At 41.0% G+C, this 72,089-nt stretch overlaps 1 protein-coding gene across 8 annotated transcripts; it reads left to right on the top strand.

Moving 5' to 3' along the window:
* The first annotated feature begins 55,877 nt into the window (after positions 1 to 55,877).
* LOC311601777 (melanoma-associated antigen 10-like) lies at positions 55,878 to 64,975 on the top strand. 8 transcript variants are annotated; one of them, XM_084789509.1, is made up of 8 exons: positions 55,878 to 55,973; positions 58,020 to 58,110; positions 59,884 to 59,927; positions 62,030 to 62,125; positions 62,639 to 62,705; positions 62,902 to 62,991; positions 63,117 to 63,190; positions 63,854 to 64,975. In XM_084789509.1, exon 8 carries the CDS (start codon positions 63,919 to 63,921, stop codon positions 64,924 to 64,926), a length of 1,008 nt encoding a protein of 335 aa, XP_084645635.1. In that variant the 5' UTR covers positions 55,878 to 55,973; positions 58,020 to 58,110; positions 59,884 to 59,927; positions 62,030 to 62,125; positions 62,639 to 62,705; positions 62,902 to 62,991; positions 63,117 to 63,190; positions 63,854 to 63,918; the 3' UTR covers positions 64,927 to 64,975. The 8 variants fall into 8 exon arrangements, with proteins under 8 accessions (XP_084645635.1, XP_084645630.1, XP_084645634.1 ...); XM_084789504.1 differs by lacking the exon at positions 59,884 to 59,927; XM_084789508.1 differs by lacking the exon at positions 59,884 to 59,927 and having other exon boundaries at positions 55,918 to 55,978.
* The last annotated feature ends 7,114 nt before the right edge of the window (positions 64,976 to 72,089 follow it).

Raw genomic sequence — 72,089 nt, 5'->3', positions numbered from 1 at the left:
GATCAGTTTCTCTGTGGACTCCTTCAACAATCTGTTTAACCTAAGTCATTCAAGTATCTCTAATATCATTTGCCAAATTCACTTATTGAGCCCACTGATTACCCTGACAAACTTTTCTCAAAGACCACCCACTGCTCCTTCTCTTACCCACATTGTTGAGGTCAAATGAGCATTGAAAAACCTTGCTAAAGTGTTAAGCCTTATTCCCTAGTTTTTTTCCTAGTAAAATAGAACCATTTGCTATCCTCCAAACACAACTTGTATTTTCTAACCCTTGGTCACAAATGTACTTCTTGGGGTTTTGTTTCTTTTTTGAGACAGGGGTTCTCCGTGCAGCCTTGGCTGTCCTGGAACTCTCTTTGTAGACCTGTCTGGCCTCGAACTCACAGATCCACCTGCTTCTGCCTTCTCAGGTGCTGGGACTACAGGCATGCATCACCATGCCTAACTACAAACAGTACTTTCTATATCCCACCCCCATCTATTTCTGTCAAAATCCTGAGCCTTCTTCAAGGCTTGGTACCAGAATTACATATTTTATACATTTTAAATGAATAAGAGTTAGTATTACATGATATTTGCACTACTAGTGCCCTCTGCAATGAGATCCATATCGTGGCCCACGTTGCTCCTAACCTGTGAATTTTGAGCTCAGTGAAGGCAGGACTATTTCTTAATAATTTCTAGCATGTCTACATGCTAAAAGTATTCCCCAACTAGAAGCATCTATGCAGACTTTCTCTAAGGATCAAAGTGCATTCTTCCTGGGTTTCTGTTTTCCTAAATATAAACTTTTGTGGAAAATACTTAATTTTTCCGTGCACAATATAAGCCAGTCAACCCCATGGCCTATGCCATCTGTCGTTCTGCTCTTACACATGTAAACTCTTAGGCAGTGTGGGATAAGCTGGCTTCATAATCAAGGCTCTTACCTATCCTAGAACACTTGAGTATGTTTGAAAATATCTATAAAGTCATTATGGAAGCAAGAATCATTATAAAAAAAGGCAAGATGGTGTCTAAATTAACAAAAGAATGAGTAAGCAAAGGTGTGATTGAATGAAATATTGAACAAGCAAATAAAAGTGTTTTTTCCATGACCCATTGGGGCCCTTGTTTGTGTTGCCTGATGTCTTGACAGTACATTTTGAGAAAGTCTCTGCTTCCTCAGGTCTTAAATTGAAACTGACTCAGGTTATCCCCAAGGATGTGCTCTCAAACTCGTGTGTGTGTGTGTGTGTGTGTGTGTGTGTGTGTGTGTGTGTGTATACACATACCCGTATGTGCGTGCACTTGTGGGGACACACACACACACACACACACACACACACACACACACACAGTTTCCAAAACAGCATTAACAAATGCTACCTTTGCAAAAATTTAAGGACTCTATCAGGGCCCCTAAATTCAGCCTGAATCACCCTAGAAGAAGCAATATTGGCTACTTCACAGATTAATGTCTTCCCAAGAGTGCTGTCCAAAAGGTCTGAGACACTAAACTCACAGGAACCTTACTGAGCAAGGATGTGGGCATCCTTTGACACAACACCTTGTGCCTTTTGAGTATACCATCTTTAGGCATAGTACCCCCCCCCCCTTCCTTGTCTCTATGAAGTTGGGATGGAGCAGTAGCTCTCAAACTCTTATTCCTGTGAGGGTCCTGGAGAGCTTGTTACAACAAAATACCTGGGGTCACCAAATGGAGCTTCTGATTCACTGCTCCTTGCATTTATCGTAGGTTTCTAGTTGCTGCTGCTAGCCGGGGGACCTCTCTAAGAACACTACTTGCAAAGTAGTTCCCTGTACCAGATTCTTTGACTAAATGATGAGCCAAGATGGCTCTACTCTTTTGTTTGTTTAACTATACCCCTTTTTAAGGTGAGAGATCAGAGTACTTAGAAAACAGTAAAGCTAAGACTTTGCTTTTCATCCTTTTGTCTTGTCACTCCTTGCTACAGCTGGAGTAATCTCCATTTGCCATCCCTTTTCTTAATATTATGTAAATGATAATAATACATATACTGTACATGGCTTACAGCATGTCAGGTCCTATTTAAAGAGCTTTGTGAACATTAGACGATTTGATTATTACAATATCTTGCAATGTGGATGTACTATTATCATCTTGATTTTAAAGACTTTGGACTTACACAAATAAGAAGTACTCTGATCTTAATGCTGGATACCACGGATGGTTTTTTCTGAAAGCTTGCCTTGGGGTTATCTTGTGGGAAAAGAGATCTTCAGGGGCTAGGCATGATGCTGGCACACATCTTTAATCCCAGCACCGAGGAGGCAGAGGCAGGCAGGATCTCTGAGTTCAAGGCCAGCCTGGTTTACAAAGTGAGTTCCAGGACAGCCAGGGCTGCAAAGAGACATACTGTACACACAAGAAAGAAAGAAAGAAAGAAAGAAAGAAAGAAAGAAAGAAAGAAAGAAAGAAAGAAAGAAAGAAAGAAAGAAAGAAAGAGAAGAAAGAGGAGGAAGAAGGGTTGGGGAGGTCCGTAGAGACAAGAATGATTTCTTGCCTTATTATGAAATGTGCCACTGCTCTCCTGACTGGGTCTCTCTGTGTTTCTTTGTGTCATCCACAAACAAACTAGGACTGTGTGTCAAAGAGACCCAACCGTGTTTGGTGAGCTGTAACATACAGTATTCTGGGGATGCATATGGGTATGTGGCCCTGCTGGACTGGCTATGAAAGTCATTTAGATGGTACTTGTCTTTTCTTCTAAGCCCTTCAAGATGATAAATTGAAGCTTATTGAAATGGACTTAAACCAAATACTCTATACAAAATAGACAGCTCAGAGTCACTGTGCAAAGTGGATTTCTCTTTAAGTGGTTCAAGCTAGTAGCTCCTAGCCACCGGCTAGTTGGCTGTGTTCTTGGCTCAGGACAGGACTATGGACTTGAGTCTTGAAAAACAGCTTGGAACTCAAATAATTGTCCACAATGGAGAATGTATCTGCACAGAGGATGTCCACAGAGGAAGTGTGCATGTTCAAAGAAACATGGAACACACTCAAATTACTACTTTCAGAAGTTTAGGTTAGTTTCTCTTCTCTTGTTTAGGATGTAATAACACGTCTCTCCACAAAGTCACTCTGAACCTTCTTGTCTATATGACATTCTGTCCTTTCCAGAGTTTTTTCTTCCTTTATAGAGTGAATGTGGCTGATCTGGAGATTTCTGTCTTCACTCCTATACCATTTTTACTCTTAAAAATGTTGCTACTTATAAGTTCAACTTGTGCTTTCACCTCTACATATTATTACTCTTAACCTTGTTACCATGAAAACAATTTGGGGACATATGTTTAAAGTAGCTTATCTCTTTTGCTGTAGTTCCACAGTATTTGGAGCCTCGCATGTGCCTTGACTATCCAAGTACCAGTCTTTCTTTCCAGCTTTGAATTTACAAGGATTTTAAATTTAGTGTTCTCTCAAATTCCACATCAGCAATTTGCTTGTCTCACCCTGGTGCAGCCTGACATTTACCCCTGGCTCTCTGTTCAAGTAGCAGGGTTCTTCTGAGAGACACTTTATTTGTTTTCAAAATTCCTCATCTGATAAAGGTGAATAATGGAATATTTGCCTTATCTAAATCACTGAGTGGAGCATATGGGTGAAAACCAGGAGAAATTCCTGTACACTATAAGATGCTAAGCAAATGGCTCTTAGTCTTTGCTTACATTATTGTCATTGGCTTCCTGTTTCTGACATTGCTCTGGACTGCTAAAAGGAGAGGTTCTCATGGAATTTGTATTAAGTCCCAAGGTACTGAAAGCCATAGCACTCTATGCATAATATAAAACAAAACAAAGCATAGCAAAAACAAAAGTCCACCACCAATGTCAAAACATCAGAAATCAATAGAAGAAATGCTGAACTGATTGATAAGATATAATAAAAGTCCTTATATTGTAAAGAGAGGAAAACTGCATGTAAAGCAATGCTGCCCACAGAAAAGACCGTGGTAACAATTGGATGATGGAGCATATTGTGGGTCCCTCCTCTTTGCAAAGGCTGAGGGCTGAGATTGTGGAGGAATTCAGAGAAGGTCCCTGCTTCAGGGGTCCCCAACCATAAAAGCAGGTGGGTATGAGTATGATTGTATACCCTATTAAAAATATAAAGGACAGGAAATTCAAGAGGCTATGGGGGCATCCAGAAGAAAATTCCTAAGCCTGTTGCAAGGGGGATGTCACTAGAATACAGGCAAAGAAATATTACAGGAATTGATGCCTGAATTAAAAATAGAAAAATGAATAGAAGTAGCCACAGTGAGAGAGAAGGGACGTGTCTATCCAACGTATAACGGACACTGTGGGAAAATAAGCAAAATTTGGGGAATAGTGAGTATTCCTGTGTGAGTTGCTCCTTGAGAGCCAAAGACTGGTGTTTCTGCCTGGTCAACTGAGCTAAGTCTATTACAATGGACTCCCTTTCTCTCTTCCCCTGATCTGGGACCTCCAGATCCTGTAAGGAGCACCACATACCCCTCAGGGAGATTACAGGCCTGACTTTTTCCTGATAAGAAACCTGTTCAGCAAGTACCTGGGAATTCCTGGAGAAACCCGCCCTATGCTAAGGAGATCCTAGCCTTAAGCAAATGACCTGTAATTGTGTTTAGTTCTTCCTCCACCCATAGGATAATTAAGTACTGTGTTTTCCTTCTTAGGGTAGACCCCATGCCACTGCATGTAAATGAGGTACTGTGTCACTGCATGTAGATTAAGAATCTTGGTACCTCTAGCCTGAGTGAATCAGACACACTCTCCCACAAACTCCTCCCCACTGCCCAAGGGTTATAAATCGTGAATAAAGAGAGGCTGTCTGGCTCTGTCATGCTCCCTCCATTCCTCTGCCATGACTAGCTGAGACTCCATTTATTCTATTCTGGGAAAGAACTGGCAATGGCTGCCCAGGGCTTGACTGCTGGTCAAGGCAGTGACAGCAGAGCTGCCTTGGCAGCCTCTGAAATCTGCTCCATCACTGCCAGCTTGGTCCTGACCTCTGGTAAAGCACAGCTGGGCCTGTGTCTTACCAGACCTACCTGCCAACTGGTTTTGGACATCTTAGCACAGCAGTTTGAAAAAAGGTCTGTAACACTTTTGGTATCATCCCAGGCTGTGGCACTCCCAGGTCTCTACTGCCTTCTGATACAAGCGATTTCGTTCAAAAAGAGCTAAACTATAACACCTGGTATAGAATCATTCCCATCTCCCCAGTGAGTCAGGGAGCCTGCCTAGAGCTTGGGCCTTACCCTAAAGCACTCTAGCTGCTCCTGAGAGAAACAGGACCTTTGACCTCAAGGTCCATCTGTTCTCATCCAGAACCTAGCAGCTCCTGGACTGGCCAAATGAACGTGGAACCCAGGCCAGCCACAGATGTTGAATGACACTTCTGTGAGGCTAGCACCTCAATTATAAAAGAAATCCAGGCTAAGGAAATCCAAGCCAGGGACTGTATAACCTTAAGGACAGAGTTCAGAAGCTTGATCCAGAAATAATGAGGGAGAAACTGTAGGGAGTTGGACTTGAAGAAGGGAGAATCATCTTTTGACTTGGTTTATTCAGAAGATCTCTTTTCTCATATTACAGAGATACATAAAAAAAAAGGAAAGTTGCAGATATGGAAGGGAGGACAACAGAAAGGAGGCAGTTGCAGGGAAGTGATTATAATGGTTTAGTCTTAAAGTGCTGACAGGAGATACAGAGAGGAGGGGGAAAAACAGAGATCATTGAAAGGATTCATATGTGATACTTGATGAGTGACTGGATGGTGAGTCAGGGATGGGAAATTGTGAAGTATGACCTTCAGGGTTATTACTTTTGCACAGAGTCATTCATAGTGTTATTCCTGAGATGGATTATCATTAGGCATAGAAAAGAAGATTAAGAATTCAGTTTGAGGGCTGGAGAGATGCCTCAGAGGCTCAGATGGCTCTTCCAAAGGTCCCGAGTTCAATTCCCAGCAACCATATGGTGGCTTACAACCACCTGTAATGAGATATGGTGCCTTCTTCTGGTGGGCAGGCACACATATGGGCAGAATACTGTATAAATAATAAATAAATCTTTTAAAAAAGAATTCAGTTTGGAGCATGAGTTGCTGCTGATACATCAAAGTGGAAATGTTGGAAGCAAAAGTCTGAAGCTAAGAACTCAAGTATAAACTAGAAATAAAAGTTGAGCTACAGAAGTAAAGGAAGGGCTAAGAGGAATAGACAGAATATTCTGAGTATTAAGAGATATGGATGATAGCACACAAGCTTGTTACTTATCCTTCCACTACTCCTGAAATGCCAAACAAAATGAAGACAGATATGTGAGCAATTGAGATAGCAATGTGGGCCATTCAGTGCAGTAATAGAGATATTGTTGAGATTGGGCACATTTAAGCTTTTTTTTTTTTTTTTTTTTTTTTTTTTGCTCAGGTGGAAGATGGTGGCTTGTGACACAGTGGATGTAAAAGTGGTGGAAATGGATGAATACTAAATAGGAAAGCTGGTTTGGATGATTGTACCTGCCAATGCTCAGTTATGGACTATATAAAGAGGAGTCAAGTCTGACTCTTCAGTTCGAGTTATACTACACCAATATTTTAGGTGCTGATACCTTATTATGATTGGAATAAACTGGGAAGGAGCAGACTTGGAAAAACAGTATGTGGACAATCAGGTATGCTTTCAAATCTGAGATGTCTCTTATACAACCTTGGGCAGATGACCAATAAGTGGCTTTGACATGTCAGTTCAGTATTCAAGGGATGAGTCAGTGGAGAGCCAAATTTGGAGGCTTCCCTTACCTAAATGGTAGATGAGAGCCATAAGATGGAGGATGGTAACCTGAGGTAATTCAATTTGAGAGCAGAAGCAGGAAGATCTCTATCCAAGTTGGAAACAGCTGCAAGTGGGATGAAAACTAGATAGGCATCATTCTAAGTCTTGCTCAAGATGAGAGGAACATGCTGCTGAAAGGTCAAAAGTGATGAGCACAGAAATGATCAGATGCTTCAACAAGATGTAAGTCTTTCATAATTTGATGAGAATGATTTCAGTGAAATGGTGTGTGTGTGAGAGATAGAGAGCATTATGTTTCCATTTCTGTGAAAAAATTACATGAGATCATCAGTTTTAAGGAGACAAAGGCAACTTCAGCTCATGTTCAGTCCACAGACTCTTGGCTCTGTCACTTTGGGCCTGTTCTGGAAGAGGGCAAAGATGTTCAGGAAAGATGGCATCAGGGAACAAAGGTACACAAAGGAACTGGTATCCAGTATCCAAAGACACACATCCAGTTATCTAACTTATGGGCTTTGGGGGATGTTTAAATATCAAAATACTTAAGGGTCCAGAATAGATGAAAAACTTCAGATGTAAGTCCTCCAGTGTGTATAAAAGATCGGATCAAAAATGGGTAGAACTGATTGTGAGTGTTGGCTCTGCCTGAGGTAAGGAGAATGGTAGATGGAGGGCAATAGGTGTAGTAGTTTAAATAGGTTTGGTCCCCATAGATTCATGTGTTTGAGTGCTTTACTCAGGGAGTGGCATTATTGGGAGGTGTGGTCTTGTTGGAGGAAGTGTGTCACTAAGGGGGTAGGCTTTGATGTCTTACCTGCTCAAGCTAGGATTAGTGTGGCACACAGTCTCCTTCTGCTGCCTGTGGATCAAGATGTAGAACTCGCAGCTCCTTCTCCACCACCATATCTGCCTGTGTGCCATGTTTTCTGCTATGATAATAATGAACTAAACCCATGAAACTCTAAGCAAGCCCCAATTAATTTTTTATATATTTTTCTTTATATGAGTTGCATTGGTCATAGTCTCTCTTCACAGCAATAGAAACTTTAAGACAATGAGGAATAAGACTTTTAAGATTATATCATGTTTTCATATCAACAGAAATGATCCAGTAGAGAAAGAAAATTGTACAGAGCAGTGATATTATTGAGTGGGTGAAAGGGCACAGCATCAGTGGCTGCCCTGAGATCAATTTATGCAGAGTGACAGAAGTTTGCTGGATATATGAACAAAGAAAGGAAAGTCAGACTCTGTTTTGAAAAGATTCAGAGAAGTCTGTAGTCAATATAGAGTGAAGGAAATAGAGAAAAGGTCATGGCTACAAACTGACTTCAAGGTTATTTGAAAAAATTCTGCTCAGAGAAGGGAAGGAAATTATTTGAAGGTCTGTATGGTCCTTCCTGGAAAAGGAACCCAGCCCTGAACAACTCCAGGGTTTGTGCCCTTCCTCTGAAGCTCCACCTTTGCTTAGAGGATGGTATGTGAACTCTAGCATTTCAGCTGCTGTCATTTAGTGTTGTTATAGCTGAAACGTGTATGTTCAGATCCAAGGAGGCTGGCTGGCCTTTGCCCTGCTGCAGATTTCTGGCCTGAAAGGTTAGGACTCAATGTGTATTTTAGTCTCATAAATTGTTCATCAAATCTGACAGCAAGCTCCAGATTTGTCACTCCCTAATGTGGTTGTGGATACAGCTGGCTGACATCAAGTTCTGCAGCACAAATGCAGTAAATCATTTTTCCTTTTCTGTGAGAAGAAAAAAAATAGAAAATTACATTCTTCACAGATTTCACTGTCCCATGTGCTGGTGATTCTGTACTGTCAAGAGCTATCTCTTGGAGACAAGACAGCAGTATGACCCCCAGGGACCCTACTTTCTAATAGTCACTATTTCAGCAATACAGGGATGGAGAGGGAGAGATCACTGAAAAACAATAGGAACACATTGTGACGTCAACTCACACATCCTCTCAATAGCAGTGAGAGTGAACTTCTAAAAGCTGGGTTTCACATTTTTCAGGCCAGAGGCTACACTTGAGAAATACTGGAAATTTTGAGAAACACTGGGAATTTCTTCAAGCCATCTAATCCATCCCTAAGAGGCAGAGATGCAACTTAAATCTGAGCCATAGCTTGAAGTCCTATACATTACATGGCCCTAGATGTGAGTTAAAACCAGTACCTGACAATCTATGTAAGAAATGAAAAGGCAAATTCATGATGACGATGATGACAATGACAGTTGTGATAGCAATTGTATTATTTCCTTTCTATTGCTGTGATAAAATGCTGGGCAAAGCAGCTTAAGAAAGAGAAAGTTTACTTTGGCCCACTTTCCCATCAAGGTTAGGGAAGGAATGTGGCAAGAGCATGAGCAAATCCATCCAGGAAGCAAAGAGATAAATGTGAGTGTATGGCTCACTTTCTTAGTTTTTTATTTTTCTTAATTCAGTCCAGAACCTCCACTTATGAAATCATGCTGCTCACACTGAGAGCAGATCTTTCCACCTCAATTAACTTATTATAGACACTGATTCCTAGGCATGCCCAGATATTTGTTTTCATGATGATTCTAATGCCTACCAAATTGACAACAGCAACCATAAATTCCAGAACACCCCAGCTGCACTTATAATTCAAGATGTGCGCTCAAGGCCAGATGGAATAGCCTGGCCTCTACTGTAGGCCCCACTATGCTCAAAAGCATAACCACTGCAGGAAGTGTTTGTTTGAACTCTTGAGGTGCAGCGACATGGAAGCAAAGGTAGCAGCTAGATATTTTGAATTGAGTTTCTAGGATCATCTTCCAAAACAACCAGATCATTTCTTATCAAATAGACAGAGCTCCAGAGGACAAAAAGACAGGAGTTATCCAGAGCTACCCAGCACCAACCTACTCTGGGATTCAGTGGGGAACAAACATCTCCAACTGAGCAAGGGTTCTGCTTTTAAGGCCCTTTCCAGTTTTCTTTTGTTAGAATTCAACTACTCGTCTATTTTAATTTTCTCTTCCTCTGTCTTTCTTCTTGTTCTCTCACTCTCTCTGTTACTTACTCATTTTCATACAGTATCATGCTAGGAAAGCCCAGTTTTCCTGGTATTTGATTTGGTTCAGACTGGTGACAAACTAATGGTAATCTTTTTCCTTCATCCTCCAATGTGCTGGGATTACAGGACAACACCACCACAGCCAACCTCAGTCTTAATCTCAATGCTTTTTTATTTGCTGTATCTGCCAATCTCATTGGGGTTTACTGTAAAATTGTAACTGGTAATAAACATTCTGTGTTCCATCTAACCACATATACGTACTTTTTCACAGGACTCTAATAGTATGTACCTTGATTGTTCAAACCTTCTTCAGCATGCCTTTTTAATCACATGACAAAGTTCAGGGGGAATCTTATTTCATTTGCAACTTAAATGGTCCCTTGAACACAAGAACTTACCTGGGTGGCCTGAGGAACACTAGCCTTGGATTTGGACTTCCCTTGCACGGTCTTCATGAATGTTTGTAGAAGGAGCAAGCAGAGTGTCTGGCAGTTTTTCATAAAGAGTCAGACCACCTTCAAAGATCCATGAGAAGAAACCTGGCAAAAACTCTCCTCCAGTCATCACAATCCAAAGCTACTGAACTTGCCTTGTCTATCAGTGAAAGCCTTGCAATCTTGGGAAGGGAAAATTGAATTTCTGTTTTCATGAAGGTCAAATTGAAATTTCTCATTTTCTTCCTTCTTGAAGGTAGGCAATGAAACACATGAGCATTTGTAATACACACGACCTAGCTAGTAAGAGGAATCATATTTACACTACATTATTATTACAGCTACCTTCAGATAGTCTTTAGAGAGACATTACTTAGAAATGACATTAGATTTTATTGTAGGCATTAATAAAGAAACATTTGTGCTGGCATACACATCAGCTTTTTTACTATCTGTAAATAACTTGTATCATTAATGATTTTAACAGCATTGTTATGAACAGTTCATGGGTTTCAGCCAACACAAGGATCACACAGAGCATGTCACAGAAGAACACTACAGTTTATAAAGTATATATTGAGCTCAGTACACACATTATCTCTTTTCCTGATATTCCTTTAGGCACTGCCCCTTTCCAGTGTCTGGCAATTACCTGGAAGCCCCCCTCTCCCATCTACCATTTAACCTCATATCATCCCACCATCTTTTCCATCATCCAGGCTCTGGAAAAATGTTCCCTCTTCTCCTTTGCCTGTGAGTCTTAAGTCCTTTAAGAGCCCCTTGGCCTCAAAACTGCTTAAAGGTAATGAAGGACAATACTCTTATTGGAGGTCCATGGTGGATCTGCCTAGGGACTGAACACCTTTGGATGAGAGAGTGAACTGGGAAGTAGAATACATGGCTTCCAATCTTCTTTCTGCTAATTAGAAGTCATGTGACCTTGCGGAGGCTATTTAGTTTTTCTGTGTTGGTATTCTTAGCTGTGGGATAGAGATAATAGCAGTGCTCATTTCATTGATGTTCATGAGCCTGAAATGTATTAGTTCTTTTGAAAGAATTAGAGCACCTTAGGCAATGAATCAATGATACTATTATGGTCTTTGTTAAGTAGGTATATATTGGTGAGGCTCAATAAAGAATTCTGGTGTAACATGTTTGTGATTTCCGAAAGCAGTTTTGTTTTCATTATTATTATTTTTTATGCAGCTACTCCCTTCCAGAGTAGTTAGGAATCCAGAATGGTGACAGGGTGACTTTACAACTCACTCATTTGTCCTCCTTCAAACCATACCTTTTGGAGTCCAGGAAATCTGCTTTTTTGTTGTCACTGTTGCCCATAGATACAGTCTAGTCTTCCACATCTGCCCAGAGTCATGGAATACCCTCACTCCAGTAACCAGCCATGTGGCCTGTCTATTTGTCTGCATTCCCCGACTCTGCCCCTTTCACAAGCAGAACGTGTGGACTTAGGTCAAGTCTCCATCAGAGCCCTCTTCCTCCTTGTCTTCTCCTTTCTGCTATCCACCCCTAAACATGGCCTTTCCAATTTTTTTAAGGTCAATGTCATTTCTTCCACAAAATCAGTGCTGACAAGTCACATATTCAGCAATGTCGGAGCCTACCTAGCAACCACCATATTATACTTGCTCTCTACTGAGGCCCCTCCTTCGGATTCCTACAGCATTCAGGGTAACATTAGGCAATTGTGCACTTAATTACAGAGTCTCATCAAGTGTGCCTTCATTTTCCTTGTATATTATCATATTAGGTCCAACTTTGTCAAACATTTACAGAGGACAGAGAAAAGCAAGGACATATCATAACTAACATAGAATATCATGGCTGAGTTACCAAGAAGATTCAAATGAAGCTTCTTGCTGCGCTCTCACTCACATACATAATGCCAGACATATGTGGTGTACTATAGCTTTTTTTTCTGCCACCAAACATTGCTTGGAGCCCTGCTTTGGGGACATTTATGTGTACCTTAACCACATACTTCCTGGACTTCTCCCAACCCATCTGACTTTGGGCTTGCTAAATGTGGTCCAGGTGGTCAGCCATCTGTGTACTCTCTAAATGGACCTGAACATTTATACTAGTGCTTCTTAGTATTTTGGCCAGAAGTGAAGCCAAGCCACATACAAGGACATGGCTCATCTTGTTGTCTGAAGAAGAGATTGTTGTAATTAGTTTTGCTCTCTCTGCCTTGGATAGACAACTGTGTCTAACCCTCTGTGTACATTATCTTTTCCTGATGGTGATCTAGACCCTCAGTCTACCTTTCCAAACTGCCTCTGCTGAGCAAGTAAGCAGAAGAAGCTACAAAAGGAATAGCACTATCTAGTCTGTTGGCCATGCTCTTCGTCAAGCATGTGCATGGAGTACTGATGAACTGTATCTGTGCTGGATGTTGTAGTCACAAAAGAGAAACAGGAGAGTCCTTGTGTTCCTAAAGGTCACAGCTTGCTAAAAAAAAGGCAGTCTCTATAACCAGAAAATAGAGGCATGGGAGTTTTGAGAGTTCATATAAATAGTCTAGCTCCTTAAATCAAAACAAAACTCTGCTTTTCCAGATTCATCTTGATGCTGTTTTCTGCAGCCATCTATCTTTTGTTCCACATACACCCTTTATATACCCTTTCCTCAACTGCCAATGGATCTCCAGAAAGGGAGAAATTAGCTTGACAGTCAGGATACTCTTTCTAGGATGGAGATGTGAGATAAGCGTTTTTGGAGGCTACCTCACAAGTGACAACAATCAGGCTCTAAAGGAACTTCTGAGGAAGGACCTTGAGACACTGCTTATAAATGACTTTGGCCCAGGATGAGGGAGGCACTTATGCAATGAGCTCTATAATTATCATCTCACAGTGCTGCTTGATTTTGATGTGCCCATGCAAACTCTGCTTACGAGGAAATATTGATAGCCATGGTCTGTGGAAAGTGTCTTGTACTTCATTGATATCAGGGATTTACATTCTAATTCTAGAGAGGATGCTGACTAGCTATGAGGCATTGGGTAGTTCATATGTCCCCCTCCCATCTCTTAAATGGGTCCAATAATAGTATTTTTCACAGGGACACATAAAATTGTATATTTTAAACTTCTCCTATGGATGCAAACACACGATGTAAATCCCACTACTGCCTTTTGCTATTTTCCTTACAAATCCTTCCCTCTTTTCTTTCCTCATCTCCCATTTCCTTCCTAATCTCTCCTCCTCTTTTATCTCATCCTTTTACCTATTCGTCTTTCCTCTCAGTGCCTTGTCTACCTTCCTGTCATCTAGTAGAATCCCCAAGTAAGTGGACAGCAATAAACCCGTAAGTGCAGATAGCGATGTCATCAGGTGGACAGAAGCTGCCACATAAAGGGTTTCTGGAATAGAGGTGAGGACAGAGTTCATACCGTCAGATTGCTGACTTTCTCTGAGGAGGTTAACTTGTACATTTCATCTAATGAGATGTTAAAGCAGTAAAGTGTTCAGTGCAGTCCCTTTTCTGGGAATTAATGACTAGGGAAACAATATGGCCCTTTTTGGAGCCATTAGTGTTGGACTATTACTGATTCTGAGAAGGACTACATTAGCGCTCTGATTTGTACATGGACATAGTGCTTTTTGGGGTTGGCTGACTGCCTGTGAGCATGCACTTGGTGCTTTGAGCCTCAATGTCCTTCCTATTAGCTACACAGCTGCATATACTATTTTCTTTCCTCTCTGTGCTTGTACCAATAATGTTTGTATGTTTGGGAAATTTAAAGTAATGTGACGGTCAATGTCATTGCCAGCCCTTAAATTAGATAGTCCCTTTAAATGAAAGGCACTTTGTTCAAATATAAAACATCATTTGCAAGAGAATGAATGATAGCTTTGGTTGCCTTTGGTTACCTCTTTTTAATTTGAGTCTAGAAGTTACCAGACCTGATTTTTAGTGTAAGGAAGCTAAGAATCCTGCTTCTCTCCTAAACTTTTCTGCCAAGCTCTGTCTACAGCATTGAAGAACTATCTACTTTGCATGTTCCCAAGGGCTGGCTTACTCTCCTAGATAATGGCAGCAAAATACTTCTTGACACTGTTATAGCCATCTAGGGCACATAAAACTTATGAAAAGGGGATGAAAATGGGTGATAGGTGAAAAAAACAGCTTAGAGTTTACATGGCCTATCACTGGTCATATAGCATGCCAATGGCAGAGCTAGAACTAACATCAGGATGTCTGCCTTCACAATCAGTCATTTCTACTCCCTGAGCACAAGAAGGCTTAAAAGTACCCACAATATGTATTTCTCTGGGTGCCTTTGGTGGAGCTGTGGAATTCCAGCTCCAGGACTGGGTGAGGGGCTATTGAAGCTAGGCTGGGTGGGTTCTGGGGGAGTGTTATGGTCCTACATAAGCAGGGGCTTAGCTGGTGATCTGGATGCTGGTGTGGCTTCCAGTGGAGAAGGGAGCTCCTGCCTAAAGTGTGGGTCTGAAGAGGGTGGGTTGGGCTGGAGAAAAAAAATTCCAAGATAGTTAAAACAATCCTGTACAATAAGAGACTTCTGTGGGTATAACCATCCCTGATTTCAAGCTGTACCACAGAGATGTGGTAATAAAAAAACATGGTATTGGCATAAACACATACTGGTCTATCAATGAAATTGAATTGAAGTCACAGACATAAATTCCCATACCTATGGACACCTGATTTTTGATAAAGAAATAAAAAATATACAATAGATGAAAGAAAGCATCTTCAACAAGTGGTGCTAGTCCAACTGGATGTCTGCAGGTAGAAGAACGCAAGTAGATCCATGTCTGTCATGGTCAAGAACCTCAACAAAACACCAGATACACTAATCTAATAGAAGAGAAACTGGGGAACAGCTTTGAGCTCATTGGCACAGGAGACAACTTCCTGAACAGAATATGAACACTTCAGGTTCTAAGATCAACAATTAATAAATGGGACCTCATGAAACTGAAAAGCTTCTGTAAGGTAAAAGATACTGTCAATAGGATAAACCAGCATCTTACAGGACAGGAAAAGATTTTTACCAACTGCACGTCTGACAGAAGGCTAACAACCAAAATACATGAAGAATTCAAGAAATTAAACACCAACAAGCCAAACAATCCAATTTAAAAAGTGATACAGAGCTACACAGAGAATTCTTAACTGTGGAATCTCTAATGGCCATGAAACACTTAAAGAAATGCTCAATTTCCTTAGTTATTAAGAAAATGCAGCTCAAAATGACTCTGAGATGCCATCTTACACCTATCAGCTAAGATTAAAAACCGCACATGCCGGTGAGGATGTAGAGAAAGGAGAACATTCCTCCATTGCTGGTGAGAGTGCAAAATCAACATGGTGTTTTCTCAGAAAATTTGGAGTAGCTGTACCTCAAGATCCAGCTATACCGCTCCTAGGGATATAGCCAAAGGACTTTCCATCCTACCTACCATAAGGATACTTGCTCAACTATGTTCATAGCTTTATTCTTAACAGCCAGAAACTGGAAACAATCTACATGTTCGTCACCTGAAGAATGGATAAAGAAAAACATGGTGCATTTACACAATGGAGTACTATTCACCTATTAAAAACAAGGACATCATGAAATGTGCAGGAAAATGGATGGAACTAGAAAATATCATCCTAAGTGAGGTTACCCAACCCAGCAAGACATACATGATCTATACTCACTTATACGTGGATATTAGCCATTAAGTAAATTATAACCAAGCTACAATCCTTATACCCATAGAGGTTACATAAAGAGGAGGGGTCTATGGGGGGTGGGGGGGAGACAATACAGGGATATCCCTGGGAGGAAGAAACAGAATAGATGTTGTGGGTGGACTGGGGGCTTATAAGGACATGATGGGGAAATTGGGGGAAAGGGTGGAAGGAAAGAGTACAGGCAGAGACACCCAGAATTTTCAGGCTTTTGAGGGGGTGGTGTGGAAGCCCAGCAAAGGGAAACTCCAAGGAATCAATAATGGTAAGCCTAGGGAAGACTCGTAGCAATGGGGTATATGTAGCTTGGACCGGCCATAAGATTTCCAGTGCTGAGATTGGGACACCAACCCAGTCACAACCCTTTGACTTACAATGTGTCCTATCTGCAAGATGTTCTGGGGTAAAGGTGGCTGAGAAATTGTGGGAGTGGCCAACCAATGACTGATCCAATTTGAGACTCATTCTAGGAGAGGGATTCCACCCCTGACTGTGCCTACAGATCCAGGAAGCAGAGTCTGGATAGCCCAGAGACATAGGGTAGAACCAAATACTACCAGAAAAAGTAAATGAAATGATTCTTAATGATATCCTGCTGTACTCATAAATTAGTGCCTAGTCCAATTGTCATCAGAGAAGCTTCATCCAGTAGCTGATGGAAACAGATGCAAAGAAACACTGCCAAACACTAGGCATATCTCAGGAAGGATTGTAGGAGCTGAAGGAGTTAAGGACACCACACGAAAATGACCCACAGAATCAACTATCCTGGGTTCATAGAGACTCACAAAGAGTGAACTGATGACAATCAGGGACCTCTGGATTGGACCTAGGCCCTCAACATAAACCTTATGGTTGTGTAGCTTTTTATTTTTGTGGGAGTATGGGATGTCTCTGACTCTTTTTGTCTATGTTTGGGATCCTTTTCCTCCTACTGAATCACCTCTTCCAGCCTAGTCTGGAAGAGTAGGCACGGAGGTGCCTAGTCTTATTGTATCTTGTTATGCAGTATCATTTGGTATCCCTGGGAGATATGCCTTTTTGTGAAGGGAAATAGAGGAGGAGTGGACTTGGGAGAGAGAGAAGGTGGGGAGAGGATGTGAGAGGAGAAGAGGCAGGGCAAATTTGGTCCAAATATAACAGATGAGAGAAGAATAAATAAAATAATAATAATAATTTAAAAAATACTGCTCCAATTTGTTTACAAATTGAGTTGCATTGGAATTTCCATCACTGTGACAAATAACTGAAACAATTTTGGGGGTGGGGTTCAAGACAGAGTTTCTCTGTGTAGCCTTTGCTGTCCCTGGACTCACTTTGTAGTCCAGGCTGACCTCAAACTCACAGAGATCCACCTGCCTCTGCCTCCCAAGTGCTGGGATTAAAGGCATGCACCACCATGCCCAATTTAACTGAAACATTTAAAGGAAGAAAATTTTGCTTGAGTTAATTTCTGAGATTTCACTTAAGTATTACCTGACTTGATTGCTATGGTCCATTGTTGTGGTGAGAGATAACATCAACATCAATAACATATGGTGGAGGAAACTGCCCAACTTGTGGCAGCCAGGAAACAGAGAAGGGACTAGAAAGAGGCAGGGACAAGATATAACTCCGAAGGACATATTTTACATCATCCACCAGGGACCACTAACTGAAGTTTCCAGTACCATCCATAATAGTACCTTTAGCTGAAGACCAAGCCTTCAGTACATGAGCAGAACGTAAGTCGATACAGTAAGTCTTCCATGGAGAAGGACTTGCTAGGAATAGATGCCAAATTTATTAAATGTTGTACTTATTGATAGTTTGTTTTGCACCCTGGCATAAGATCTTTATCCCATTAAGGATGGGTAACTATGTTTGGACCACACCTAGAATAGCAATGGACTGGATGATGAGAACTTTAAGTTCTGAAGAAAGCAGGAAATATTTATGCCTCTAATTTTAATGACTATCTATCTTTGATCTATATGTACTGTTTTTTTGCAGTGAGATGTTGTGCTAATTAGGGTATGCCAACCACCCGTGACTTTGTCTTGACACTATTTTATTCTCATTTTACATATGAGATAACAAAGTGTCATAAAAGGTAAGTGAGTTGTTCGTGGTCACATTTTTTATTGTTAGTGAAGCTATGTGTTGAGTTCATACTACTTGGCTGAGGAGAACACATGGCTTACATAGTATATGCCTTTTATGTCACTGTGATATATCCAAGAGTAAGGTATAGAAGTAGTAATTATTTCTTTGGAATGTATGGGAAGACAGGACAGATATCTGAAATAAGTATAAGTTATATAGCTATGTAGATGGTACAAGAAAGAATTGTCTTCTCTCTTTGGCTCTGGATTCACAAACTAAAAAAAAAAAACAAAAAAACAAACAAAAAAAAACTTTTGTGGCTGCCATTCATAATCTTATATAAGTCTAAAGCTTAATACCAGATGGGATGAGAGACAATTTGAGAAGAGCTGTCATGCTATTTGGCAGCTTAGCGGAAGCAAAGGAGCACTTGGCTTTAGCTCTACATAAGGTCATATGGGAAGCACTTTTTACTGGTCAAATCCACAAGGCTATGATTTTTGAGGATTAGATGAGTACCAGATACTTGTTTTAATTAACATTGTGCATTAATTAAATGCTTGGAAAATCTGGGGTACGATATAGTCTTTAGAGTCAGGCAGATATTAGAACAAGTGAAAGACACTGCAAAGGTCAAGTACGGTGTCAGTGAGCTTTTGGTCACTGTAGTAAACATCTGAATTAATCCACTTATAAAAGCAAAAGGTCTATTTTTGCTAGCAGTTTTGAAGGCTCACATCCATAATCATTGTTTTAGAGCCGTTTGTAATACAAAATATGGTGGAACCAAATTGCGTATATCATGGCTGGAATATGAAAGAAAAAGAAAAAAAATATTGACCTTCCATAGTCCTTTTATGAGGTACACCACGAGGTATTTGATTTTATGTGTCTGACTTATTTCACTTAGCATAATGTTGCAAAAGATAGAATGTCATGCTTTTTATGATTAAATAATATGTTGCATATGAATAAAGTATGTTAATATGAACATTTTAAAGTAATTCAGCTGGCCTGAATGTCACACATCTGTAATCCTATCACTTACGAGTCTGAGGTAGAAGGACTTCTGTGAGTTTTAGGCCAGCTGTGGGTATGTACATACACATACACATATACATATGATGTATGTATATATGTATGTATGTATGTATAGCATGAACATGTCTCAAAAACACAGAAAAAGTAAAGAGGAACATGAATTGGCAATAGACTTAAGTGGGGATCTGATAACATTTAAATAAAGGAAAAACAGAAAAATAAGAAATTAAAACAACAAAGGGAATAATGAAACCAATGTTTGATATAATGATATAAATAGTGGATTAAAAGTAGAAATCATTAAACTGCATAAAGGAAATAGCTAGCTATATGTTCTTTAAAGTAGATATGCTTTAAATGCAAAGATATAAGTTGTACTTTGCACACATTAAGCAAAGGAAAGAATCGGCAATATAAATATTAAGGCAAATGACTGTTAGAAGAGGTAAATAGTAATCTTTCATAATGATAAAATCACAATGATCAAAACCATAAGTACATTAAGAGTTAATAAAAGAAATTCAAAAGGCACGAAACTTAAATCAACAGAACTGAAAGAGGAACACAGCCCAAGTAGTTGAAGTTTTAAAAACCTTTTCATAAAAGTATTTTTTAATCACATTCTTTCCCCAACTCCAACTCATTTCAGTTTCTTCTCCTCTCCATACATACCTAACTTCATTTTCTTTCTTTTTTTTTTTTAGAAAAAAAAAACCCTCCCCATAACAAAAGTAAGCAAATAAATCATGGAGTCTATTTTGCAAATATCCTTGAGCACGGGCACCACTCTAGATATGGTTGACATATTCAGTGACACTCCACTGAAGAAAACTTATTTTCCACCACCCAGCAACTAGTAATTACAAATAGTTAATTAAGGGTGACAGTTTACATCAATTTTCTCTTCTCTCGGCTGGGATTCTGTCTGGCTTGAACTTGTGCAGGTCTTGTGCATGTTGTCACAGTCTCTGTGAGCTCATGTGTGCATCAGCTCTGTTGTGTCTGGAAGATGCTGTTTCTTTGGAGTCATCCACCATTTCTGGATCTAACATCTTCCTAAGCCCTGAGGGGAGGGGTGTGATACAGACATTCTACTTAGTGCTGAGAGTGCTACAAAATCTTTATTAAGATTCATTTTATTCTTCGACAGAAAAATAGCAGTAAGTTTTCTTTTCGGACACATGACCTATCCAGTCTCAGGTTCTGGCTTCCTTGCTAATGTCTAGTACATGTCCCATCTCATGAAGCAGACTTTAAATCCAATTGAAAGATGGTTGGCTGTTCCCATAATGCTAGTTCCAGTAATGCACTAGCAGAAATATCTTACAGGCAGGTAACTAAGGAGCCTGCATACTTCATAGCTGGGAGAGATTAATGACTGCTTTTCTCCCCAATAGTCTGTGTAGTATCTTTTAGCACTATGAACACTAATCAATAGAGTAAAGGTTCTAATTGAGCACCAGTTTGATTTCTCCATATTTGATAACATATGTATGTACAATCTTCAGCAATAGAGTTGCCTATAATGTTTGGGGGATGTTGATGAAATCCCTTTGACCAATGAATCAAGAAGATACAATTCATTTCTGGTACTAGGAGGTTTATTTGGTAGTTTATAATGTCTGTGGCATCGTCTCTGCATTATATGTTTTAGGAAGAAGCTACAGTATTATGGTTCTACGTGGCTTTTAAAAAGGCCATTTGTACTAGTTAGCCTCCCTATACCCCCTCCTTTATTTTACCCTTCCAATCCCCATTAAATCTTATTCTAGCTTCTCCTTCATCCTTTTAAAATATTATTCTAGTTCCCTTTCTTTGGAAGTTACTAGTTTTTAACAGTTGCATCTTACCAATTAGTAGACTACTAGGCAAATATTCCGTTGAAGATATAAATCTTAACATTATCACTCTCTTTGAAGTCATAAGTTGAATTAGAATTTATTTTCACTTCTGAAAAGTAATAAAGTACAAGACATCAGCACCTGATTAGTGAAAAGAAAGTAATACTTGAAATAAGGAGACGTCTTTGAGTCTTGGTACTATCATGGGTCTCTAGCCAAGTTCCATTCATGGGAGTGCCTTTCTCTTACTTAGTAAGATGCCTCTATTCGTATTATTAAAAATAAAATAAATCAGGCAAAATAAAATCTAAAATTTTATTGTAGAAAGTTACAGAACATAAAGTAAGTCTATATTAATTAGAGAGAAGGGTACACACACACACACACACACACACACACACACACACACACACACACACACACGCATGCATGCACGCACGCACGCGAGCGCACGCACGCACGCACGCGCGAGATACACAAAGAAAGACAGAAAAACAGACACAGAGACAGACAGAGAATAGTGCTATCAACAGTAAAAGCCTATTGTTCCAGCATTTAGGGAGCTGAGACAAAAGGATCACTGCAAATTGGAGGCTAGCCTGGGCTACTGAGAGAGTAATAGGCCAACTAGGGCTACAATGTTATATTCTGCCTCATAATCAAAACAAAAAACATTGAACAACAAAAATAATAGGAAATCGATGAATTAAAGAATGAAGCTTGTGGAAACTAATGAATGATGACATATTACATCTGCATAGCTATATGTGAATGCAAATTAATTAACTTCAAAAACCTTTATGAAAAGAAAACCCCAGACCCAGATGGTTTCATTGGTAAACACTCTCAATCATTTAAGAAAGAAATGACACCTGTCCTATACAAACTGCTTCTGAACACTGAGGGAGACCAAAAAATCCATACTGTTTTAAAGAGACAACATAACATTTACACCATAATATGACAAATGATATGCCAAAACCAAGAGGATTCATTATGAAATGGATTTTAAAAACATACTAATTTCTTAAAATACATATAAATATATACATGCAGATATGATGACATGTATAATATGATATGATAAGTACAGATTATTTTATAATGTAATAATGGTTGTTTTACCACTTGAGAAATAATCAGTATAATTCACAATATGAATAGTAAAGGAGAAAAATCAAATTAACATTTCAATAGACACATAAAGTCTATTTGAACAATTAATGGTTATTTATTTTTTAAAAAACATGAAATTTTAATTTTTCTTTTATATGTATAGGTATTTGTTTCATATTATGGGTATTTTGCCTGCATGCTGTATAACAGTTAGTTACATATAACTGAGTTGTTGGCCAAACGGATCCTGTGGGAATGTCCAAACAGCCCAGGCTGTTGCCAAGATTTTTGGTTGATCCCCACAAACTGACAGCAAAGGCCCTTTGCTGAAGACAATACCTACAAAACCTATTGAACAAAGGGAAATTGAATTAGTGTCTACATAGAGCCTTCATCCCCAGGGGGGTACTTTGTAGGCTACCAAAAAAATCAATGTAAACACCAAACCATCTACAAACCCTTTGATCTATAATGGTGTCAGCCTGCAAGTTATGCTAAGGCAATGACAACACAAAACATGTGGAAATAACCAACCAATACTTCATGTACCTTAAGACCCAACCCTGAGATTAAACCCATACCTGACACTGCTTTGGTGATCAAGAAATTGATACTAGATATAGATAGCCCAGGGACATGCGATAAAACCAAATACTACTGTCCTAATTAAAACACACACACACACACACACACACACACACACACACACACACACACACACGAATAGTAGTAAAATGATCTGTAATGACATTTTGTTATACTCATAGATCAGTGAGTAAAGATATCTCTGTCAAACCCTTCCCCTCAAGACTCAGTGAATCCTAAGGAAGAGCAGCCAAAAAAGGTGTAAGACCCAAAGGCTCAGGATGGAGGACACCAAGGAAACAAGTCAATCCAAATCAACATGATCAAAGCTCATATGAACTCACAGAGACTTGAGTGCACACAGGACCAGTATGGGCCTGAACCAGGTCTTCTGTGTATATATTATGGCTTCCAGTTTAGTGTTTTTATGGGATTCCTGACTGTGCAAATGAATGGGCCTCTGATTCTTGTGCCTTTTCTTGGGCTCTTTCCTTCTGTTTGTTTATTTTGTCCTATTCCTATGTATTTGTTTTTGTTTTTATTTTATCACATTTTTATTTTATTATTATCCCTTATAAGCCTGTTTGTTTTCTAATGAGACATAAAAAGATGGACCTGGATAGCTTAAAAGGCATGGGGAGCCCCATTAGACAAATGGCTAAGAGAGATGGCTAATATTGGTTTTTAGGAGCATCAAGCCAATGTTATAGGACAAGTTGTCGCTAGAGGTCTCAGATATCAAAACACCTGGTGCTTTAATTGTGGTAAACTTGGTCATTTACAAAGAACTTCTAAAGTTAAAAGCTCCAGACCTCAAGATAACAGGTACATTAATTCTGGAGGAAACAGTACTTGTAGGAGAGATCAAGGACATTATTGCCATTGGGAAACCAAAGGAGGGGCCTACTAGCTCAGGGCCTGCAGCAAACAATGTGAGCTGAGCTGTCTTTCTAGGGTCAGCCAGCAGATAACAAGCTTGCAGGAAGATGGAAAGTAGGTATGGTGATTTAATGCATGCTAATGAAGGCAGCTTGGCTTTGGCTCTGGCCTCAGATAAATCTCTTACACTAACCCAACAGGTTGCAGGTAGAGATTGAATTGCTTGGAAAGCAAAAACTGCTGTTGGTAAAGGAAAACAACTGGTAACTGAGAGCTAGTGTCTCCCACAATTGCCTACCTGTCCTGCTTGATGCACTTTTGGTGTTAAGTCCCTGGGTGGGCTTAGAAACCAGGAGGAGCAAAAAGCCATACAGGGTGAAAGGGTTAAAGAGAAAGTACCCACTCAAGAAGTAAGGTTAATCTTGAACAAACTGTGCTGCCAGAAGAGCAGCCTCAGGTTAAGAGATTACCACCATTAACTTTCCCAACTAAAAGCCTCGGAGCTCAAAATTGCTGGTACATTAAGTCTCAGAAATATGGTACTTTTTGCCAGAGAAACAAAGGAGCCATTTCTGGCAATACTGGGTTATTGGCAAGTTGTAAAAAGAAAAACAACAAGTAAGAGAAAAGCCATTAAAAAAACAGAAACAGTGAAATTTTGTGGAAATTTTGGTTTATATGTAAACATGGTTTTGTTTTAATCCCAGGTGTGGGATATGAGGGCTGCTCCAGTTTGTCCAGAGTTGATAACTTCTTCCTGAGAGGACACCTGATGTTTGTCAGCTGTGAACTACTTTTTGTGGGGGTGTGGTCTTTGTCAGGAGGAATAAAAACCAGACTGGAAGAGAGACTGAGGGATAAAGAAGAGGTTGCTGATATTTTCCCTCTGCTGCTCCTGGTTTCTGTTGGTAAAGTGTGGTGAGAAGTCAGAGATATCCTGAAACAAAGATTGGACTTGTCCCAAAGAACCCAATGACCCTAAACAGCAGAAAACAGCTAAGAAAAACTAACCCCCTCTCCCCACTAACCTTCCTTCTCTCCTACCTGGTGTTGGGGTTTTGGAAGGGATTGGGGTGGAGTAGGAAGAAAGAGATTTAAAGAACTCAAAATAAAAATAGTTGGTTAAAAGTACACCAACAAATACTCCTCAGCTATTAAAAACAAGAGCATCATGACAATTGCAGGCAAATGGATGCAACTAGAAAAGATCATCCTGAGTGAGGTAACCCAGACCCAGAAAGACACACATGGTATATACTCACTTATAAGTGGATATTAGCCACACATTACAGGATAATCATACTGCAACCCACAGACGCAAAGAAGCTAAGTAACAAGGTGGACCCAAGGGAGGATGATTGAATCTCACTTAGAAAGGGAAGCAAAATAGACAATTAAAGTACATGGAGGGAGGGAACTGCATAGGAGATAGGATGGGAATAAGAATGGGGTGAAGATCAGGTGTGATAAGGGGGTTAAATGCTGAGAGAAGAAAAATCAGAGGGTGCACCTCTGGGACAGGGAAGGCTCCCAGAAGTCTATGGAGGTGACCTTAGCTGAGACTCCTAGCAGCTGGCATATGGAGCCTGAAGTTACTCCCTCTTGTAGCCATGTGGATCTTCCATTGGAGGGAGGAGGGCACCAACTCATCCAGAAATTCTTCAACTCAAAATTTGTCCTATGTACAAGAAGTACAGGGATAAAGATAGAGCAGAGATTGAGGGAATGACAAACGAATGACTGGACCAACCTGAGACCCACCCCATGGGAGAGAGCCAACCCCTGACACTATTAATGATACTCTGCTATGCTTGCAGACGGGAGCGTAGCATAGCTGTCCTCTGAGAGGCTACATCAAGCAGCTGATGGAAACAGATACAGAGACCCAGAGCCAAACAATAGGCAGAGCTCAGGGAATCTTGTGGAAGAGTGGGGGCATGACTGAGGGAGCTGGAAGGGTCAAGGGCACCACAAGAAGACATGCAGAGTCAACTAACCTGGGCCCATGGGGGCTCACAGAGACTGAACCACCAACCAAAGAGCATGCACGGCCTGGACCCAGACCCCTTGCACATATGCAGCAGACGTGCAGCTTGGTCATCATGTGGGCCCCCTAACAATTGGATTGAGGGGTGTTTCTGACTCTGTTGCCTACCTTTGGGTCCCTTCCCCTTAGCTGGGCTGCCTTCTCTGGCCTCAGTAGAAGATGCTATCCTTAGTCCTGCTGTGACTTGAGGTGCCAAGGCCCCTTTGGGGCCTCCTCCTCACAGAGAAAGGGATAGAGAAATGGAAGGAGTGGAGTTTGTGGGTGGAACTAGGAGAAGAGGAGGGAAGGGGCTGAAATCAGGCTGTAAAGTGATTAAATACATTAATTAATAAAATATTAAACACAAAATGTGTATAAGATGAATACTATTTAAAAAAACAAAATTAGAAAATAAAATTTATCTTTATTTGAATGACCATTTGAACATAGGACAAGTAGATTGTGCAATGAGTATAGCCATGAAATATGAAAGATTTAATGCCTACATAGATTAAAATGATAAATTCTAAATTACACCTAAAGTTAATCACACTCAAAAGAAATAGCAATGTGAGTTGGCTATGTTTACGGAAATAATGTCTGACAATAAGAAAACTGAAATAAAGCATATTCTCTTCTAGACTCACAATGAATTATAGACAAGCAAGAAGAGGAAATGCACACTTACATACAGGCAATTGGAAAAGGTACCATGTTCTGGAAAGAAGTAGATGGCATGAGTATTAAAATATAAAATACTTAGAAATGTCGAAACATCACGTAACATAATACGTAGTGGATTGTTCATGTGCTGTACATGAACAAGTGGACTATTCTCTGAACGTTTAAATATACTAACCACATTAGATGGCAATTTTAATTGTAATTATGTCTTACCACAGAGAAATAAAATATATATCCACATAAAGTTCTGTGGTAATTTTACTTACAAGAGCCTAAATCTACAAACAGGGTAAGTGCAAAAAACAAAACAAAACAAAAACTCTATGATTTCTTCTGTGTGAAGTTGTAGAAAAACTGATAATTATTTCAGTTTTAGAAAGGTCAATTTGAGAGTAAAAGAAGAATTTGAGGTTAGATGCCAAGGACAAAGGGAAGAAGGATTAGGCAGTGGCTGATCAATGGATATAGTGAGACAAAGAAGTTCTGATGCAGTTTTACATAGCACATGGTGTACATAAAACAATATAGAAGATATTCCAAGAAGTTAAAAGAAGGAATTTGGAATGTTTTCACAACAAGAAAATAAGTGTTTAAGCACGTAGATATTTTCCATATATAAATGTATATATTTTTATGCATGTATACATTTATATCATGTAGTAGGCAACCTATTAATATGTATTTTTATATCAGGTTAAAAAATAGTGTAAAACAGTGTTCCATATCACTAGGCACTGGAAAAATGCAAATCAAAGCTACAATGAGATACAATTCCTACTGAAATGACTACTAACAAAACCAGTAAAATAAGCATTTGCTGATAAAGATGTGGAGAATAGAAAATCCATACAGATTTTTGGCGAGGATGTAAATTAACACAGATATAATTTTTAAAAATCTGTGTACTAACATATGATGTAGACGCATGTTCAATGGAATGAATCAGCCCAACCAACCTATGAATGAATAAAACCAGCCTAATATTGGTAGTAGACTGCATGGAATATTAATCAGTCATAAACAAGATATGTTTGGACAACTTCAGTGTACACTTTAAAATGATCTTTGAATCAAACTGTGCTTCTGTGAGTAGGACTGGATTTGTGGCCGAGGTGACCATTCTATACAAGGCCGATGTGTATGAAGCTGTAGCTACAAAGCAGCTTTAATATCTGTTAATCTGCTGCATACCCATGGCTATCTCAGCCCAGGAACTCAGGCTGGGCATGTGACTAATCAACTCCCATGGTAAGGAGGTGAAAGGGATGTGAGCTAGAAGTCAAACTCGGACAATCCCATGTTGCCTCTGTCTATGTGCATGATTGAGAGCAAGTGTCCTGGAAACTGGTCTCCTATCTTGACCTGAGGTTTTTGTTTTTGTTTTTGTTTTGTTTTTGAGAAACTCTTTTTTTACTACCTCGGTTTGGTGTTTATCTTTAATATTTTATTAATTTATTCATATTACATCTCAATGGTTATCCCATCCCTTGTGTCCTCCCATTCCTCCCTCCCTCCCACTTTCCCCCTACTCCCCTCCCCTATGACTGTGACTGAGGGGGACCTCCTCTCCCTGTATATGAGAAAGTTCTTTAACTAAAGCAAATTGAAAACTTTTGGGGCTAAGGACTCTCCCACAGGATGGCATGGCCCCTTTCTCTCCTTTCCACTCTATCCCTTTCCCCACAGTTATCCAAGCCTTCTCTCCTTGGAATGGAAGGCACTTTTTAAAGTGGCAGATTTATCTAACTGAGAGTTTGAACTAATCCACTTGAAGAGCCACTCTTGCTTGGATTAGGAAAGCTATAATGGGCAGGTGGAGTCCAGGCCCCAAACTGATGGAACACACAGTTTATCTGCACTGGGGACTCCAGTCAATGAAATAGCAGTGAGCAATAGCCAACTCAGGAAGAGCAAATGTTTCCTTTCCTTTTGAGCCAAAACTCAGTGGGCCTGTAGAGAGCAGGGGATGTTTGCCAGCTCCCAAATGCTATTCGAAGCATTCAGTTTAATTCAACATTTATTGGGCTTTTACTTCCTGCCAGACCCAGTGCTGAGTACTTTGATACTGTGATTAATAATCTGTGGGTCTCAAGCCTCCCCATGCCTTACAAAGGAATCTGAGGTGCACTCTGGAAATACGAACTTTGAAGGTGGAGTGAAGGACCACAGGCAACAAACTCACAGTCAGGAAGGTCCCCAGTGGCTGGACACACACAGGGATGAATAAAGGCCCCCTGTGTGATGGACTTTGGGGTGGAATTAATCTGCCTATGGGGGGTTTAGGAATGAGATGAGAGGGTGGGAATCCCAGTAGGAGGCCCAAATTGACAGGAAGGCACCACCTACAGCGATGGGTGTGTGAGACAAGGCCTTTCATTGCTCCTTTGGTTGATTCCTCCCAGCCTCTGGACTCTGTTCTTTCATTTCACGGTTGAAGAGACTGACCTAACTCATCAGTCTGTTCCCTACTGCTGGCCACTTGGTAAAGGCCTGAAGCCCTGACCGCTGATTGAACTCTGCATCATGCTTCACACCTTCTGCAACTCTAGGCAGAGTGAAGGGAGGAGCGGGCATTACATAACCGGAGCCCGTAGCACTCTGCTTCAGCGTGGCAGGAAGACTTTTTCAGCATTTTGGCAGATTTCATCGGAGCTGGATCTGGGACTGAGTCTGTCTACTAACGGCTTCTTGGGGCTGACACCTTCACTACTCCCTAGTTCAGTAACATGTGATTTTTTTTCAATTATCAACTGAAATGCAAATCGTACACAGGTTGAAAGATGTCTTCTTCAAACTCAGTTCTCAATCATTGGGTGCTTGAGTTTTAGCCTGAAATCCATGTGAAGGACATCCTTGGCTTCTGTCCTTCTGTTGAAGGTAAGGGGAAAAAATGTAACATACACCTGGAAGAACTAGTAGACAGAGGGAAGGGAAGGAAGCAATGATCTGCTGTGACAGGGGGAATGTGCTCTCTAAGGTCCAATTATGACAGTGATTATTTTAGGACCCTGGACAATCATTTTATGATCCTCACTATAATATGCTACATAGGGTTGTGGTGAGAATTTAAGATGTGAATCACAGGATGCTTGAAAAGCCTTCGAAATGTTAACATCATCATCACCAATATAATTTTGGCCAATGGTGACCTAGCTATTTGAAGATTTTTAGCAGATAACAATGAACATGTCTACTTATTGGAACATACAGCTGAATTATATTGTTTTAATGTGGATGACTCACAAAGCTTCAAAGTTCAGAGAAAGACCTTAGACATAAACTCATTTAGGGATATCCAAGCTGTGTAAATGGAATTTCTATGTAAAAACAGTCTTTGACCTTCTCTTAGAATAAGAACACTATCTCATTATTACTGTGGTCAGAGTGACCTTGCCAGCCTCACTATGGCTCATACTGGACCTGGTTTTCCTCCATGCTAACCTTGGGTACATTCAACTCCCTGCCACTTGTAACTCCACAGGCTATTTCCTCACGGCTCAGTGAAGGAAGGGGTATCAGAACATCCTCATTCTTAGGTAGTCATGCTGGCTTCACAGCTGTGGCTCCCTAAGGATGTGGACTCTACAGTAATATTGTGTTCTACTTCTGCCAGAACATGATGCCCTTTGCAATGCTAAAGTGAGCACTCTATCTCTTTGGAGTTATGTTTGAAAATGTCAGTTTTAGTTATTTTTAGGAGAATGGTCTAGTAATTTAAGCACATATTAGTCCCTACATCCTTTCCTGAGCTGGCTGACCCATGCTATCTCCCAAGACTTAGTAACAGTGGATGTGCTCTGGGTTGATATTCTGCTCTCACCTCAAGGAGATGGAAAACCTGTGTCTACTGGAAAATGAAACAGAACTGTCGGAAGGGACGTTGAACATTTACTACTTTTTTGTTTTCCAGAGGATAACAAATAATTGAGACAACTTATATGAGAACATTTCCCAGCTAGGAAAAAAAGAGCAAAAGGAATGACATTTTAATACTCAATAATTTAAATATATTGAACATTTCCATGTCTTTTTCTCCATTCAGAATAATTTTTAAAGGTTCACCCAAGATCAGAATTTAGTTGTTTTGTGGCAGAATAATATTCCATCATGCAAATATACTGAAATTCATAAACTGATGAATATTTTTAAAAATTTGTTATTGTAAATAGTGAATTTTAACTGAAGAAAGAACACTGAAACAAAATATCTAAAAGTCCTTTATTTCACAGACTTCATAATCCTGTGAAGGACAGAGAGGCATAGATAGGTAATGGTCATAGAATGTGACCTGTGTTATGAATAAAGCAAATGAGTAGGTAGGAAACTTGCAGGAAAGAACCAGAGAGGATCTCAGGATCATATGACCCAACAACTGCACTCCAAAGCATACATCAGAGTCAAATGCTATGAGGGACTCATAGCTATGTATATGTTAAAATGTTAACAATTACCAGGACAGGTAATTCATAGAAATAGAATTTGACAATATTTATCCTTTTGTGTTTTACTTATTTCTTTTACACAGTGTTTCTAAATTTTATCTATATTTTATTACATACCTGAATTTAATTCATTTTTATGGCTGAATACTACTCTATTATATAACAGCACACTTATGTATCCATTCATTTGTTGAATGCTCATATTGTTTTTATTATGACTACTACTCTGAGAGGACAGGAAGTACCAAGGCTTGTTGTAGTACTCCTCAGGTTCCAGGAAGGAGTTAGGATCCTAACTCCTATTGTAGACAGGATGAAGTGATGATCTATCATTTGCTCCAATAGCAGATTTGATGCTGATTTAAACTATAAAGCCCACTGTCCATTGGAAGACTAGGATGTTGTGTTAATCTCCACTTTACTGTCACCCAAGGCTACTTGGGGCCAAGCATCCTGCTCTAGATCTGTGCCTAACTGCCTTGTCTATCTTCTAGATATTAACTCTTCAGGTTTAGATTGAAAGCTGTGGCCCTGAAAGGAACAGATGGTTAGGCAGCAGTTTAGTGTCAATTGATTATGATTAAAGCTTCATAGATGAGTGTAGGGCCTTGCACATGGAGGGTTGTCACTTCTGATTACACTCCTACTCCATCATTTCTGGATGACTCCTCAGAAAGCTCTTGCAAGGAGAAATCTTGGAACCAGAGTCCAATTCCTCATCATTTGTTGGAATGTTCTGGGCCTTTATGCATCCCAATGAGAGGGATTTCTCCATTTTATATGCAGCCACAGTTTTGACTGTCTTGTGCTTTTTGTACATCTTATTAACCCTTACTTGAACAATTGTAATAATCTCCAAGCCAGTCTCCATTTCCACTTTCAATCTATTTTCCACGTAGTGGCCAGGAAAATGTCGTGTAAATGAAAACTGACCATGTGTCCCTGGGTGCTCTCAAGACAGTGCCAAAGCTGCTTTGATCTCAGACAAACCTTTCAGGGCTTTTTCGTTTTAAACTGAACAGCTCAATTGCTTTGTTGTGCTATTGATATTTCCCCTTTACAAATGGAAACTTGGCCTAAGCAAAGCTAAGTAAATTGTTAAAGGTTATCTAGCAATAAAAAGCAAAGCCTCATAATTGTGAGAATTAAATGAACTTAGGTTAAAAGATTTCAAATACTGCCTGGTTTGTGGTAATATATAAAACTGTGTTTGATGCATTGTATATTTACTTAATTTTTCCGAGAAATATATATTTCCCCTTGTTTTAAAAATAGTTGCCAAAGCTTAGATGCAAGCCAAAACAAGGTAAGCAAGTCCTGAATAGTTCCTGCTCTGTGAATAAGTCTGGCAGAGATATTGGGCTAGAAGGCTGAAGATGATGCTCCAACATTATAGAGAGTGTTGGGTGACTGTCCAGGCAGTAAAATGCCTCAGTCATTTTGTTCGTTTAGGAAGCTGCTAATCTGCACTACCCATTCACTCTGGCATTTAAGCTTTATTACTTCTCAAGTCTCTGAGGGGGATTGAAGGCCAGATAGTTTATTTTACAATCAAGTTTACTTGGTTAGGGATAAGATCTTTTTAGATCAAGATAAAGGAGTTAAGTTATAAGAGATGAGATAGGGTAGATATTGAATTTCATTCAGAAACTTAGATCCAACAAGACAGGAAAGATGTTTACTTAAAGTTTGACGAACACAAATAGCCAAATCACTATGCAAGTAACAGTTATATAATTCATTGTTGTCTTGTGGTTCTTCCTGCTGTATGTAGTTTGTTTTATGCATGTGTAATAAGATAAAAATAAATAAATGAAAAATAAATTTAAAAAATAGTTGCCAAGATTTAACTTACATGTGTTATGGTTTTCTTAGGATGCTATCCACCCTCTAGGCTCTTGTGTTTAAGACTTAGTCCATGATTAGTGTCACAGGAGAAAGATGATGAAAACATGAAGGTGGCAACTTCACTGTTGGATTAATCCTCTGATAAATAGTGAGATAGCTGAGCATGTTATTAGGGACTAGATGGAGAAAAGAAATGTTACTTTGAAGGGACCTGCAGCCCTTTATTTGTCCTGATTTAGCTTCTTGTTTGCTGTGAGGTGAGTGGCCTCTACTGCCATATGCTTCTTTCTCCAGGATATTCTGCTTTGTGAAAGAGCCAGCTATCTACAGATTGAAACCTCTGAAACTCTGAGCCAAAAGAAATCTTTTGTCATCTAAGTGATTTCTTTCAGATATTTTGTCACAGTTATGAAAACACGACACATACAAAGTATAAAAATGTTAAGCATATAAAACTCAATTCAGGACAGGGAGAATACTCCTTTTTCAAAAATTTATTTTCATTCATTGCTTCACCCATGTGTATAGTGCCTAATTCTTTTTCTGTTACTATAAATTTGATTTGTCTCTTTTCGAGTTCCACATACATGAAATAGTTTAGTCTGTATATTTTTCATGACTTCTTTCATAACCATAATATTTTCATGGTTCCTTTACATTATTAGATGATAATGATAAGTATTTCCATATTATTTGATAGTATACATTTTATTTATTAATTTATTCATTGATAGATTTTTGTTTATTATTTTTCTAGTTTGGTGTTAATATAAATAATAATATTATTAAATTTCTGTGTATGTCATTCTGTGATCATAAGGTTTCATTTCATATGGGCTAATGGGTCTACCCTGTGGAAAATGCCTATAACACATGGACCTTTGACTGATAGTGAAGTCCCAAACCCTATCAGATATGGACATTTTGGGAAACCTGGCATAATTTAAAGTTGTTTCTCCATTCCTGGAGACGAAGGCATACTATGGCTGGGCACAAATCAATTTATAATAGGGAGCTTATTTTATGGACGTTTTGGTTTATTTGTAAACATGTTTTTGTTTTAATCTCAGGTGTGTGATTTGGGGTCTGCTCCAGTATATCCACAGCTAATAGTTGCCTTCTGAGAGAGCATGTGATCTTTGACAACTGTGAACTACCTCGCGCAGGGGGCATGGTATTTGCCAGCAGGATAAAAGCTGGACCCAATAAGAGACCAGGGACTCTGGGAAGGAAGATCTGGTGCTTCCCCCATGCTGCTCCTGGTTGCTGCTGATGCAGTAGGACAAGAAGAACAAGTTGGAGACGTCCTGAAAGGAGGACTGGACTCACCCCAAGGAACCCAAGCACCCTGGACAGCAAGAAGCAGCTCAGGAAAACCACGCCCCTTCTCCCCACTCACCTTCTTTCTTTCCTACCTGGTGTTGGGGTGTTGGAAGGGATTGGGGTGGAGAAGGGAGAAAGGGATTTAAGGAGCCTAAAATAAAAATAGATTTTAAAAGTGTGCTTATAAGCTTCCACTTTAGAAGCTGAAACTACCTGGCCTTGGGCTTTTTTTGGTTGGGAGACTATCAATGACTGCTTCTATTTCTATAGGAGAAATAGGACTATTTAATTTGTTTATCTGATCTTGATTCAATTTTGGCAAGTGGAATCGATCAACAAAGTTGTCCATGTCGCTTAGATTATCAAATTTTGTGGCATATATGACTTTAAAGTAGGATCTTATGATTCTTTTTATTTCTTCAGTGTCTGTTGTTATGTTTCCCTTTTTGTTTCTGATTTTGTCAATTTGGATAGTGTCACTCTGCCTTTTAGTTAGTTTGGTTTTGTCTATCTTGCTGATTTTCTCAAAGAGCCAGCTCCTGTTTTTGTTGATTCTTTGAATTGTTCTCTTCGTTTATAATTTATTGATTTCAGCCTTGAGTTTGATTATTTCCAGATGTCTACTCCTCTTGCGTGTTTCTGCTTCTTTTTTTTTTCTGGGTCTTCCAGATGTGTCATTAAGTTGCTTATGTAGGATATTTCCAATTTCTTTATAAAGGCATTTAGTGCTATGAATTTTGCTCTTAGCACTGCCTTCAATGTGTCCCACAAATCTGGGTATGTTGTTCCTTCATTTTCATTGAATTTTAGGAAGTCTTCAATGTCTTTCTTTATTTCTTCCCTGACCCAGGTGTCATTAAGTAGAGAGTTATTTAGTTTCCATGTGTGTGTAGACTTTTTGTTATTTCTGTTGTTCTTGAAGTCCAGCCTTAGACCATAGTGATCTAATAGGATACAAGGTATTATTTCCATCCTCTTGTATCTGTTGAGGCTTGCTTTATGACATACTATGTGATCAATTTTGAAGAAGATGCCATGGGGTTCTGAGAAGAAGGTATAATCCTTTGTGTTTGAGTGAAAAGTTCTGTAGATATCTCTTAGATCCATTTGATTCATGATGTTGGTTAATATCATTATTTCTCAGCTTAGTTTCTGTTTTAATGACCTATCTTCAGTGAAAATGGGGTGTTGAAGTCTCCCACTATTAGTGTGTGGGGATCGATGTGTGGTTTAAGCTTTGTTAATAGGTATTTTACAAATGTGGGTGCCCTTGTATTGGGAGCATAGATGTTCAGAATTGTGACATAATATTGGTTTATTTTACCTTTGATGAGTATGAAGTATCCTTCCTCATCCCTTTTGATTAATTTTGGTTGAAAATCTATTTTATTAGATATTGCTTGCTTCTTGTGACCATTTTCTTGGAATATTTAGATTTAGATTCAATGTTGAGGATGGGAAAGCCCCAAGTTTTATATCTTGGATAAGCCTTCAGATAGAGGCTTGATAAATAGGCTGAACCATGAGACTCCTTAGAAGCATGAAAATACTGTTAAACTGAAGATACGTGTAAACAAGGCAGAGAGCCCCAAGTTATGAGTGCTTCCTCTCTGAAAGCCCATGATGGCATCATAAAAGGGACACAACTCGAATGGCTTCATTAAAAAATAAAATAAAATAATGCTATGCTAATTAACTCACAAATAAAATATCATACAGATGGTTTAAGAAAGCTGCTCAAACGCTTGTGCAGTCCTGAACTCTATACATCTCAGTGAGCACCTATATAGTTAAGAATAACCATTCTGAAATCATGGAACTTCATGTAGCGCTTTACACTTTCACTATCAATTTCATTTCTATATACTTATTTTCAACAACAAAAAAAAGATGATGGAGTTAAAAAGCTAGAAAAAAATTTTAACTGTATTGTGCTCTTTCTTGTCATCAAATGTTGCCCTTAGTCTTCTTTTAAAACATTATATTACATATGTACTTACATGTGTTTACACATATATTGCTGAGGTTCACATATGAGGGAAGATAAATTTTTTCTCTCTGAGTTTGGATGACTTCTTTAAATATTAATTTTTCTAAGTCCATCCATTTCTTACAAATTTAATGATTTCATTTTTCTTTAGACCTGAATAATATTCCATTGTGTACATGTACCACATTTTCATTACCCACTCAACTATTGGTAGCCATCTAGGCTTGCTTCATTTTTATGTTATCATAAATATAGCAGCCATAACAAGGATATGCAAATTTCTCTGTGGTAGGATCTCTGTGCAGTTGTTTTGGTACATGCCCAGGAGTGTATAGCAAGAGATTAGTGTATTAAGAGAGCCACAGTAACCATAGCTTAGTCTCATCTTCCTTTTGTGATGGTGAAGATATGCCCTCTGTTCTCTGAAGTTGAAATATCATTCAATAAGTATAGACACCTATATGAATTAAAGGACAAAAAGTAAATAACATCACAAACAAAGATGACACCAGCCCTAGATTCCAGACTTCGGCTTTTTTTTTTTTAAACTGGAAATTTTTGAAAGAACAAGAGTCTCAAGTCCTGTATCCATCAATTGTTGAGAGATGGTAATGAGTGAAGCCACTGAAAGCCAGGGAGTTAATACTCAACCTCTTGAAGACAAAATTAAGCCCACCTTGTTGGATGACCCATTATATCCACAAACTCATATATGGTCATGAGAATTCAAATTTAGCAACAGTCAAAGTGAAACAAAAATGTCTGGTTCCTATAAGTGGTTGTGGTGGCACATGCTTCTAATGCTAGGACTTGCAGGTAGTGACAGAGGCAGAAGGATCAGGAGTTGAATACCACTCTGTGCTACATAGAGAATTCAAGGGCAACCTCAGTGAAATGAGACCCTGTCTAAAACAAACAAAGAAGCAAACAGACAGACAGACAGACAGACAGCCTGGCTTCACTCCTTGTAGTGGTTTGAATGAGAGGCCCCTCCTATTCATGTACATTTGAATACTTGGCTCCCAGTTGGTAGACCTGCTGGGAGAGGCTTTGGAGGTGTGGCCTTGATGGAGGAAGTGTATCACTGGGGTGGGTTTTGATAGTTTCAGAGCTATGTCCTGTTTCTGGGATGCTTTCTTAGTTTCCTTTTTATGGTTTGAGATATGAACACATAGCTGATGCCCAGTTTATATGTCTCCTACTGACATGCTTCCCTACCATGATAATAATGGGATTCTTTATAATTATAAGCCCAAGTAAACCATTTCTTCTATAACATGCCTTGGTTATAATGTTTATCACAACAATAGAAAAGTAACTATATTAGAACCAGACAGATACAAACAATAACAAAGAAAGAAAATAATCACTGAAACCAAACACAGACAAAAGATTTTATAGACAAGAAGATGAAAACAATCATTATGATTATGTTCCATAAGCATAAAAGACAACTAAAAAGCCAGGAAAGCCACTTGATATATGCTTACTCCCATGAAGACAAAGGTAAGACCATCCTATTAGAAATGAATTCACCTTTTTCTTTTTTGTTTTTCGAGACAGGGCTTCTCTGTGTAGCCCTGGCTGTCCTTGACTTGCTTTGTAGACCAGGCTGACCTTGAATTCATAGCGATCTATCTGCCTTTGCCTCCCAAGTGCTAGGATTACAGGTGTGGCATCACCGTGCCCAGTAAATTAAACTTTTACAAATAAAAATTACAACATATAAAAATTAAAGATGTACTGTATAACATTAACAAGTAAGATATTGCAGAAAAATAAAGATGAACTTGTGATTTTAGCAACAAAACATACCTAAAATGAAAACCTGAATAAAAAAGGAGTTTAAAATATCAGAAAATCAAATGCAACAGAGAGAGAGAGAGACAGAGAGACAGAGACAGAGAGAGTAAATAGGAAGGCAGCAGAAATGTTACTTAATGGATAGAGAACTTTTGTCACATTTAATGTAAAATAAAACCATTAATTAAAAAATCTTAAAACATGAAAATTAAAGTATGGCACATCATAAAAAAAATTCTTTTAAAATTAACAAAAATAAGACTCCAAGAAAGAAGATTGAGACATTCACTTTACATGTTGAAGAATAAAGATATGGAAGTATAAAACTTTTATCAGATGACATTGAGTGGCATCTTAACTGTACTGAAAAACAAGGCCCTGTCAACATGAAATTCTATACCTGAAAAATTATGATTCAAAAATAAAGTGACCTGAAAAATCAAGATAGGTTACAGAAAAAAGATACAAACAATCAATCTTAAAGTAATTACTTAAACGGAAATAACTACAGATACTAAAAAAAAATTAACGAAAATATAACAACAATAATATAAAATTCATTCAAAAGACTGCAAAAAAAAAAAATAGGTAAGGGGAGCCAAGAAACAAATGCAACAAACAGAAATTTTCAAGTTGTTAGATTTAAACCTGACCATAATAGTCACATTAAATAAAATATTTTATATATGACTAATAAATACACAGACTCCCAACAAATAGTTTAATTTAAAAGGCAGGAAAAGCTATGCCATATTAACATGTTATAGAGAAAGTTAAAATAGCTGTGTGAATAACAGGTACAGTAAATTTCTGAGGAAATGTATTACAAAGGCTAGCTGAACATTTTGAATAATAATAAATTCATCAAGAGAATATGTCAATTCATAGCATTTATGTACTTTGTATCACATATTTAGAATACATGAAGAAAGTTGGGCACGGGGCACACCTGTAATCCCAGTACTTAGGGAGGCAGAGACAGGCATATCTCTGTGAGTTCAAGTCCAGCCTAGTCTACCAAGTGAATCCAGGACAGCCAAGGCTGTTACACAGAGAAACCCTATCTGAAAACAAAACAAAACAAACAAACAAACAAAAAACACAAAAATGTGTAATTTAACATGATTAACAAGTGGCATTTGTTTATTTGGTATTTTATGCGTTTATATCATGTATTTTCCCTCCATACCTTACTATGATCTGTTTTTTAAAGCCAGAGTCCATTTAATATGCCCATATGTACATGAGTATATAAATAACTATTGGAGCAATAGTAAACTCTTGAGGCTGGTCCCTGAAGAAAACTGTCTCTCCTTTTCCCAGAAGCCATTGAGCTACTCAGCTGGGGGTGGGTTTTAAAGCTTTTGGATTTGGCTTAATCTGGTTGAGGTCTTATGCACAGCTTCCTTGAGGTGCATGTGTACATGGCATATCTGGAAAATAATGTTTTACTGAAGACATCCAATTTCTCTGGCTTTTACCATTGGTTTTTTTGTTTGTTTGTTTGTTTTAACTTTTCTCACATGATCATCCCTTAGCCTCCAAAAGAGAGGTGTATTAAAGATGTCCCACTTAGAGCTGAGCACTCCAAAGTCTGTTTTTATCATCACAGCTAGGTATTACAATGCGATCCGGAATGATGATACCTCTAGCAGTATTTGTAATTGTTCAGGATTGTTTTGAATATTCTGGGTCTTTTCTGTTTCCATATAAATTATGAGATTATTTCATCCAATTTCTGTAAAGAATTGTGCTGGAAGTTTAATGAGTATTGCATTGAATCTGTAGATTGCTTTTGGTAGGATGATCATATTCATAGTATTAACTTCATCAATCCATGAGCATGGGAGGGCAAAATGAGCATTTGACATATGTTCAGCAGTGTCTAAAGTTGGAGAGAAATATTTAAATAGAGAGGGCTAGCCACAACACATGCTCATGGGCATACCTGAAAATGATAAAAGATAGAGATGCCCTTCTATAAAATAATTGAGAATAAAAAACATACTACAATGTACTATGTAAGCAAGGAAACAATCAGCTGTAATAGTGGTACGCCTATCTTGGTGATAACAAAAAGTTGTATAATTGGCCTTAGGGCCATCTCGAAAAGGAGGAAAATCTTTAAATATATAGACCATTCAATGATATTGCTGGTCCATCACCTAATACCACAAGCCCTTCTCTACTACCTTCTACCTGCTCACCTCTGCCTTGATGGTTTCTTCCCATAATTTCAAAACATTCTTTTGGGCTTAGTGTTTAGAAACTTTCCAAGTCCTTATCCTGTTAGCTTTAGTCAATAGCTGCCCAGATAGAGGCAAAAGGGTTGGGGGCAATTCATGCGTTTGAGGTTGTGATAACTGTCAACTTGAAAGAATCTAAAAACACCTAGGAAACAAGCCTTTGTGAACTCCTTTGGGGAACTATCTTGATTAACTTCATGGACATGGAAAGATACATCTAAACTCTGGTCTGGGGACCCTGGACTGTACAGAATGAAGAAAGCCCACTGAGCACTAGCATGAATTCATCATTTTCTGCTTCCTGCTGAAGATGCAGCATTAGCAGCTTCATATTGAAGCTCCTGTTCCCATGACTCCCCTGTCATGACAGACTGTGGCCTGGAACAGGGGGCCAAACAACTTTTTTCTCTTTAAGCTGTTTTATCACAGCAACAGGAAAAATAACTGAGATGGTTGTGCCTTTAAAAATTAGAAAATATTGAATTTTACCTCTTTATACTCTTAGTTAACAATACTACATTCTGTTGTTGCTGTTCTGGGGATGAGTAAGAACTCTGGGGAGTGGGTTAATAGCTAAGGCTGGAGCGATGGCTCAGGGGCTAAATGTGTGCTCTGGCCTTGCAAATGACATATGTTTGATTCAGGACCCACGTTAAATGCTTCACAGCCAACTGTAACTCCGGATCCAGAGAATTAGACACCCCGGGGCCCCTTCAGACACCTGTAGTCATGGTCACACACCCACACATAGAAGATATACATGCTTACACATAATTAAAATAGAATCTTAAAAAGTCTAAGCCAAGACTAGAATATGGCTATGTGCCAGTTGATTTAAAACAGCTGCTAGCTTTCTGCATTAGAATATTAAATGCCAATCAGTGAGATCAAGATAAAAAAGTCATCTGAATTTTCAAAATCCTGAGATGTAAAGCATTTCCTTTGAGAGGGATAAGCAACAACTATTTAGCTGTGTGTGTGTGTGTGTGTGTGTGTGTGTGTGTGTGTGTGTGTGTGTGTGTGTGTATTTCTTTGCATCACTGTGTTTCCAAGGCAACTGGATTACCAGAGAGACCAGGGAGTCTGTGTTGCTCGTAAACTGTGTTATCAGGAGTAGTTCCTGCCCTAGCACAGCCTTTGAAAATACAGATGATATGGATTGCATTTGTATTTTTCTCAGGTGCCTTTGACCCAGGCCTGAATTTTCCAGTGGTTCTCTGACTCAAATGACTGTTTAGGAATAAATCAGACTGAGCAATCCTGTCCCTTCACTTATAGCTATATGATTTGCATTGACAAGAGTTTACTATTTTGTCTTAGAATTCAAATTGTCCCTCCCATCCCCCAGATCATTCAGCTGGAGAAAGAAGAGTAACACTTGAGCTATAGACACCAACCAATTTATAAGAATTAAGTACAGGAGTACAGCTGGGTCTAAGATGTTAGCCTTCTGGAAGCTTTTGCAAAGGAAAAATTCATATTCACTGGGAAATATCTGGACAATTTAAAGCTCTTGTTTAACAGAAAACTATACTCAGATCCTAGCTTTAAGAAAATAATGGCCTCAAAACTAAATATTGATCCAATAGTATTGCACGAAAGTTTGGCTTAAGGATCACTGAACAAAAGTCAAGAAAGCCAATCATCCAAAAATGAAGCAGTTAGCCCAAGGTGGAGCCTTTTCTAAGTGGCAAAAACACTACCAGTGTTCCCTGACAGCATGCGCCCCATGACCCAATGTTCACAAACCATGTGACACCCTCATTCCTGTTCCATGGATGGCGTACACTTAAGGTCCTCAAAGACTACGGTGGGGAACATAAAATTGTCAATGTAGGCTGCTACTAACACTCTGATGAGCACTGTGTTCATTCCATTTTGAGACCTCAAGATCAGTCTTCAGGCTTCACAGCCACTTCTTTTGGCTCTGTACCCAGATGAAGAAGAGAGGAACTACACAGACTCTCTCTCTCTCTGTGTGTCTCTCTCTCTCTCTGTGTCTCTCTGTCTCTGTCTCTGTCTCTGTCTGACACACACACACACACACACACACACACACACACACACACACACACTTTCTTCATTGGTTTTGCTTTTTTGTTTGTTTTTGTTTATGTGTTTTTGTTTTGTTTTTTGTTTTTAGACAAAGTTCTTGTTATGTAGTACAGGATAGCATGGAACTTACTATACAGCCCAGGCTGGCCTCAAACTCATTGTAATCCTCATGTATCTCTCTTATGAGTCCAAGATTATAGACTTTTGTTTTATTTCTTGGTAATCCAAAAGGCTAAACTCGGTTTCTAACATGGTAAGTAGGTATACCGTCACTCAGATCTGTCACTGTCCTTCAATGCTTGTTTGGTGATAGTGACTTTGCCTTGGGCCTTGCTTATCCTAAACACATACTACCACTCATCTATGTCCCCAAAACAATCTTTTAGTTTACCTTTTTTTTTATTACAAGGTCTAGCTATATGACTTTGGATTACCTGGAATATTCTATGTGAGCCACAAACCCTGACATTTCCTTTTTTTTTTTTTCTTTTCACTATTTTGTTTTTCTCATTAGGCACTGCTGGGAGAAAACCTAGGGCCTTTCTTAAGCTAAGCAAGCTCACTATTACTGCACTATGCCCACCCTCAATTCCAATACTGAGAAAGACCTTAAAGTACTCTTATGAATATAAAAAAAAGGCCCTTAAAGAGGAAATGAATAAATTCCTCAAAGAAATATAGGAAAACACAAGTGAACAGTGGAAAAGAAGGGCAGTGGTGGCACAAAGCTTGTGGCAGTAACCAAACATTATCTGATTTGACTTTTGGCCCAGTCCAGAGAGGAAACTCATACCTGTCCACAGCTTGTGTGACCAAGATTGAAACTAGAGAACCCAGGGATTCAGGGTAAAATCAAATACTACTAGTCTAAAAAATAACAATTAAAAAAAATTCTCAGGGCTCATGTGACCCTGTGGAAGAGCTAGAGGGGATGGACGTCTCCATGAAAACTATTTTTCTCTTTTTATTATTGCACAGGTCTTTTGCATATATATTATGGCTTCCAGTTTAGTCTATTTAGGAAATTCTTGAGTGCATGAAGGATTGGGTTTCTGTGTCAATATCTGTTTCTTATACCTCTTTGGGGGGGTTATTTCCTTTTTTAAATTGTTTTGTCCTATTCAGATGCATTTGTGTTTTTTATCATTATGTTGTTATATTATCTTATAGTATATTACATTATATTTACTATACTATTATTCCTTAGAATCCTGTTTATTTCCTAATGAGAGACAGAAAAGGTCTGGATAAGGATGAGAGGGGAGATGGGAAGGAACTCGGAGGAGTAGCAGGAGAGGAAACTGTAATTGGTTTATAATATATTTTTAAAAATCTATTTTTGATGAAAGAAACAACAAAAGGGCAGGAGACACTGTCAACAGAACAAAGCAACAGCCTACAGAGTGGGAAAAGATCTTCACCAACCCTTCATCAGACAAAGGTCTAATATCCAAAATATATAAAGAACTCAAGAAATTAAACACCACCAACCCAAATAACCCAATTGAGAAATGGGGGCTCAGAACTAAACAGACAATTCTCAGCAGAGGAATATCAAATGGTTGAGAGACACTTAAATGCTCAACCTCCTTAATCATCAGGGAAATGCAAATCAAAATGACACTGAGATTCCATCTTACACCCATCAGAATGGTTAAGATCAAAAACTCAAGTGAAACCACATTTTGGCGAGGATGTGGAGAGAGAGGAACACTCCTTCATTGCTGGTGGGAATGCAAACTAGTACAACCACTTTGGAAATCTATCTGGTGCTTTCTCAGACAAGTGGGAATAGGGCTTCCTCAAGACCCAGCTATTCCACTCCTTGGAATATACCCAGAAAATGACGTACCACACAACAGGGACATATGCTCAACCATGTTCATAGCAGCCTTATTCATAATAGCCAGAACCTGGAAACAGCTTAAGTGTCCCTCAGTAGAAGAATGGATAAAGAAACTGGTACATTTACACTATGGAATACTATTCAGCTATTAAAAACAAGGAATTCCCAAAATTTGTGGACAAATGGATTGACCTAGAAATGATCATAATGAGTGAGTTCACCCAGAAGCAGAAAGAGACAAATGGTATATACTCACTTATATTGAGACACTAGCCCAAGGAGTATGTCCCATGAAAGACTTTACTTACCAGGAAAGTGGATCAAAGGGGATGACATCCTATTGGGACTTTAGGTAAGAGAAGCATGGGAGAATGGGGAAATAGAAGGATCCAGAGGGTCCAGGAAACCTGTAAGAAGAAGGTTATGATGGGTGGATCTGGGTCCTGGGGTCCTTCCTGCTCAAACTATTGCACCAGCCAAGGGAAATATAGGCAGTAAACTTCGAACCCTTACCCAGACCTAGCCGATGGACAGGACATTCTCCACCGTTGAGTGGAGAGTGAGGTCTGACTTTGACACGAACTCTGGGGCCCCATTTCTGACCACATCCCCTTGATAGGGAGGCCTGGTGGCACTCAGAGGAAGGATAACAGGTCACCAAGAAGAGACTTGATACCCTATGAGCATATACAGGGGGAAGAGGTCCCCCTCAGTCACAGTCATAGGGGAGGGGAGTAGGGGGGAAGCAGGAGGGAGGGAGGAATGGGAGGATACAAGGGATGGGCTAACCATTGAGATGTAATATGAATAAATTAATAAAAAAAGAAAAAAAGGGAAAAAGAAAAAAGCACAAACATATAAACACCACTAAGTTGATTTGTTAGGATATATATATATATATATCCTATATATATTTATACATATATAATAAAATATATATATAATATATTAATAAAATAATATATATAATAAAATTTGAAAATATATATATGCTTAAAAATAGACATGAATTATAATTAATTATAGAGGGTAAGAGGGAGGGGGTCACAGAAATGTTGGATGGATAAATGAGAAAATGAAGTAAATAAAATACACATATAAAAAGTAAGTTAAAATACTTTAAAAGGTAACTTCCTTTCTTATTTTGAGTAGTTTATTCTTGTATAGATATCACAACTTTTATATTTAGTCATCTATAAATAGACTATTTCTTAATTACTGCTTATTAAAATAAAGTTGTTATGAGCAAAGAAAATAGTAAAAGGAAAACAATATTTTCCATTAAGTATTATACATGCATTCTCACACCACAAATCGTAGTCTGGCATCTTGGTGCTGGCTTTGATTCACAAATATGATCATTTGTAATTAGCACATTAGTTTTTTACTAATGATGACTGCCAAAATGTTTTGCACCTGGGTAATTTCCTCCTCTCTGACTGCCATGTTTCCCGCTCAGAGTAGGGAATATAAAGAGTAGACTTCTTTATAGTCCAGAAAAAATAAACAGTGTGAAGATTAGCATCAATGGAAAATTAGTTATTTTCTGGGTTTTTTAGATAAATTTTGTAAATTGAAATATAATTACATCAAATGCCAGTCCTATCCTTTCTTCAAGCCCTCCTGTGACTCTCTCCCTTCCTCTCAAACAGATAGCCTCCTCTTATCAATATTTTTACATGTATACATATACATATCTGTACACATATAGATATGTATATATGATTAATATCCAGAATGCATAAAGAATTGAAAAACAAAGAAACAAAAAAGACCCAATTTAAAAATGGGCTATAGAACACGCCTTTAATCCTAGCACTCAGGGAGGTGGAGACAGGCAGATCTCTGTGAGTTTGAGGCCAGCCTGGTCTACAAAGCAAGTTGAAATTGGATAGCCAAGACTACACAGAGAAACCCTGTCTTGGGAAAAAAATTAAAAAGAAATAGAAAACAAAAGTATAAAATGGGCTATACATCTGAGCAAAGATTTTTCCATAAAGAAATAAAAATTATTAAGAATTTTTCATCACCCTTAGCAATTAGAAAAATAGAATTGAAAATGACTTTGAGATTTCATCCTACCCCATTCAGAAAGCCCAAGATCAAGAAAACAACTGACAAAAAATGCTGACAAGGTTGTGAGGAAAGAGGAACCCTCTCAATGTTAGTGGGAATGCAAATAGTTCAGTCACTCTGGAAACCAGTATAGAGAAAAAGCTAAAAGTCTAGCATATGATGCACTCCTTGGCACATGTCCAAAAACTCACTTGACATCCTATTCTACAAATACTTCTTCAGCTATGCTTATTGCCTCAGCTGCCTGAGGAAGCCTCTCTAAAGATAATTGTACTAGGCAGCAATCTTGAGCATATATAAATATCACTACAAATCATTTTATTGATCTTTTTCTATTATAGCTTTCAGGGATATAAGGTGTTGTAGCTATGTTTATATGTGGGTAAAACAATATGATTTAGAATGTAGTAAGAAGTCATGCCAAAGTAGTCTACCAAAGTAGCAATCGTATATTCTTTACTAAGGTCCATGGTCTTCCTAGCCCTGGAAAACTGGGTAGGTTTTCAGTATCCAGCATGGTTCTTCACTTGTTGATTAGGCTTTAAATCCAATTAGACAGCTGTTGGTTGCCTCCAACATGTGAGTACTACATACTACACATCTGTACATATATTGTCTTGCTGGTATTTGTCAGGTTCATAGGTGTTATAGCTATGTATGGCTTTTTAACACTTTTGCTCCCTTGGCAGCTTGTATTTTCTATAACTACAGAAGCTAGGCTGTAAGAATGAGGTTTTCAGGTCAGATCCAGCATGACTCATTTGAGTGTGTGTCTTAAGTGCATGGTGTCTTTAACAATATGGGCTCACCCTCAACAACAGAAAGACAAAGAAGATCAAATGTTACATCAATAATCTATATAGTTTGGCGAGTCATTTGGATGACCTTGACCAACCCTTCAAAAGGAGGTTTCTCCTGTATAGTACTGAGGTTATATATAGATTGTTACTCAACAATATTCATTGCCACTCTATTCACATATGACAACAACTTAAATGCCCTTCAATAGATTAATGGATGATGAAATGTAGTACATATACTCCATGGAATACCATTTAGTTGTAAAGAAACATGGAATTGTGAACTTTGAAGGTAAATATTTTTTCTTGAGACTTCTGCCTCTTCAATCTGCCTGTCTGATCTTTGGAATGGTAAGAGTAAATTTTTAGAGATGTATTCTGATCAATTTCCAAAGGCTGGTCAAGGTGTTTGTGAACTTGACCTTCACAACACATTTACTCCCATAAGAATATAAAATATAAAATTAAAATTTTGGTGTTATTGTAAATAACTTTTTAGAAATGTAAATTCCAGTTTTCATTGTTTATTATAAGAAAACAAATTACTTTAAAATAGTACCTTTATGTCTTTCTAACTTTGCTCTGTTTGCTTATTAGTTCTAGAAATATTTATATATATTTTTGGTCTATTCTATCTATACAACCATGTTATCTTCTAATAAGGAGAGTTTTATTTACTCCGTTTTTACTCCAGCCTTCTATATTTTCTTTCCTCACTTTACTAGTTAAGACTTTTTAATATGAGATAGATAAGAATAGTAAGAATTATGCTTTAGCCAGGCATGGTGGCACACCCCTTTAATCCCAGCACTAGGGGAGGCAGAGGCAGACAGATCTTTGTGAGTTCGAGGCCAGCTTGATCTACAAAGTTGTCCAGGACAACCAAGGCTACACAGAGAAACCATGTCTAGAGAGAGTAGTGTGATGAGACTGAAATTTTTCTCATAATTAATTGATAGGATTGTATGACAGACATTGTCTATAGCTCATTCTTTCTTATAGCAGTCTTTACTCATTTGTGTAATAGGGCAATACTGGACTTAAGTAATAAATTATTATGTGTTCTTTCTGCCTCTATTTTCTTGAAAGCCTCTGAATTCACGGTAATTTGAATTTGAATCTTTTGCAGAATTCATCAGGGAAATTATCTTAGTCTGGCACTTTCTCTTTTGAGTGAAATTAGTTACTATTTCAATTTACTTAATAGATGTATTATTGATGATGTCTTTGTAGAATTTATTGCCCTTTTAGTGTCCATGGAATCAATAGAGAAGGCCATTTTCCATTTCTGCAGTTGGTAATTTGTATCTTTGGGTGGGGCAGTTGCGTGGTGAGGCCTACATCATGTCTACTGATATTTTCATTAACTCAGAGTTTTGTTGATTTGCTTTTCCTCATTGTTTCTCTGTTTGCGGAAGCACTGATTTCTATGCTAACTTTAACTCTTTCTTTTTTTTGATTGCTTTAGGTTTAAAATAATGTCATTGGCTCCTCATTACTAAGGTTTATTCTTAGAACATCAGTATTAAATATTTTATAAAAATATGTACATTTACAGTTACAAATTTATCTGTTTTAGACTGCTACATTTTACAACAGATAAGTTGCATCTAATTTTAACTTAATACAAAGCGTTTACAGCTTTATTCTGAAGCTGTTTCTTTGGTATGTGAGAAATGCAGGTGTGTGTTATTTGATTTGCAAGTGTCTGCCCACTTTTTGTTTTCTGTTACATACTTTTAGTTTGATTGCACTCCAATACATGACCGTTATGAATTTTATTTCTCTGTATTTTCAGGGTGTGTTTGATGTGCCAGAGTATGATCCATCTTGGTGAATGTTTCATGTGAGTGCCACAAAACTGTGTTCTGTGGTAGCTGAGCAATGTAAGTCAGTTGGCAGTACTGTGTGGCTGGAACCTGAGCCCCCCAGTGCTATCTACCTGCTTCATCAAGCTGCTCTGACACTGGACTTTTGCAGTTTCCATTCTGACTGATTGGATTAATCTTGTGTCAATTTTACTAGAGGAACCTTTATGTATTCTGATGCATTGAGCTGAGTGCAGTAATATGTGGTGAATTGTATTGGAGAAGTAACTTCTTTATCACTGTGCTCTTCTCTGTTCCTGATTTTTATTATTTTGTTCTGAAATCACTTTTGCATGATAGTTACATAACTTTCTAGGGTTATTTTTTATTATGTGTCAGCATTGCATACATTTTTTATCCCTGGAATTTTAAATTTCCTAGGGACTTATATCTCTAATTGATTTAATGTGAAAATAATACATTTGAGATTGCTTTTTCTTATTCATAATGATAACTTCAGAAATTTAAGTTATGTCACTGTATCTGTCACTTTAATTTCACAATTTTAACAGTAAAGTTATTGTCTACATCAGGACACAGTGGTATATTCCTTTAATCCCAGCACTCAGAAGACAGAGACAGGTGAGTCTATGTGAATTTGAGGCCAGCCTGGTACAAAGTGAGTCCAGGACAGCCAGAGTTACACAGAGAAACACTGTTTAAAAAACAAAACAAAACAAAACAAAGTAAAACAAAACACAAACACAAAAACAAAAACAAAAAAAGAATAATGTCTACAATATTTTAACTATTTTCTTTCCTATATTTTTTGCCTAGTTTATTCCTATTCTTTTTGTTTAGTTTATTATTTTTGGTTGGTCTGTTTGTTTGGTTTGGTTTTGGTTTTCAATACAGGATTTCTCTGTGTAGCCCTGGCTGTCCCAGGACTTACTCTGTAGACCAGGCTGGCCTTGAACTCACAGAAATCTGACTGCCTCTGTCTCCCAAGTGCTGAGATTAAAGGTGTGCGCCACCATTGCCTGCCACATAGATTTATTTTATTTTTTATGTGTGCACCTGCACACCAGAAGAAGGCATCAAATCTCACTCTAGATGGTTGTAAGCCACCATGTAGTTGCCATGAATCGAATTCAGGACTTCTTGAAGAGCAACTGCTGAGCCACTTCTCCATCCCATGCTTCTCTATTCTTTTTCTTACTTTGTCTCTATGTACATCAATAAGACTATCACTACATGGATCCAGATCTGCCAGCCACGATGGTCTTCTTGTGGGGCTCCTGGACACTCTGGGTCCTTCTATCCCTCCATTCTTCCATAGAACTCTCACCTGGAGTCCAGCAGCGAGTCCCAGCATCTGTCCCAATCCCCCATTGAGTGGAAACTCTCAGAGGACATCTATATTGGGCTAGTATGCAGATATAAGTGAGTATATATACCATGTGAGTCTTTCTGCTTCTGGGTTAACTCACTCAGTATGATCCTTCCTAGTTCCATCCGTTTGTCCACAAATTTCAGGATTTCCCTGTTTTTAATAGCTGAGAAGTATTCCATAGCGTAAATGTACCACAGTTTCTTTATCCATACTTCTACTGAGGGACATCTAGGTTGTCTCCATGTTCTGGCTATTACAAATAAGGCTGCTATGAACATAGCTGAGCGAATGTTCTTGTTGTCTACTGGAGCATCTTTTGGGTATAGCTGGGTCTTGAGGAATTGGTAGGATTAGTATCCTTACACTATGAGGTCCAAGGCATTTTCCCCATTTCCTGCTTAGGTTTATATACCCACACTAAAGACATAAGAAAACATAGTGAGAAGGAGCTATGGGACCCAGTTGTGACGAGAAACTATGCCAGACCTTGTTTGTGGACTTCTTGCCACAAGACCTGGGATAAAACAAATTTCTGCTTTGCCTATATGCATATAGCATTTTGTTATGAAAGACCTGTTTAAGGTAGAATCTAATGCAGGATATTTTTCTTCTCTTAGTGGTAAAAAAAAGTCACAATTTTTGATCATATAAGCACATTTAACACAATTATAACAATATAACACATTTGAGTTGCTCTTTAATATAATCTTATGTTTCAGTCTGGTAAAGCTACACACTAGCACAGGTATTACTGTGAAGGTAGTTTGTATGTGTGACTTACATTCTTTTTAGTCAGTTGGCCTTCACAATGGGACTGGAATTAATCTAATCATTTGAAAGCTTTAAGAGAAAAAAATACTGAGGTTTTCTAGAGAAATAATTCTCCACTAATCAGGAATTCTCTCTAAGTAGATATTTCTCAAAAGAAAAACTACAAATAGCCCAAAAATATATGAAACATTTCTCAGAATTAACCAGTAAAAAAGGTAAATTGAAACCACTGTGAGATACCATCGCAACTAGTCAAAATTATAAACGTTAAAATTGAACAGATGCTGCTAAGCATGCCAGGAAAAAAGTGAATTATTTTGTACTCTTGGTGATAATGTAAATTATGATAGCCATAATGGAGAAAAGTATGGAGTCGCCTCAAAACTGGAGCTTATTCTATTTTACAGAATATCATTTTGGGTATATATTCAAAAGAGATGAATTCAACATAGAAAAGTTTCAGAAACACATCCACATTTACTGTTGTACTATAAACAATAGTCAGTGTATAAAATTAACCTAGGTGCCCAACAGTGGAAAGGTGGATAAATAAATATAGCATTTAAGCACAATGTACTATTCATCCACAAAGAAAAGTAATCCTAGTATCTGCAGCATGATAGATGCAAATTAGATGACATTACATCAAGTGAATTAATCCAAACACAGGAAGATAAGTAACACATGTTCTCTGTCACATATGGAAGCTGAAAGAAATATACCTGAGTATAGATTAATGATTGCTATATATTTGACCCAGATAGGGGAATGCTGAACAAAAGGAAGCAGGATTTGATTCGTGCACACTGTATGCATTTGTTGAAACAAAACACCAAAACTAATTAATATAATTTATTTATACATGAAAGTAGAAACAATACATTTTTTAAAACATTTAAAATATGTTGAGTTTCTGATCTGCTGTTTAGGTGTGCAGAGTCCAGATGTGTCAGATGCCACAATCATATATGCAGGATATTCAAAATATCTGTGTCTGTCATTCCATTTTTTCTCTCTGGAGAGAAAACAGCATGTCTATTTATGCAGATGGTCATGGATGTACATCAATGTAATAGGAATAAAAGTTTATTTCTTGCATATAGATATGCAATTTTCCAGACCTCATTGTTTTAGAGACAATTCTTGTTGTGCATATTTACTAGTCATTAGTGATCTATAATGTTTATACATGTGGGTCTATTGTTGCATTTCATTTTCTTTCATTGATGTCTTTCTAGAGTTATCACATTATCTGGATTATTGACATCTTGTAATATGGAAGTGAAATGATATGATTTTTACAACCTCTTCAATTTAAATGTTTTGACTATTGTAGATCTTCTGTATTACTATATGAAAATTAAAATCAGCCCCTAATTTCTGTTTTAAAAACACTCTGAAATTTTTAGCTTCCTTTCACTGAATCTGTTAAGATACTTAGGAAGAATATTCACTTTTCTGAATATTAATCAGCATTTCATGTTTCTATTTATTTTGAGCATCATTTTACTTTTGTCAGTTCATACTTTTTAAGTCTATTTCTTTTTCTTTCTTTATTTCCTTCTTTCTTTTTTTCTTTCATCACTTTACAGCATGATCGTAGCCCCCTCCCTCCTTTCCTCACAGCCCTACCCTCCCCCAACTCCCCCTCTTGAAAGAAGGGGAAATCCTCAAGGGGTACCAATCTCCCTGGCACCTCCAGTTGCAGCAAGGCTAAGAGCATCCTCTCCCACTGGGGACTGACAAGGCAGCCAAGCTAGAGGAAAGGGGTTCAGTGGCAGGCAACAGAGTCAGAGACAGCCCCTTGCTCCCATTGTTAGGGGACCCACATGATGACTAAGCTGCACATCTGCTACATATGTGTAGGAACTCTAGGTCAGGTCCAAGCATGTTCTTTGATTGGTGGTTCCGTTTTTGTGAGCTCCCATGGGCCCAGGTTAACTGACTCTGTAGGTTTTCGTGACCACTCAGGCTCCCTCTATCCTTCCTCCCACATTTCCACAGAACTCCCTAAGTTTGGTCTGTTGTTTGGCTGTGGGTCTCTGCATTTGTTTCCATGAGATATAAGTTGAAGCCTCTCAGAAGACATTTATGCTAGGCTCCTGTCTGTAAGCATAGCAGAGCATCATTATAGTGACAGGGGTTGGCTTTCTCCAATGGGTGGGCCTCAAGTTGGGCAAGTCATTGGTTTGCCATTCCCTCAATCTCTGCTCCATTTTTATCTCTACACTTCTTGTAAGTAAGACATATTTTGGGTCAAAAGTTTTATGGGTGGGTTGGTTTCCCCCTCCCTCCGCTGGGAGTCCCACCTGTCTACAGGCTCCTTAACCCTCACTGCTGCAGTCTCACCTAGGTTCATTCCCATAGACTCCTGAGACACTGCCCTGTCCTAGAGATGCCCCCCAACCAATTTCCATTCTCTCCCCCTGTCTTCTTTTAGATTTAGTGTGTCCAGTTTTAGTTGAGGTCTTTAATAGGGTTGGCTTTGAATTTTGAGCAGGATTAACTGTACCCAAGAAAACATAGGAAATAAATAATTCTACACCAGCAAAAACAAAAGAAGGTAAGAAAATACAAACATATACATCACTCATTTCCTCAACAAAATCACAGAGACTAACCGACGGTGTCTGTATGAGTGTGTGTGTGCGCGTGTGCGTGTGAGTATGTATAAAATATGTTAATGCCTATTTAGATTTCAGGGTAAAGCTAAGTTTGTACAGAAATGCCACTCTAGAAAGAAGTGCCTTAGATCATCCAGCTGTGTTCTACATGTGCTACAGCCAGTTTATATAAATGAGCCACTCTTATACATTTCCATCCACATGAAAGGACTTGGGGGAGCTTGGAGCCACTTTATAAGATTCCCAGAGCCTCTTTTCATAGTCAAGAAAGCTGAAATCCAGAGGGAAGAATCCCAAAGAATGCAGCTGCACCCCTTGTCCCCATAAGGAAAGCATGGAAGCTTGGTGTGATTATTGGAACCTATTCCTACCCATGACGTTTCCCTAGACTCCCTCCATGGAACAAATTTCAGGGTTGGCACAGACAGTTAAAGCAGGACCTGAAGGTTCACATGTGAAGTACCGCTCTGGACAGAGGGTCCCTAAACACCACAGCTGCACTCCTGTGGTAAACAGTGGACCAAGCCAGCCAACACGTATGAATCGACCTTTGAGACTTGTACCCCCTGGGACCCAGGAATCAAAGGCCTTGCATGCTTTATATGCTTAGGGATGAAAAAAGGCCTGCCCTGCTTGCAGCGTGAAGCAGGACCTGAGAGGGCATTGTGAAAGCCAAAGCTCTGGTCTGCATAGACTATTATAGCATAGGCCAGGACTGCGGCTTCCACTAAACGAAGGCTCATATTTGCAAACGGGCCCTTACCCCTTCCTGTCCATGGATTCTGAGCACAGGTGCCTTCAGGGGTTTTGGCTTTTTTAGTCAACATGGAAGCTGGGAGTAGGTAATCATGCTACCTCGTATCTTTTTGAGAGCTCTGCACCAAACGGGGGTGCAAATGTGGTAATGAAGCTATACCCAAGCATTCTTAGCTGCGTAGAAGGACTTGGGCTACGAAGAACTCTTTTGTGAGGTTTCTGGAGCCTAGAGGCTGCCTCAGCACTGACCTGTACAAATGAGCCCATCCGCACTCTTCAACATGGTGGGACTCGCGGAATTCTGAAGCATTTCGGGGGATTTCTGAAATACAGACTGCCACATGGAACCTTCAGAGTTCAGGTGAGAGTTTAGGATTGACTAGAAAAGCTGCTTTCCAACATAATGCTCTCCAAAGAATGCAGATTCATCACCGAGGTCTACCTAGAATGCAGTGGGGTAGACATGAGGGAATGAGCTCCATGCCCCTTGGTGACTCGGGTGACTCTGACCATAGGCAACACGCCATTTCGGGGATTCCCAGAAATGAGCGACCATGTGACGGTTTTAGTCTGGATAAAAGCTAGGGAGTCCCTAACGGAAGCTGGATTCAGGACGGACAGGCCCAGACAGTTAAGCTAGATGTGTGTCCTTTGGGGTGTCCTCTACCAAATGGGAACCAACTCGCTGGAGTGAGCCGGTACCCAGCTTTCCATATCCGGGGACTTGAGTGCCTGCCTTGGGGGCCCTGCTGTGAGGTTCCTGGAGGTTGAAGGACAGCCCAGCACTGACCTGTGGGAATGACCCCTCCCCAGCTGTCTATGTATGGAGACATGGGAGCCCCAGAGATGTTGAGTGAGCTTCCCTGCAGTTAAAGAGGCCACAGGGCTGATTTGTGAGAAAGTGCTCCTCCTCAGGGTCCCACCCAGAAGGGAGGCAGAAGGGGGTGGGGACTCGGCGCCATTTGATGAGATTCCAGAAGGAAGGCAGAAGGGGGCAGGGACTCGGCGCCATTTCATGAGATTCCTGAAGGGAAGCAGAAGGTGGCAGGGACTCGGGGACATTTAGTGAGATTTCAGAAGGGAGGCAGAAGGGGGAGGGGGACTTGGGGCCATTTCATGAGATTCCAGAAAAAGGCCGGGACTTGGGGACATTTCATGAGGTTACAGAAGGGAAGAAGAAGGGGGCAGGGACTCGGGGCCATTTCGTGAGATTCCAGAAGAGAGGCAGAAGGGGGCGGGGACTTAGGGCCATTTCGTGAGATTCCGGAAGGGAGGCAGAAGGGGGCGGGGACTCGGGGCCATTTCGTGAGATTCCGGAAGGGAGGCAGAAGGGGGCAGGGACTCGGGGCCATTTCGTGAGATTCCGAAAGGGAGGCAGAAGGAGGCAGGGACTCGGGGCCATTTCGTGAGATTCCGGAAGGGAGGCAGAAGGGGGTGGGGACTCGGGGCCATTCCGTGAGATTCCAGAAGGGAGGCAGAAGGTGACAGGGACTGAGGACCATTTCGTGAGATTCCGGAAGGGAGGCAGAAGGGGTTGGGGACTCGGGGCCATTTCGTGAGATTCCGGAAGGGAGGCAGAAGGGGGCGGGGACTCGGGGCCATTTCGTGAGATTCCGGAAGGCAGGCAGAAGGGGGTAGGGACTCGGGGCCATTTCGTGAGATTCCGGAAGGGAGACAGAAGGGGGCAGGGACTAGGGGCCATTTCGTGAGATTCCGGAAGGGAGGCAGAAGGTGGCGGGGACTCGGGGCCATTTTGTGAGATTCCGGAAGGGAGGTAGAAGGGGGCGGAGACTGGGGGCCATTTCGTGAGATTTCGGGGGGCGGGGACTTGGGGCCATTTTGTGAGGTTCCCGGAGCAGTGGGGACTCGGTGCCATTTCGTGAGCTTCCAGGGCAGCAGAGACTCGGTGCCATTTTGTGAGGTTCCCAGAACAGCGGGGTCAGGGACTGGGCACCATTTCTTGAGATTCCCTGAGCGATTGGGGCAGGGACTCCACGCCAGTTAATGGGGATCCTGGAAGGGAGGCAGAAGGGGGCGGGGACTCGGGGCCATTTCGTGAGATTCCGGAAGGGAGGCAGAAGGGGGCGGGGACTCGGGGCCATTTCGTGAGATTCCAAAAGGGAGGCAGAAGGGGGTGGGGAGTAGGGGCCATTCGTGAGATTTCAGGGGGCGGGGACTTGGGGCCATTTTGTGAGGTTCCTGGAGCAGTGGGGACTCGGTGCCATTTCGTGAGCTTCCAGGGCAGCAGAGACTCGGTACCATTTTGTGAGGTTCCCAGAACAGCGGGGTCAGGGGCTGGGCACCATTTCTTGAGATTCCCTGAGCGATTGGGGCTGGGACTCCGCGCCAGTTAAGGGGGACCCTGGAAGGGAGGAAGAAGGGGACGGGGACTTGGGGCCATTTAGTGAGATTTCAGAAGGGAGGCAGAAGGGGGAGGGGGACTTGGGGCCATTTCATGAGGTTACAGAAGGGAAGAAGAAGGGGGCAGGGACTGGGGGCCATTTCGTGAGATTCCGGAAGGGAGGCAAAAGGTGGCAGGGACTCGGGGCCATTTCGTGAGATTCCGGAAGGGAGGCAGAAGGTGGCAAGGACTCGGGGCCATTTCGTGAGATTCCGGAAGGGAGGCAGAAGGGGGCGGGGACTCGGGGCCATTTTGTGAGGTTCCTGGAGCAGTGGGGACTCCGTGCCATTTCGTGAGCTTCCAGGGCAGCAGAGACTCGGTACCATTTTGTGAGGTTCCCAAAACAGCGGGGTTAGGGGCTGGGCACCATTTCTTGACATTCCCTGAGCGATTGGGGCAGGGACTCCACGCCAGTTAAGGGGGATCCTGGAAGGGAGGCAGAAGGGGACTGGGAGTCGGGGCCATTTTGTGAGATTCCAAAAGGGAGGCAGAAGGGGGCGGGGACTCGGGGCCATTTCGTGAGATTTCGGGGGGCGGGGACTTGGGGCCATTTTGTGAGGTTCCCGGAGCAGTGGGGACTCGATGCCATTTCGTGAGCTTCCAGGGCAGCGGAGACTCGGTGCCATTTGGTGAGGTTACCAAAACAGTGGGGTCAGGGACTGGGCACCATTACTTGAGATTCGCGGAGCGGTGGGGGCGGGGACCCCGCACCAGTTCGTGAGGTTCCCTTATGGGAGGCACAAGGGAAGGGGACTCGCCGCCATTCGGTGAGATTTCAGGAGCCCTGGGGATTCTCTGCCATTTCATGAGAGAGGCCACAAGGGTGGCATAGGCAGCAGCAGACAGTTGGGATGAGAGAATAGGGCAGAGTTCAAAGCCTTTTGGGATAGATGGACCCCCCAAATATTTCAATTTCTTCTCTGAGGTCGGCCTAGCTCCAAGTGGGGGTGCTCCTTTGGGAATGAGCCCCGTGCCCCTTGATTTGAGGGAACTGTGTTCCGTTGTTACATTCAGGCCTTCTGTGAGGGAGAGCTGGAATATCTTGAAGGGTGGAAATCACTCTTAAGAGTGGACTGTGGAATCTCTGCTTGGGAGAGAGACTCGCCCCCCTCCCCCACCCCCCCACCCACCCCCACACATACAGAGTGGATTGCAGAAACTTAGCTTGGGACAGAGACCCACCCCCAACACACACACACACAGTGGACTAGAGATGCTCTGCTTAGGACACACACAAACACACACATACTGCAAAGCACATACATACAGAGTGAACTGCGGAAGCTCTGCTTGGGACAGAGACCCCCACACACAGGCATGCACGCACGCACACTATAGGGTTTGTAATGTGAGCTGAACCAAATAGGGGCCCACATGTCAGGATGAGCCCCTACCCCTCCCTCTCCAGTGACTCCAGTGACATAGGCGCCACTTTGCTTCCCAGAAATGAGGGACCATGTGCAGGTTTTAGTCAGGACAAAAGTCGGGGAGTCGGTGATGGGAGCAGGATTCAGGATGGACAGGCCCAGACAGTTAACCTAGATTTGTGTCCTTTTGACAGGCCTGCACCGACCTGGCGGCAGCTGACGTGGTGGAGCGAGCCTGTACCCAAGTTTCTGCTTCTGAGGACCTGGAGGGCTCTCAGCCTTATTGTAAGATTCCTTGAGTTTAAAGGACACCTCAGTGCCAACTTGTGGGAAATGGCCCCACTGCACCCTTCCACATCCTGCGTACTGAGGAGACACACACTGTAGGCACCGTTTCAGAGGTTCTCTGAAATGAGGGACCGTGGGACATTTTTAAATACAGATAGGAGCTGAGAGTGCTTTCTCAAGTCTCTGATGGGGTGGAAGACCAGATACTGTAGTTTTACGATGCAGCTTAAGATGTTTTTAGGTCTAGATAGACGTTTTAAGTTGATAATGACGAGATGTGATGGAGATTGATTTCCATTCAGAATTTAAGACACAGCAAGATAGGAAAAGATGCTGTCTTGAAGGTTGCCAAATTCAAATAACCGAAACACCATGAATGTAACATTTTTATAATTCCTGGTTGTTTCATGGTTCTTCTGGCTGTATCTAGTTTATTGTATATATATGTAATAATATAAATGTATATGTAGAAAGGGGAAAAATAACAATAATTTTAAAAAGCTAGTTCCTAGATGGTTAGTCCCAGACACCCTAGATACCTTGTGTCATTTTGAGATCTTGAACCAAATGTGGGCGCACTTCTGGGTATGAGCCTGTATCCAAGCTTCTGCCTATGGGGGCATCCAGGACTAAGCACCATTTTTGAGATTCCTCAGAGAGGGCCACTCCAAAACTTTGTGAGTCTAGGTGAGAGATTAAGGGGGGAAGGGGCGGCAGAAAAGTCTCTTTCAGAATATATGGACCCCAAATAATGCAGTTTTGGCCCTTTGGTTAGCAGGGCATCCAGTGGGTCCAACTTTGGGGACTGCGAACAGGAGCCATTTTAAGAGGTTCCCAGAAAGAGCTTTTCATCCCCTCCAGGGAGGAAGTAAGACCTGAGAGTAGATAAGGAAACTTCCAGTCCGGAAGTGTCCCCAGAGTATTATAACTGTGCCCTATGGTCATATTGCTACACCAAACAGGGGCCTGGTTGCAGGAATCAGACCTTTATCCAGTCAATCAGAGTGAAGAAGAAGTGATTTTTCTAGGTCCCGTTAGCCTGGGTGGTGGCTTCACATTCAGTCTGTGTAGACAGAGGGTGGACTGCCAAGGCCCCACTCTATCTAGAGCAGTGGTTTTCAGTCTGGCTTGTGACCCTTAAGCAGGTGTGTGTGTGTGTGTGTGTGTGTGTGTGTGTGTGTGTGTGTAATATCAGATATCTGGTATACCAGATATTTATATTATGATTTGTAACAGTAGCAAAATTATAGTTATGGAGTGGCAACAAAAGTAATTTCATGGTTGAAAGTCCCCACAACATGAGGAACGGTATTAACATTATGGGTCTCAACATTATGAAGGTTAAGAAACACTGACCTAGTGGGTATCCAAATGATAATTCAGCAGATCCACTTGGAGGAATGAGCGTGTTTCCCTCTCTGTCTGGCACGGAATGCATAGGAGCCCTTGAGGAGATCCCCGAAGAGGAGGGGATCTGTAAGACCAGATCAAAGCTGGGATTTGGTTCCTGGTGATAGACACCCCATAAGGACAGGGTCACATAATCAAGCAGCAGTGTGCCCTTTTGAGAGTCTTGCAGCAAAACCGGGTTGGTTTGTAGGAGTGAGCCTCTCCATCTGTAAGGGGTGACGTGGAGGACTCAGATCCATTTTGTGCCACTCCTCGAGGTGAGAGAAGGTCTCAGTTCTCACTGGAGGGAATGAGGACCTCCCGTACTTCCGCATCCGCATCCAGGTGCTCAGGGATTAACTTTGAGGCGTTTTTTCCCAGGTTCCTGGAGGGACAAATACCCTTATGAAGCTTTCAGGGTTCAGGTGAGAGCTGAGAGTAGAATACACAGCCCCTTTCACAATAGAGGGTCCTCGGGTAAAACAGCTTTGCCTCTGTTGTCAACTGGGCACCAAACTGTGGCCTCTTAAAGGAGTCAGCCCCTTGCCAAGCCCCACTGTCATCCTGTGGGGACTGTATGGATGCCATTTTGAGAGGCCGCTGCGTGAGGGAGGGCTTGATCACTTTCTGACTCAAGTGTGAGCTGATGCCGGACTGCAGGTGCTCTCCTCCACATAGACAGCCCCCATGTACCCAGCTGCAGCCTTTTCACTGAGCTGTGATGAATAGGAGCCCTTACTCGTAGCACTGTTCCCATGTCTCACCCTTATATCTCCACGCAGAGACTTGCAGGGCATAAAACATTTTCTTTCTGGAACTTTAAGGCTTCCTTACCTTCAGAGCTAAGGGAGTTCAGGATGGCTTACAGCCTCTCCTTCTGCGTACATGGTCCCCAGATAATGCAGGTTCACTAAATGAGGGTCTTTCTCAGAACAAATGCAAGTGTGGGAGTTGGTATTTCCTGCGGGGCTTGATTGCTTTGAGTCAGGGTGAAAGGTGAGGATGGATTGTAGAAGGCTCCAAAGGATTCAGCTCTATGCCCTTTGTACCCATCTGCAGCACAAGGACAGGCAACTTGTAGGAATTAGCCTTCTCTGGTTTGTGCCTTTGAGATCTGGAAGCCAGGGTATGGAGAGAGGCCTCAGTGGTTAAAAGCGCTTGCTGATCCTGCAGGTTCAATTCCAAGCCCCCACATGCTGGTTCACAACTTCCATTCCAGGAGATGTGTTGCACATAAAATACACATGCAGTCAAAACATTAATACACATAAATTTAAAAAAGAAGTATTCTGGGAGTCAGATGAACAAAGAGGATCAGCTGGGCTGTGTGGGAGGCCAGGGTGAAAACTTTGGTGTGCCTTCTGAAGCCCTGCTCCCGATGGAGGCACCCCAAATAATTCGTTCAACCCTGCCCATTTTGTCCCAAGTGAATGAAGTGAGCCAAATCAAGAAGACTGAGCTTCAAGTTAGACAACGGCCCAGTGTAAAGTAGGGAATATAAGTCCCCCCGCAGGATGAGGAGATTTTGGTAACGGATAGCCCCTGGAAAAGAGACCTTTTTTCCTTTTTTTTTTTTTTTTAACAAATATTAATATATTTAATTTTAAATATAATCAGTACAAACCATGTAAGCATATATAGCATAGTACACATTTATTATTTTATTAAAGCACATGTATGTATATGTTTGGATTAATTGTATATGTGACTTATAACAGATATTTTTCATGAGACCTTTTTCTTTAAGGGCGCAGGCCCTGGTCAGTTTATCATGCTTCAGTGGATGGCCACATTCTAAACAATATTACATTACATTACAAACTGGTCTCAATGGGTTAAAAAATATGATTGCAAGCATTAGTGGGTATAGAAGGAATTGGAACTATGAAGATTCAGGGGAAGGGTTGCATATGATTAAAATGCAATGTACAGATTTATCCAAGAGTTAATAAAATAGTTTTAAAAGACGATTGTGCTCTCCAGGTACTCTTGGAATCAAGGGGAGAGTTTATGGTGAGGAACCCCAAATCCATACCCCTCTGTTGTCCATTCTGCATGAAATGGGGTGGTGTGTGCTGGGAGGAATAAGCCTCCATCCTCCAAAGGGACTCTGATTTGGATAACTTTTCGGAAGTAGTTGGGGTGGAGAAGGCCCAGGCACCATGAAGTGAGCCCAGGCTCCATATAGTAAGACTCTGAGGGCAAGTCGAAGAGCTGCTACGTTAGGTCACTCACCTGTACATTGGTAAGTAGTCCTGCACTACATGCGGCTTGGCTCATCAGGTGAGTGGCCGGTTTCCACCCCAGTAGATCCAAGGTCAGAGCCTTTCTCTGAGGTCCTTGGATACATTAACAGTCAAGGTGAAATTCCAAGGATTGGCTGAGGACAGCAAACCCTGTATAGTCAGTCAGGCCCTACATAATCCAGTGTTGCCGTTGCTGTTCTGTCCTGCTCTGGTAAGCCTTATGAAGCCCCACCCACAGGTATAGGGACATGTTTTATTATCACGTCTGTCTTCTCTCCAAGGAAGGTGAGCCTGTCCAGTGAAGGATATTATCAGAGCAGCGGAGGAGGCACATCAAGGTTGCCCTAGGAGGTTCTCAGCATTTGTAAGCAATCTAGGTGAGTTACCATAGTGATAACTAAAGGTGTGAAAAAGCACAGCCCCTCCCACAAGACGAGACGGAATAATAGCTAGCCTTCCCCACTAATGTTGCCAGAAGACGCCTGGTTGTGTGGGTCCTGTGTCTGTCTCCCCTGTATGCTTCACCATTTGTGCTGGGGCTTCTTTAGGGGGTGATGACTTTGTCCTAGGGGTGATTTCAGGTCAGGAGAGGGAACTGCTTGCGGTGAACAGATGGAGGAGTCCCAGGATCAGCCACATCCCAGATGTGGACTGCTGCAGGCTCTGTGTGCCCACAGCACAGAAAGAAGGGCTGAACAGCCTGGCCGTGTTCTGAGGACAACACGGGGGAACACCAAGGGGCATGGTGACTTCTCTCCCTTGGGCAGGAAGGTGGGAGTCTTTGGCGGGATGAGGTGTATTGTGTCATCTGGACATAAGGAGAGATGTCAGGAAGGACAAGTCCGATGAGTTGACCCTCAGGTGGACTTAGGAAATCTCGACCTCAACAGAGTTGAGCCCAGCAGCACAGCCCACGCAGACGTGAAGGGACGCGGCACCAGCTCGGCTATCAAGGAGGTAAGAAACTTGACCAGAGTGCGGACCCTAGTTAAAAACAGGGGTTCCCAGGACCGTGTAAGGTCCAGGTAAGGACCACCAGTGGAGCAGTGAAGGAAATCCCTGTCGTGGGCCCCACAAACACTCCTCACATACCTGATCCCCACAGTCCTGGTTAGGGCTGTCTCTCAGTCTGAGGACCGTGTCTTGGTTGCAGATCAGTGGTTTCAGGGAGCTGAAAGACCTGATAAAGGGGAGTTTGACTGGAGTCATCAGAGGGAAGATCTCAGGAGTGCCGGGACTCAAGGTGAGGACTAAAGGGGTCCCACCCTCTAAACACGTGTGACAACCTGCCCTCCTCTGAGCTGTGTGAGAACCCAGGGAGCAGAGATGAATCCCCTCACCTCATGTCCTCTTCCCTTTGTCTCTCAGAAATAGGCTCTTGGCTTAGAGAAGCTAGCCTCAGACCATCAGAGGACGCCGTTCAGTCCCTGCCACTTACCAAGGTGAGTGTCAGGCACGTCACCCATTCCAGGACACGTGGAGTACACTGAATTCGGGCCACCACTTGCAATTGAAACTGAACAGATACGAAGCGCTCTCAATCCCCTCTGTTCTGTGTCAGAGAGGTGACTACCCAAGAGTCCCCTGCGGGCCAGCAGAAGCGCGCTGTCCAGCCCTTGACGGGAACCCTGAGGGCCCAGAGTGAGCATAGAAGGCCCCGTTATTCCCCACAGTCCACCTTACCCTTCCTAGCTTAAAACTCAGTTTTCAACTAGAGCTTTGCAGCTTTGGAATGTTGTCAGTATCTCCAGGGGACAAGTCTTGGCCTGGGACTGTCTTCAGTTCCTATACAAGGGCAAAGCCATGTAGCCTCAGAATTTTCAGGAAGTGTATATCAAGGGTACCAACAGCCTAGATTATAGACACTCCACATTTCCTGGTCCCAAATATTTTGATGGCAGTTCCGAGGTCTCGAGCTCTGCGACTTGGCTGTACCCCAAATAGCTGGGTCACATTCTCTTTGGGGCTTTTACGGTTCTAGGGCTGCTAAGACTCGTTGTGACCCTAGAGCATCACTTCAGAGAAATCAAATAACAGGACTTTTTGAGGGCTGTGAGAGAGTGGATGCCAGCAGAGTCCACTCACCCTCTCTCTTTCCTCACCAGGCCTGTGAATCCTCACTGCTGTGACTGGGACACTCTCCTGCCTCCTGTTACCAAGGAAAGTCACAATGGACGATGCCCAGGATACTCATCACTCCAACCTCCCAGACAGTCCTCAGGCCCAGTGGGAATTAGACAGTGCCCAGGCCACCATGGCTGCAGCAGGGGAGGAGGAAGTCACCATCTCAGAGGAGGTGTACAGTGGTGGAATACCAGGTTCTCCCCAGAGTCCTCAGGGAGCCCCCTCTCCCCCTGTGGAAGTGGAAATGGCTTCCATTCCTGGGCTCCCATCTGATGAGGCTTTCATGGAGCAAGTACAAGAGGTGCGAAACATACTGTCAATGCTGCACAGTGCACAGAACATAAAAGCGTATGACTTGGTGCACTTTCTGATTTCCAAATATGAAATGAAGGAGCTCACTAGCAAGGGGGAGATGCTGGAAGCTATTGGCAGGGAGTATGAGGACTACTACCCTCTGATCTTTAGTAAGGCCTCTGAGTGCTTAAAGCTGGTCTTTGGCATTGACCTGATACAAGTGGACCCTGCTGTCCATACCTATGCCCTTGCCATTGCCCTGGGGCTCACCTATGATGGGATGCTCACTCCTGTCGTGGGCATGCCCAAGACAGGCCTCCTGATAGTTATACTGGGTATCATTTTCATGCAGGGAAACCGGGTCCGTGAGGAGATGATCTGGAACACGCTAAAAAACATAGGGTTGCCCAGTGAGAGCGGTCCTTACCTATGTGAGGATCCCAGGAAGCTCATCTTTGGGGATTTTGTGCAGGAAGGCTACCTGGAATACTTGCAGGTGCCTGGTAGTGATCCTCCTTCCTATGAGTTCCTGTGGGGCCCAAGGGCCCGCCTTGAAACCACCAAGATGAAAGTCTTGGAGTTTTTTGGCAGCATAACTAGGACCCATCCCCGAGAATACGGTGAGAAATACGCAGAGGCCTTGATAGAGGAGATAGAGAGGACCCAGGCCTGGATCGCCGGGCGGATGGCACTTCTGGCTCTGACCCGCTCACGCTCTCGTGCACGGGCAGGGCAGTCATCCAGGTACCACGCCATCTGAGAGCTGGTGGGAGGAGCTGGGAACCATTGTAGTTGTAGTATTCTCTTGATGGGACTTGGGTTCTTGGTATTCCAAAATGTTAACACTCTTACCAGAAGATCCATTAGTTTTAAGTCTTTCATCTGAGAGCTGGTGGGAGGAGCTGGGAACCATTGTAGTTGTAGTATTCTGTTGATGGGACTTGGGTTCTTGCTATTCCAAAATGTTAACACTCTTACCAGAAGATCCATTAGTTTTAAGTCGTTAGTAATACGTGTACTGTTGTTGATCCGGTTTTGGAGAATTTTACTATTTTGAAAACAAGTGAGAATGACTTAAGTCCTAATTTGTAACATGTCACAGATACCAGTGACATTGAAATTGGAATTTCCTGGACAATGGGAAAGAAAGAACTTGGCATTAATATGAGCAAGAATAAAGTTGTTTTTTTTATTGTCTTACAATGTTTAGTCTCACATTCTTGTGAACTAATTACAATCAAAACTAAAAAAAATTGAGTGGAACTTCCTTACCCCCAAACCTTCACTGAGTACCTATTCTTTGCAGAGTTCCTTATTAGCAGTGGGGCATGGCAGAAGCCAGATCTCTCCTCACCCATGGAAAAGTAAGATAAGAGCATAAGCCAGGGCTGTGGTTTTCTGTACAGAGTGTAAGGACAGGATCCACGGCCCTGTCGATACAGCTAGAGGTTCTTTCAGACCAGAAGCAGTAGAATAAGAGGCTTGCAAAGGGGCCTTCTGGGGCAAGCAGCCCAGTGTCAGTACTGTAAACCACAGCAGTTTGAGAGTCATGTGGACATGGTAGCTCACAAGGTCTATAAGCCCTGATCCAGGGGATCTGATCCCAATATCTGACCCTGGGGTTCAGGGACACGTGAGGTGCACAAGTAAACAACGCACCCGTTCACTTACGAGTGGCTATTAGCTGTTAAGCAAGTGAGAATCAAGCTGTAATCCACAGGCCCAGAGAGATTAGGTAAAGAGGAGGGCTCTCGGGGTGGGGTGGGGTCACATGGACCTCCCTGGGAAGGAGAAACAGAATACATCTTGCAGGTGGAGTCAGCCTAGGTGGGGACAGAAACAGGAGGGGTGTGGAGGGAGGGATCACAGGGAGAGACAGCTGGAACTGGGGAGCATTTTGGAGGGTAGAAACCTAGTGCAGTGGAAACGTCCTGGAACCTACGAAGGTGACTCCTAGTAATGGAGGATATGAAGTCTGAAGTGGCCATCTTTTGTAGCCAGGCAAAGCTTCCAGTGGTGGCACTGGGTTGCATTTGGTTCAGTTTTTTGTTTGTTTATTTTGTTTTTTGGGGTATTTTTGTTTTGTTGTTGTTTTTGGTTTGGGGTTCCATGGAGATACCCAAACAATCCAGGCTGATGCTAGGACAGAGAGCTGCCTTCAGCAAACTGATAGTGGGGTCCCATTGCCAAGGACCACATCCTAGCAGAATGGCTAAGATAAAGAATTTCAAGTGACAGCACATGCTGTAAAGTATGTGGAGAAAGGGTAACACTCCTCTATTGCTGGTGAGAGTGCACACTGGTACAATCACGTTGCTAATCCGTCTGGTGATTTCTCAGAAAATTTGGAATAGTACAACTGTAAGACTCAGCCTTACTACTACTTGGCATATATATACCTGAAAGATGCTCCACCACACTACAAAGACATTTGCTCAACTATGCTCATAACTGCCTTAGTCATAATAGACAGAATCTAGAAATAACCTAGATGTCCATAAACTGAAGAATGAATAAAGAATCTGGTACATTTACACAATGGAATATTATTCAGCTATTAAAGCCAAGGAAATATTGAAATTTGCAGGCAAATGGATGGAACTCGAAGAGATCATGCTGTTAGGTAACCCAGAACCAGAAAGACATGCATGGTACAAACTCACCTATAAGTGGATATGGGCCCAACATTAGATGTCCTCTGAGTTAATCCACCTAGTGGGTATCTGGAACTCACTGCTGGACTCTGGGCAGAGTGCTGAGAGTGGTATGGAAGAATGAGGGGAAGGAAGGACCCAGGATGTTCAGGAGCCCCACAAGGAGGCCATCAAGACTGGCAGACCTGGATCCAGGGAAGTTGCACAAAATGTTATACCAACCAATGAAAATACAGATAACCTAGACCCCCTGTTCAAATCTAGCCAATGGACAGCTCCTTCTCCACAGTTGTGGGCAGAGCAGGAACTGCCTCTGACATGATCTCTGGTGCCCTCAGTTTGGTCATTTCTACTTGGTGGGGAGGCCTGGCAGCACACAGATGAAGGGGAAGTAGGCTATCCTGATGAGACCTTATAGCCTGTGGTCACTGACCATATCATTGGGGATATTTATTCTTCAAGCCAAATGGTATTTTAAAGATGTCAATGCTATTAAAAAGACTGTTACCGTGTTTCTTGCACTGTATCCTATGTAACCCCCATTATCTTAAGAAGGAAATCCATGCCATCTTAGTGAGTTTTCTTCAGTTGTGCAAATGCCAGTACTTTAGGACAACCCTCTATCTCAGACAAGTAGCTGTGATCAATATAGGTCAGCTGCAATAGCCACAGAATGGCTGGCTCCAGGTAATGCCAAGAACTCAGAAGCCACAGGAAGAAGTCTGAGGCAGAAATACCATTGGAACCTATTTAAGAAAGATGTGCAAAGCTAGCCCTTATCTGAAAAGGTGAAATAACTAGCCACAGGCATTCTACATTTAGTGTTCCAATCTCATGCAACTGAATACTACTTGGCACTGCTTATTGTGATATCTTTATCAAGACGATATCTTTAGCATGGCTCAGTTGTCAGTCATCACATGAAGACTCATTCTATTACATAGTGTGGTTCAATGTAGCCCCACTGAGCATAGGAAATTATTTTCCAGTCCCCAGTAGGACCCAGGATATTTTCCAGGTCTTGCATACAGGACAGAGTTTTATGAACCACTACAGTGAATAAAAGATGTTGCTTATCCTGGATTATATATGAGTACATCCATCATATAGATAGGAAGAATTTGTGAAGGAGGTTGAGTGTCTGGATGGCTTCTGGTCCACTCATCCAACAGGCTTGCCCACAGAGACTTCATAACAGAAATGATGCTTAGAATTCTCAGTCCTAGCCTTGTACCCTGTACTTGCTTCATTTCTTCCTCTATATCTTTCCCATTGTACTAGACTCTGAACACACGGCTGAGTGGAAGGGAGCCTGGGGATTCCCTAGATGGCTTTTGCCACATGGTTTCTATCTAGAGCCGTGAAACGCTCTTCACTCACTGAAGTTTTCCTGTCCTTTCTCTTACTTAGGCTCTTGGATATGGTTTTTACAGAATATATATTATTCAAAAATGTCACTCAGGCTATACATTGATTAAAGGACCAGTCCATTAGTGCTGGTGCATGCCTTTAATTCCAGCACTCAGGGAGGTAGAGGCAGGCAGATCTCTGTGAGTGGTCTACAAAGCAAGTCCAGGACAGCCAAGGATACACAGAGAAACGCTGTCTCAAAAAAATCAAGAATATATTACAATAGGAAACATATGGGTCAAACATCCACATGCCTAGTTTCACAACTAAATACACTAGAAATAAATACATATATTGACTTTAACACAAGTAACTTCAATATCCCAGTTGCATCAATAAGTGGGCCATTCAGACAAAAATCAATGAAGAAATGCCAAAATTACATGATATTATAGATCAAATCGACTCAACAGAACATACATTCTTCTCAGTAGCCCCATAGATTTTTCTAAAATAGACCACATTTTAGGACACAAAACAAGCTGTAATGAATATAAGAAAATTTAAGTAACTTAATATCTTTTGTGTGTTTATCATGGAATGAAACTATAAATCAACAGCAAGAGGAATCATAGAAAATAAAAATAATATTGCTGTGAACATTTGCACAGACATATTTTTACATCTTTTGGGTACATACATAACAAAAGAATTACTGCATTGTGTAATAACTCTATTTTTAACATTTTGGAGAAATGTCCAAGGTGTTTTCCAAAGTATTTGCACAAGTTCATATCCTCAACTGTGTATAAGGGAGCTGAGTTTAATCTGTTTGTTTGTTTGTTTTCTTTTGATTTTCTGTTACTGGTTCTGTGTATCCACAATATGACTTGATTTTGGTTCAGATTCTAGCAACAGTTTGTGTAAATTGTCAATATCCTATGTGATGTTTCTTTTTTCTAAGAGGTGTTTGTTTGTTTGCTAGCTTGTTTCCCTGATCCATTTGGGGAATTTGGTATGCTGAGGCTTTTCAAGTTTCTGAGACCAATTTATTAACCCTTTGCCCTTGCTCTTAACAGCTGTGTTACTTATTACTACCTAGTTGTTTTGCTTTTTCTGATAATAAAATTGTGTAGATCTTCTCTACAAAGAGAAGAGGAGAAAAAAAAAAATGTCACTCAGAAAAGCAGATGTTCTATGAAGATTTCAGGATTGAAACCTTCCTGTAAGTTTATGATAATATAAAGTAACCAATAATTTCTGAGTACAATTTTGGCAATATTTATTTAAAAACATACATTTACTTTAGCCCCATGTCCATGTTATCTTCTTAGTATAAAGGATATATTTACACAATAATTCATGTAACTAGTGTGCATATAAGTTCTAACAATCAAGTGGAAAGTGGCGAACAACCTCTTTGTCTACTTGGGTGAGATGGTTTGACTAATTATAGCCCATGGATCTTTTCCTCCTACTGGGTTTTCTCGGGTAGCTTTAATAGGACAGGAGGTACCTAGTCATACTGCAAGTTGATATACCATGCCTGGTTGATCTCCATTGGAGTCTTGGCCTATTCTGAAGAAAAACTGAGGAGGAATGGCTGGAGGTGAGGAAGAGAGGAGGTGGGGAGAGGGACTTGGAGGAGAGAAGGGAGGGGACACTGTGGCCTGGATATAAAAATTAAATAAATAAAAACTAGACATACACATTAAAAATCATGGAACATTAATGCTTTAGAATTTCAGAATATGGTGACAAAACTGAAATAGACATACCAATGCTATTATAGGAAGAAGTGCAACTTTTACAGTTTGTAAGGCAACAATACTGCCTCCTGTCACTATTTCTGAGACAAGACTTGCCTTGACTTTTTATGAGTTCTGTAGCAGATGCTTTTCAATTTTTTAAAATTTTTTACATTTTTTATCTTTTGGAACAGAATCGCATACATCCAAGGCCATGTAGCCCAGGCTAGCCTAGAACTTCTGACCCATCTTGTACTTCCCAATTGTTGGAATTACAGGCATTCACTACCATGCCCAGATGTAAGCAGACACTTTCAAGTCCTATATTATCCACCTCATTTGAAGGTATCATGTGAAAGCTAACAGGAACTGCCCAGCTTTTTCGGTCAATAGCAGTTTCCCTTACTGCCCTCTGCAGTATCACCCATCCTATGGGAGACTGAGAATTTTCTCCTCAGATGATTACTCACCTGTGAGTCTCACTATGTGCCACATGACCCTTCTTACTGGAACACCTGAACAGGTGCATTAGTCCCACGGACAGCCAGTTACTTCCCATGGCTCCAGGCAGGGCACAATGAAAGCATTGATGAAGCATGGTTTCCCTTCAAATTGGAGTCGGCATGTCTACCAGGGAAGTTTTTTTTTTTTTTTTTTACCTCCAAAGAAAATAGTCGGATTTTTAGGAAATGAGGTTGAGTAGATGGTTGCTGCACATCTCTCACTTGAGGGGACATTAGGGCCTGATCACACAAAGAAGCATATCCATCTGCTTATATACCCAGTTCCCAGCTGCAAGTATGACACTCAGTCTGTTTGTTGGGAACCCCCTGTTGGGACTTCATGCCATCTTTCTTGGCCTTATGTAACCTAGGGGAGTGTCTGGTAGGTAAAAGCCTCATGCATTTTTGGATGTGGCCCCGCACTTGAAAATGGAGATTGTGCCTCGCTCACCACAGCCACATTAGTGGATTTGCTCCTGACAGTATTCCCCAGGAGCTCTGGCTTGTCCCTCTGGAAGTTGAAGTAGCTATAGATCTAAAACAAAATGGATTAGGCTAGCCAATTTGAAACGCAGCTATACTGACCACACCACGTTCTACTGGTCTTTTTTTGTGATGCAGAAAATGACAGAAGTGGCTGGCGAAAGGTGTGCTGTGCTGGGGCAGGACCCCAGTAAAGAGAAATGACTCGTGTAAGGTGGTGACACATGTATGTGGCATAAACTGGCTTCTCCTCTCCCTACCTGACTGCCTGTCTTCAGACATCTAAAGGGACAAACTGGAGTGCATTGTCAAAGTCTTGTACCCTTTAGTAAACAACACTGTCTGCTGAATGAGGAGCTTGAAGCACATCGTTAATGGGGTGTGTAGATAGGAAGAGGTTCTCCTCACAAAAAGTGGGAGACAAGGAGTTGGGTGTGGACCACAACCTATATTAGCTATCTGGATAAGGCCCATGGGACACTGGAGCAGCTTTAGGCTTGGATCTCTCTCCACCTGCTCAAAACTTACCAGCTTGGCCCTCCTGGGACACAGAGAAGAAGCAAAGGTGAGTTGGGCACAGGCCATAACCTGCATCAGCTTACACCCCTAAGAGACCTGTGGGACACCCAAGAGAGCAGCTCTGGGCTTGAATTTCTCTCTTCCTGCCCACTGCTTACCAGTCTTGCCCATTTGGGACACAGAGAACAAACAGACAGAGCTAATTTGGGCGTGGGCAACAACCCACAGTAGCTGTTATCTGGCTCCCATGGGTCAACTGAACAGCTTTGGGTTTGGATCTCTCCACCCACCCATGGCTTAATGGCCTGGCCCATTTAGGACATAGAGAACTAACAAGCAAAGGTGAGTCAGGTACAGGCCACAACTCACATCAGCTGATATCCCTAAGAGGCCTGTGGGACACCTGAGCAAGCGGCTTTGGGCTTGGATATCTCTCTACCCACCCACTGCTTACCAGTCTGGCCCATCTGGGACACAGAGAACTAACAAGTAAAGGTGACTCACATGAGTAGATATTCCTAAGAGGCCTGTGGGATACCTGAGCAAATGGCTTTGGGCTTGATTCTCTCTCTGCCTACCCACTGCTTACAGGCCTGGCCCATCTGGGACACAGAGAAAACAGGGAGAACTGAGTTGGGCACAAGCAAAACCCACATTAGCTGCTAT

This window comes from Acomys minous, assembly GCF_964271855.1.
Source record: "Acomys minous genome assembly, chromosome: 7".
NCBI lineage: Eukaryota > Metazoa > Chordata > Mammalia > Rodentia > Muridae > Acomys > Acomys minous.
The sequence above is the reverse complement of the archived record's forward strand: the minus strand, read 5'-3'. Positions and strand labels throughout refer to the sequence as shown.

Excerpts from the sequence above, each read along its gene's own strand:
- LOC311601777 (XM_084789504.1), top strand. The coding sequence starts at position 63,919 with ATGGACGATGCCCAGGATACTCATCACTCCAACCTCCCAGACAGTCCT.